At 46.3% G+C, this 72,089-nt stretch overlaps 1 protein-coding gene across 1 annotated transcript; it reads right to left on the bottom strand.

Annotated features, from left to right (window-relative positions):
• Nucleotides 1-50,617: 50,617 nt before the first annotated feature.
• LOC123041762 (cytochrome P450 87A3) lies at nucleotides 50,618-53,078 on the bottom strand. The gene is made up of 9 exons (XM_044464324.1): nucleotides 52,733-53,078; nucleotides 52,319-52,643; nucleotides 52,081-52,227; nucleotides 51,717-51,989; nucleotides 51,538-51,639; nucleotides 51,361-51,439; nucleotides 51,130-51,236; nucleotides 50,913-51,043; nucleotides 50,618-50,812 (listed from the first exon to the last, which is right to left on the bottom strand). Exons 1-9 carry the CDS (start codon nucleotides 52,933-52,935, stop codon nucleotides 50,722-50,724), a joined length of 1,458 nt encoding a protein of 485 aa, XP_044320259.1. The 5' UTR covers nucleotides 52,936-53,078; the 3' UTR covers nucleotides 50,618-50,721.
• Between the last annotated feature and the right edge of the window lie 19,011 nt (nucleotides 53,079-72,089).

The raw sequence follows: 72,089 nt of genomic DNA, 5'->3' as shown, positions 1-72,089 counted from the left end.
CCGAGTGACCGAGTTTGTGAAGGTTCGGAAGTCACCTGAAGACTTACCACGAGTGATTGGGCGAGGTCTGTGTGACCTTAGCTCCAGGAGAATACAGTGAGGACTGTGTGTCCGGGACTGGGTGTCCTCGAGTTTAAATACTCAGCCGCTCCAACCAGATGTATAACTAAGACAGCATTTGGAACTGGTCTAACAAATCATTGTCTTCACCGAGCTTACTGGTTCTATTTCCTCAACTCTTTCATTTCCTCATCTCTGTTGTTGTGTGCTTGTTCATATCTGTTTGAAGACTTTAACTGAAGACTTTCTCAATTTCCTCAGTTCAATTTCTTCAGTCTGTCTGTCTTCATCTTGTGTTATCCTGTGTTTATGCTTTCTGTACTTTGTGCTTGTCTTCATTTCATCATGATGACTATGCGTGTGTTCTGCTATGTTTACTTTTGAGTACTTATTTCGCTGCAAGTAGTTCTTCATTTAGGAATTTCCTCACCAGCAAATTCCTAAGTGAAGAATTCATAAAAATCGCCTATTCACCCCCCCTCTAGTCGATATAACGCACTTTCACGCACGCCAGCTCAGGCTATGACCATGGGTCATGCCGGCCAAACACGCGCTCTACAGAGTGTGTGTTTAAATCTATCGATAGTCGCGCCCATGGATATTGGCCCATTTGTAGTCGGTCACACCATGAGTCAACAGTAATAATGATAATGTGATTAATGACAACCCTGGTTCGACGAGGAAAGAAGTTGGTTGATATTTATGTGATCATGAGAGGATCACAGTGGTATCGTGGATACCGAGTTGGTGGATATTTCTGGTATTATGCGAGAGTCAAGGGTTAAGATCAAGCTCCTTGTGGTCATGTAATGATTACTGCGGTATTGTAATACCAAGCTTGATTGGATCCTGAGATTATCATGTGATGTCCGCGAGGGTAAGTTCATGCATGTATTGGTTACGAGGTAACCCGAGTAGAGTAAGTCGAAGCATGATAGCTTCATCATGTTGCATGTTAGTATCATCATGTTCATATATTCATGCCATGCTCGTATTGTTCTAGATGTATCATGTTGTACATGCTATGATTGATATGATAGTATTATGTTAACCCTCGCTTAACCTGTAATTGCCATGCTATTGTTTGTCTTGATTGCTTTGGTTGCTGTGAGATTGCAAGTACATTCAATGTACTGACCTGGCGTGTCATGCCAGTTTGCAGGTCATGCCGAAGTTGATTGCTTGTTTGTCGTGTATTCCTTGTTTGCGAGCTAGGATAAGCATTCCAGCCAGAGTCCCGACGGAGGGGAGTTCATCACCGTCATCGTTATTCCGCTGCCAGTAGTTATTTTGCTGCTTCGTGTTGTTCTGCTGCTTGCATAGAGAAACCATGGCAGGCATAGTGTCGCCGTGCCGATGTAATCTCTTGTATCCATCTAGATTGTAATAAAGAGCTGATTTGTTCTATGCTAAGCAGTGCTGTATTCCAGAAGACTTCTCCTCGATCTCTGGGCTAGAATACTGGGTGTTCCGGTTTCTCTGAGTCGGGGTGCCACAGGCCTGGTATCAGAGCAGGTCTGGCTGTAGGACGCTCTAGCCCGCGCGAGCGTTAGAAAGCGGCAGTATAGAGCCCAGTGGTTTGTTGCACTTGTTTGTTGCATAGCATGTATATAGACTCATTATCTTGTCGCTAACGGTTAATCTTGTGAGTGTAGGTGGCATCGGTTTTGATCCACTACCTACACCCTCCTTATCATGCCTCCTCTTCAGTGTTCGGTGTCATCTCTATCCGAGCAGGGTGATGCCCTAGTACCGAGTGTTCAGACACCATTTGCAGGAGTTATGCTTAGATATAGCGTCAATATCTTTCCACCACCCACCCGTATTTTTTCGGTAATAGACCTGTCTCTATCCCGAATCGTGCTATCCATCTTGTCCCGTTTCGCAACCCTTACTGATCTTGGTTATCCGAAGAGGGAAATGCTAGCAAGCCCATTTTCCACCGCTATCCTACCCTGTCATCTCATCCTTTGGACGTGCACGGTTGCCTTTCGTAGGCTTGATGATGATGTAGTCGTGACCTAGTGTCTCGCTACTTGATCACCAAGACCGTCCTCTCCTCCATATCCATTTAGATCCAATCGGTGCTCAGCCAACGCTTGGTGTAACCTTGGTTACATCAATTCCTTCCACACGCAGTCTCACTTTCGTGCACACTGCCACAGCATAATAGATCGTAAAACCGAAGTTCCCACAAAATTTGTGTGCTTAGGTGTGCATACCTATTATTGTGTGAGTAGCGGTAATATGTGATGTTGATTGATTATTCGCATTATTTATATTATTAGTATGCTTGTGTGCTTTTGTTTTCGTCGTTTCTTTTGCTTCTTTCTTTGGGCCTTCGGTGTTGCCAGATTTTCCCCTTGTTAAAGTTGCTCGTCAACCGACACCGGACCCGAAGAATCAACAAGGAATGCATATGTTTGGAAACTCAGCTGAATAGAATGGAATTCTTAGCCGACTGTAGTGAAATGGGGAATATCTGATTTTTAGGACTGATAATCAAGTTTGCATTAGTGTGCACTTCTCACAACAATATGGATAATCAAGTCTCCCTCAGTGTGCACTCTTCATGGCAGTGATGATCAAATCGGAAATGAGATGAATTGTGTGCCAGATCGACAGTATAATATCAGCAAGATTGTGCCATGGATTCAACACTCAAAAAGGAGGATAGTTCAGCAAACCCCGTTGCATACAAGTAATCAACAGCAAAAGTATTAAGATGGTATGCGTATGTGGCAATCAGTCTGTATATCACAAGGAGAAGCTTCTGGCGTAAGCAACCCAGTCTTCCCTCGCAAGCTACCAGAGAAGCTTCCACTGCAAGACTCCACTATCTTCCTTAGTGCGATATATGGATGACTTCTCGTGCAAGGTTCTGTCTTCTGCAGTAAGCAACCACAAAAGCTTCCGGCATAAGGTATCGAGTCCTCCCCCAGCAAGTCTTTAAGGGGGGAAGCTTCTGAAGCATGATACACAGCCTTCCTCGGCATGGTACTATCGATGGCTTCCAGTATAAGCCATCCAGCCATCCTCAGTATAGCATTGGGACAAGATATCGCACTATGAATTGGCAACATTTGGCAGTGTATCACAAGTAACAGATCCGCAACAGTTTGGTCAGAAGCAAGAATCAGTCGAAACACAAGTCTACCTCGGGGATCAGATTTTCATATATATGCGGTACAAGGATCCGACAGTCGCATGAGGATTGTGTAAATGAGAAAGCCAGTGATACACTGCAGTCTGACAAAGGATATGAACATTGATGACAAAAGTGAGCTCTATACAAGTACCTATGAACCTGGAATATGATCCTGATGAGCCCTTATCTTGTTTTCTCCAGTGATGGCACAATGCTAGTGATATGAGATGTTTTTAGCTATTCAGGGTGGCTGCCAATTTTATTTTCTCTATTTAACAATTGTCATGAGTTCTGAGCTGCTTTTCGGCCGTCTTGTATAGCTGTTGAGTTTCTTTTTGTGACAGTGGCCCTATGCTTTTAGCTAATTTTCGGCTATCTTAGGGAGCTGCCACTTTCTTCTTATCAACCAGGTCTCATGCACTGAGCTGTTTATCGGCCGTCTTGAGTCGTGGTTGAGTTATTTCAGTAATGTCCCAGATCTGAGTTGTAAAGACCGTTCTGGTGGCTACTGATTTATTTGTCGATTTCTTGCAAGGGTTCAGATGATCATTTCCCTATGGTCGGAACTTGAGAGGTGATGAACCTTCCATTTAAATGATATCACCATGTTAGAAGATGCGAATAAGAGTACGCCTGTCAGAATATTGCACCTGATAGAACCTATGGTCACACAGAAAAACAATATGACCTCGCTCCTTCAGCCAAGGATCCAGACAAGGAAAACAGTAATGAAGGAGCAAGACCGGTGATGCGGGTATGAGAATTGTTACAAGACCCACATGGTGCAGATACCCCGGACAGTATGAGTCAGTATTGATCACCATGGATATTCATCAAAGGGGTCTACTCAATTTGGTAAGGATCCCATAACCAGACAACCTGCTCAGCTAACAGTATATGCTCAGATTTGTCAGTATCAGATATCTGGGTCTGTGAAGCCACACCAAAGGACAATTCAACATTTCGACTCCAGCAACGATGGTAAAGCATCACACAACCTGTTACGGATATGCCGACAGAATGAATAATCAGTATGTGGAATAACAGTGTGGAAGCATGTGCCCTAAAGCATGAGAATCATCAAAGGATATCCTGTCATGAACGAAATTTTTGCTGCAAGATCCACAGTCAGACAAATCTGCGGATACAATCACATAAGGCAACCCTTCATGTTGACCATGACAGGAGACAATCAAATGTTTGGTACAGATTTGATACTCAAGACAGTGGAGCCAGTCAAAATGATTCAGAACCTCCCGCGAGAAAATCAGTATTAGTCAGAAGAATAGTTATGATCCACAACACTGTTTTGGACCTGGAGAACCCGTATTTTATTAAGTAAACCCAAAGCAGGGAGTAAAAATATTGGGTGCCTACCAGGAAAATTTGGCCACACTTCGTGAAAGGTTGTCAGTGCTGGATGACGCACCCATCGTAAATCACTCTCGGATTTGTGAGACAGGCACATATTTCAGTCATGGTAATCTCAGCTAAGTCAGCAGATATGAAAATAATTGGAGCCAGTATAAGCATGAGCAAGCAAGGTAAGATGTGTCAGGATGAGGATACTGTGAAGCAAACCACCCCAGAGACAGACAGCCAGTCAGATAAAATCTATTGGGGAACAATCAATAAGGATAAAGGATACTCAAGTTGGAAACGGTTTCCTTAAGTCAGATAAGGAAGAGATTTCTTTAAGGGGGGAAGGTTTGTGACAGCCTGATTTTTGGCCCTTTCTTTTTCTTTTCTTTTTCTGAGATTTTTGCCTGAGTTTTCTTTTTCCGTGGCTATGTGGTCTGGAAAATGAAGAAGATGACCTCTTCTTTCCTTCCAGAGTGGCTTGTCATCCTCATATCCATCCCTAGACCTTGCCATTTCCGTCTTCACCAACCCCAATAATCTTTTCCATGAGAATATTCCTTTTTTTGTTAAAGGAATAACTCAATTTGCCCTAGGTAGTGAAGCAACCTATATTTCCATCACTCCTAAAATTCCCAAATAATTCTCATAAATTTTTTCGGTCATATCTTCTTAAAATATGGCAAAATATTTCACTTTCCATGTTTTCCATCATGCTCAAATAATTCATTCCCTATTCTGTCCTAAATAGCACATTGTGAAGCAAGTGCTATTTATCTTTGCCCAATTGACTACAAACTTATTGGACATCTTTTCATGTCCATATAATTGCCACATGCCAAAATTCAACTTCATTTGCCTAGTGATTATTTATCAGTGATTTTCCAAAGTTTCTGTCCAGAAAGAAACTCTGTGAAGGAGTTACAAGCTAGGCATATCGAAATGAGTTCATATTTATGCATGACCTCAATATCATCATATCATAGCCCTCCACCAAATTTGAGCTCATGTCATGCCTCTCTGTGAGATCATCTTTAATTCTTTGATTCTGTCTTCAGTTTGTGAAGCAAGTATATGTTATATTGCCTCAATTAAGATGAAACTTTTCCTGGACCTTCTCCTACCCATATAACCTATCTCCACCAAATTTGGGCATAACTTGCCAAGCCATTTTCCCTCAGCACTTTTTCCAAGTTTCTGTCCAGGGGGGATATTTGTGAAGCAAGTACCATTTTGGTTTATCCAATTGGTATGAAACTTTTACAGCATCTTCATGTGACCAAATAACCCTTCCATGCATAATTTCGGCCCAAGTGGATGCACTATGTGAGCGCTACTTCTATGTCTACATTTCTGGACAGTGTGGCACTTTCTACAGCAACTACTAGCTAAACCCCTCCCCTTAAGCTGAAACCCTACCATCTTACTCACCTTAGTGAGTGATCAACCCCAGTCAAACCTCAATCTGACCCTCCCGACCAATCTTCTGCAGAAGGCATCAAACACCTTTCTGTTCAGCTGGTTTGGAGCCTTCTGTTTTTCTCTTCTTTGCCCCTGGACCGTGTTGTTGCTTCCTTTGAACTAAGGCTAGCAGGGTCCTTCCACCAGACATGATTTGGCCAATTGCTGTGCCCCGCGCTCGCCAGCTCAGGCGGTGACCACGGGTCATGCCGGCCAAACGCGCGCTCTGGCACCCCTGTCTTCTTCTCCCTCTCTGTGCACTCGTCCCTTCATCGCCTGACCCTGTCTAGCATGTTCCCCGCGTCGTCATCGTCGTCTGTCTAGAGCTCTTGCCCCCTCCGTCTTCTTCTCCGGTAGCCATCCCCGTCACCACATAGTTCTGGCCCGTGACCGCGTCGTCTTCCCCTCTGTTGGCTTCTTCATCCTCTTGTCCCCGAGCGCTGCCTCGTCTTCGTGACCTCTACGCCTCGTCCGTTCCCTCCCTCGTTGCCTTCCCACTCCCTCCCCGTGATTGCTGAGCCTCACTAGAGTTTGGCCGGACGCGAGCAGCGGCACCCGAGCTCGAACCGCCTTACCCCGGCTATATATAGGCCTTTCCCGAGCCCTTCGAGCTCACCAGCAGGCCTCCCACTCTCCCAGCTTCCTCCCCGTCCTCTCCCCCGAGCCCTAGGATGCCCCCTGCCCTCAAATGGCCGCCATGGCCACCGCTCCTCACCGACTAAATTAGCCTAATGTCGAGCCCCTCCCTCTGTTCCACCACCACCCGAAGCCTCCATCACCTCCCTGGACTCTTTTCGTAGCTCGTCGCCTCCTCTCCTTGCCCTGGTGCCTTGCCCATCTCCGGCCAGAACCGCCGTCTACCCCGGCCAAGACTGCGCTCTCTCCAGTGCCCGTCAGCATGCGTGAAGGGTCCAGGCAGGAGCGCCTCGTCTTCCCGAGCTCGTCGGTGTGCGAAGCATCGCTGGGGGTGGACCAGATCAACAGGACGGCCGCCCGCAGCGCGCTCCTCTGCTCTGCCTCGCGGGCGGTCACGAGGTTGAAGGCGACGACAGGCCGGGCAGGCCCCACTAGCGCGCGGGACCCCCTCATCAGCCACCCAGGTGTTGACTCCGCCCTGCCCATGTGGATAAGTGGCGGGCCCCTCCTATAAGTTTCTCGTGTTGACCCAGTGGCCCCGCTAACCGATTTTAGTGAAGGCGCATTTATGGACGCTTTCCTTTGAAGAAAATGCATTTTGTTTCTCCTTCGGCTTAGAATACGCTTTCACTTTATGAAGACGTAATCTATGAAATGCGCTTTCTTATTTTCCAGCCAGGGGCCTGTTTGTAGAGTTATTTTTACAGATTGGTCCCTAAACTTCGTCAGGCTATAACTTTTTGCTCGAGACTCCGAATGAGGTGAATTCAATGTCCATGTCTTTGTCTCGTTGAGCCTGTTCCATTCCCATCATTTTCATTATGGTTTGACATACTATAAATGACCTTTATACCCTTGCCCCTAATCAGCCCCCTCCAAGAGGGAAACTTTTCTGGTAAATCTTTCCGCGGCTTCACCGCACTTCTTCCTGGAGCATTCTTCATCCCCAAGCAAGCCACAACCACCATTTGCATGATAGACATGCAGTAGCACTAGTTTTCAACTTGAATCTATAATAATCTGTCTGTTTGTTTTGCTACTATTATCGTTATTTCGGTTATGCTTATGGATCGGTGTTCACCGATATGCTTTGCTTTCTTGCACCTGATTACCATGTTCTACTTGCTAGTATTACTTTCATATTGTTCATGCTTGCTAGTAGCACATGTTGGTGTTGGTCATGATCTTCGGTACGTGACTATTGCCGGTTACCAAGTACCGTTGTTACAGATGTTTCTTTGCTGGTTAGTTGGTTAAGTGATTACTTGGTAATATTATTGTTATATTCTTGCATGATATTCATGATGATGCTAGTGGCCATGCTATGCTTATGGTAGAGCTATGTTTGTGTTAATCATGCCATCATTATGCCATGCTCAGTTGAATATGGTTCATTGTTTTTATGCTCGATGATTATGTTGCACCTCCATGTTTATTGTTGATTTCACGCTCATGCATTGTAGTTGCATCATGTTATTTTAATATGGTTCATCTTATTACATTCAAGTTTAACCGGACTTAAATGAACTTGAACAATTGTTGGCTGAGTCATGGTGCCACCATATCAAGCTGACCAGTGCAGCCACATTTGCCTTTTATGGGAAAGTCCTAACTGGATCTATTATCATGCCTCTCGTCGGTGCCTCCAACGAGGGAAGTTTATGCGCGGGCGCTACCCTGATCAGGTAGGACGGCATAAGCCTTGTGTGCCTGTTGTTGTGATTGGTATACCATTGTCCCCGTTTGGGACCGTTTTTGTTTTGCCACGACGGTGGTCGTTGATGCCTTTGGTAGGCACGGGGCCACCCATGACTTAGCCCAAAGGGGAGTTGGTCGCAGTGGCTAGGAGAGAGTCATGGCAGTAGATCAGTTTTGTCAGAACGTCGTTGGTCCACCCGAATGGGAGTGCAAGGCCATGGGTTCCATGGTGTGGGTACAGTGTGCTAACCTCTACAGAGTGTGTATTTAAATCTATCGATAGCCGAGCCCGTGGATATGGGCCCAGTTCGTAGTCGGTCACACCGTGAGTCAACAGTACTAATGATAATGTGATTAATGACAACCCTGGTTCGATGAGGAAAGGAGTTGGTTGATATTTATGTCATCATGAGAGGATCACAGTGGTATCGTGGATACTGAGTTGGTGGATATTTGTGGTATTATGCGAGAGTCAAGGGTTAAGATCAAGCTCCTAGTGGTCATGTAATGATTACTGCGGTATTGTAATACCAAGCTTGACTGGATCCTGAGATTATCGTGTGATGTTTGCGAGGGTAAGTTCATGCATGTATTGGTTACGAGGTAACCCGAGTAGAGTAAGTCGAAGCATGATAGCTTCATCATGTTGCATGTTAGTATCATCATGTTCATATATTCATGACATGCTCGTATTGTTCTAGATGTATCATGTTGTGCATGCTATGATTGATATGATAGTATTATGTTAACCCTCGCTTAACCTGTAATTGCCATGCTGTTGTTTGTCTTGATTGCTTTGGTTGCTGTGAGCTTGCAAGTACATTCAATGTACTGACCTGGCGTGTCATGCCAGTTTACAGGTCATGCCGAAGTTGATTGCTTGTTTGTCGTGGATTCCTTGTTTGCGAGCTAGGATAAGCATTCCAGCCAGAGTCCCTGCGGAGTGGAGTTCATCGCCGTCATTGTTATTCCGCTGCCATTAGTTATTCCGCTTCTTTGTGGTGTTCTGCTGCTTGCATAGAGCAACCGTGGTAGGCATAGTGTCGCCATGCCGATGTAATCTCTTGTATCCATCTAGATTGTAATAAAGAGCTGATTTGTTCTATGCTAAGCAGTGTCATATTCCAGAAGACTTCTCCTCGATCTCTAGGCTAGAATACGGGGTGTTCCGGTTTCTCTGAGCTAGGGTGCCACACTCGCGGTGACATTGGAGTATCTAGGTGTTGGGGAATGTTGCAGAAAATTAAAATTTTTCCTACGGTTTCACCAAGATCCATCTATGAGTTCATCTAGCAACGAGTCATGGGAGAGTGATTGCATCTACATACCACTTGTAGATCACGTGCGGAAGCGTTCAATGGAACGGGGTTGATGGAGTCGTACTCGCCGTGATTCAGATCACCGATGACCTAGTGCCGAACGGACATCACCTCCGCGTTCAACACACGTACGGAGCGGATGATGTCTCCTCCTTCTTGATCCAGCAAGGGGGAAGGAGAGGTTGATGAAGATCCAGCAGCACGACGGCGTGGTGATGGATGCAGCAGAACTCCGGCAGGGCTTCGCTAAGCAACTACGGGAGGAGGAGGAGGTGTTGCAGGGAGGAGGGAGGCGCTAGGGCTTATTGGTGTGGCCACCCCTCCCTCCCCTCCCTTTATATAGGCGCAAGAGAGGGGGGAGGGCGCAGCCTTGCCCCTTCCTCCAAGGAAGGGGTGCGGCCAAGAGGGGGGAGGAGTCCATCCTCCCCAAGGCACCTCGGAGGTGCCTTCCCCTCTTTGGACTCTCCCCTCTCCAAGTCTCCTTGGCGCATGGGCCTCTTGGGGATAGTGCCCTTGGCCCATATAGGCCAAGGCGCACCCCCTACAGCCCATGTGGCCCCCCGGGGCAGGTGGACCCCCCCCCCCCCGGTGGACCCCCGGACCCCTTTTGGCACTCCCGGTACAATACCGATAAAGTGCGAAACTTTTCCGGTGACCAAAACAAGACTTCCTATATGTAAATGTTTACCTCCAGACCATTCCGGAACTCCTCGTGATGTCCGGGATCTCATCCGGGACTCCGAACAACATTAGGTTTGCTTCATACTCATATTCATACAACCCTAGCGTCACCGAACCTTAAGTGTGTAGACCCTATGGGTTCGGGAGACACGTAGACATGACCGAGACGGTTCTCGGGCAATAACCAACAGCGGGATCTGGATACCCATGTTGGCTCCCACATGCTCCTCGATGATGTCATCGGATGAACCACGATGTTGAGGATTCGATCAAACCCCGTATACAATTCCCTTTGTCAATCGGTACGTTACATGCCCGAGACTCGATCGTCGGTATCCCAATACCTCGTTCAGTCTCATTACCGGCAAGTCACTTTACTCGTATCGTAATGCATGATCCCATGACCAAACACTTGGTCACTTTGAGCTCATTGTGATGATGCATTACCGAGTGGGCCCAGAGATACCTCTCCGTCATACGGAGTGACAAATCCCAGTCTCGATCCGTGTCAACCCAACAGACACTTTCGGAGATACCTGTAGTGCACCTTTATAGTCACCCAGTTATGTTGTGACGTTTGGTACACCCAAAGCACTCCTACGGTATCCGGGAGTTACACGATCTCATGGTCTAAGGAAAAGATAATTGACATTGGAAAAGCTCTAGCAAAACGAACTACACGATCTTGTGCTATACTTAGGATTGGGTCTTGTCCATCACATCATTCTCCTAATAATGTGATCCCGTTGTCAATGACATCTAATGTCCATAGTCAGGAAACCATGACTATCTGTTGACCAACGAGCTAGTCAACTAGAGGCTCACTAGGGACATGTTATGGTCTATGTATTCACACGTGTATTATGATTTCCGGATAATACAGTTATAGCATGAATAAAAGACAATTATCATGAACAAGGAAATATAATAATAACCCTTTTATTATTGCCTCTAGGGCATATTTCCAATAGTCTCCCACTTGCACTAGAGTCAATAATCTAGTTACATTGTGATGAATCGAACACCCATAGAGTTCTGGTGTTGATCATGTTTTGCTCGCGAGAGAGGTTTAGTCAACGGATCTGCGACATTCAGATCCGTATGTACTTTGCAAATATCTATGTCTCCATCTTGAACATTTTCACGGATGGAGTTGAAACGACGCTTGATGTGCCTGGTCTTCTTGTGAAACCTGGGCTCCTTGGCAAGGGCAATAGCTCCAGTGTTGTCACAGAAGAGTTTAATCGGCCCCGACGCATTGGGTATGACTCCTAGGTCGGTGATGAACTCCTTCACCCAAATTGCTTGATGCGCTGCCTCCGAGGCTGCCATGTACTCCGCTTCACATGTAGATCCCGCCACGACGCTCTGCTTGCAGCTGCACCAGCTTACTGCTCCACCATTCAACATATACACGTATCCGTTTTGTGACTTAGAGTCATCCAGATCTGTGTCGAAGCTAGCGTCGACGTAACCCTTTACGACGAGCTCTTCGTCACCTCCATAAACGAGAAACATGTCCTTTGTCCTTTTCAGGTACTTCAGGATACTCTTGACCGCTGTCCAGTGTTCCTTGCCGGGATTACTTTGGTGCCTTCCTACCAAACTTACGGCAAGGTTTACATCATGTCTGGTACACAGCATGGCATACATAATAGATCCTATGGCTGAGGCATAGGGGATGACGCTCATCTCTTCTTTATCTTTTGCCGTGGTCGGGCATTGAGCCGAGCTCAATCTCACACCTTGCAGTACAGGCAAGAACCCTTTCTTGGACTGATCCATTTTGAACTTCTTCAAAATTTTATCAAGGTATGTGCTTTGTGAAAGACCTATGAGGCGTCTTGATCTATCCCTATAAATCTTGATGCCTAATATGTAAGCAGCTTCTCCAAGATCCTTCATTGAGAAACACTTATTCAAGTAGGACTTAATATTGTCCAAGAATTCTATATTATTTCCCATCAAAAGTATGTCATCTACATATAATATGAGAAATGCTATAGAGCTCCCACTCACTTTCTTGTAAATGCAGGCTTCTCCATAAGTCTGCATAAACCCAAACGCTTTGATCATCTCATCAAAGCGAATGTTCCAACTCCGAGATGCTTGCACCAGCCCATAAATGGATCGCTGGAGCTTGCATACTTTGTCAGCGTTCTTAGGATCGACAAAACCTTCCGGCTGCATCATATACAGTTCTTCCTTAAGATGCCCGTTAAGGAATGCCGTTTTGACGTCCATCTGCCATATCTCATAATCATAGTATGCGGCAATTGCTAACATGATTCGGACGGACTTAAGCTTCGCTACGGGAGAGAAAGTCTCATCGTAGTCAATCCCTTGAACTTGCCGATAACCCTTAGCGACAAGTCGAGCTTTATAGATGGTGACATTACCATCCGCGTCCGTCTTATTCTTAAAGATCCATTTGTTTTCTATCGCTCGCCGATCATCGGGCAAGTCAGTCAAAGTCCATAATTTGTTTTCATACATGGATTCTATCTCAGATTTCATGGCTTCAAGCCATTTGTTGGAATCTGGGCCCGCTATCGCTTCTTCATAGTTCGAAGGTTCACCGTTGTCTAACAACATGATTTCCAGGACAGGGTTGCCGTACCATTCTGGTGCGGAACGTGTCCTTGTGGACCTACGAATTGCAGTAGGAACTTGATCAGAAGTACCTTGATCATCATCATTATTTTCCTCTTCAATTGGTGTAGGCATCACAGGAACATTTTCCTGAGCTGCACTACCATCCTGTTCAAGAGGTAGTACTTCATCAAGTTCTACTTTCCTCCCACTTACTTCTTTCGAGAGAAACTCTTTTTCCAGAAAGGATCCGTTCTTGGCAACAAAGATCTTGCCCTCGGATCTTAAGTAGAAGGTATACCCAATGGTTTCCCTAGGGTATCCTATGAAGACGCATTTTTCCGACTTGGGTTCGAGCTTTTCAGGTTGAAGTTTCTTGACATAAGCATCGCATCCCCAAACTTTTAGAAACGACAGCTTAGGTTTCTTCCCAAACCATAATTCATACGCTGTCGTCTCAACGGATTTAGACGGTGCCCTATTTAAAGTGAATGTAGCTGTCTCTAGAGCGTATCCCCAAAATGATAGCGGTAAATCGGTAAGAGACATCATAGATCGCACCATATCTAATAGAGTGCGATTACGACGTTCGGACACACCGTTACGCTGAGGTGTTCCAGGAGGCGTGAGTTGTGAAATGATTCCACATTTTCTTAAGTGTGTACCAAATTCGTGACTTAAATATTCTCCTCCACGGTCCGATCGTAAGAATTTTATCTTTCGGTCACGTTGATTCTCTACTTCATTCTGAAATTCCTTGAACTTTTCAAAGGTCTCAGACTTGTGTTTCATCAAGTAGACATACCCATATCTACTCAAGTCATCAGTGAGAGTGAGAACATAACGACATCCTCTGCGAGCCTCAACACTCATTGGACCGCACACATCGGTATGTATGATTTCCAACAAGTTGGTTGCTCGCTCCATTGTTTCGGAGAAAGGAGTCTTGGTCATTTTGCCCATGAGGCATGGTTCGCATGTGTCAAATGATTCATAATCGAGAGACTCTAAAAGTCCATCAGCATGGAGCTTCTTCATGCGCTTGACACCAATGTGACCAAGGCGGAAGTGCCACAAGTATGTGGGACTATCGTTATCAACTTTACATCTTTTGGTATTCACGCTATGAATATGTGTAACACTATGTTCGAGATTCATTAAGAATAAACCATTGACCATCGGGGCATGACCATAAAACATATCTCTCATATAAATAGAACAACCATTAGTCTCAGATTTAAATGAGTAGCCATCTCGTATTAAACGAGATCCAGATACAATGTTCATGCTCAAACTTGGCACCAAATAACAATTATTAAGGTTCAAAACTAATCTCGTAGGTAAATGTAGAGGTAGCGTGCCGACGGCAATCACATCGACCCTGGAACCATTCCTGACGCGCATCGTCACCTCGTCCTTCGCCAGTCTCCGCTTATTCCGCAGCTCCTGCTGTGAGTTACAAATATGAGCAACGACACCGGTATCAAATACCCAGGAGTTACTACGAGTACTGGTAAGGTACACATCAATTACATGTATATCAAATATACCTTTAGTGTTGCCGGCCTTCTTATCCGCTAAGTATTTGGGGCAGTTCCGCTTCTAGTGACCCTTCCCCTTGCAATAAAAGCACTCAGTCTCAGGCTTGGGTCCATTCTTTGACTTCTTCCCGGTAACTGGCTTACCAGGCGCGGCAACCTCCTTGCCGTCCTTCTTGAAGTTCTTCTTACCCTTGCCCTTCTTGAACTTAGTGGTCTTATTGACCATCAACACTTGATGTTCTTTCTTGATTTCAACCTCTGCTGACTTCAGCATAGAAAATACTTCAGGAATGGTCTTTACCATCCCCTGCATATTGTAGTTCATCACAAAGCTCTTGTAGCTTGGTGGGAGCGACTAAAGGATTCTGTCAATGACCGCCTCATCAGGGAGGTTAATATTCAGCTGGGTCATATGGTTGTGCAACCCAGACATCTTGAGTATGTGCTCACTGACAGAACTATTTTCCTCCATCTTACAACTATAGAACTTGTCGGAGATGTCATATCTCTCGACCCGGGCGTGAGCTTGGAAAACTTGTTTCAGCTCCTCGAACATCTCATATGCTCCGTGATGCTCAAAACGCTTTTGGAGCCCCGGTTCTAAGCTGTAAAGCATGCCGCACTGAACGAGGGAGTAATCATCAGCACGTGTCTGCCAAACATTCAAATCGTCTTGCAGTGCTGGGAGAGCAGGTGGGTCACCTAACGGTGCTTCAAGGACATATGCTTTCTTGGCAGCTATGAGGATGATCCTAAGGTTCCGGACCCAGTCTGTATAGTTGCTGCCATCATCTTTCAGCTTGGTTTTCTCTAGGAACGCGTTGAAGTTCATGTTGACATGAGCGTTGGCCATTTGATATACAAGACATATTTTGCAAAGATTTTAGACTGAGTTCATGATAATTAAGTTCATCTAATCAAATTATTTAATGAACTCCCACTAAGATTTGACATCCCCTTAGTCATCTAAGTGTTACATGATCTGAGTCGACTAGGCCGTGTCCGATCATCACGTGAGACGGACTAGTCATCGTCGGTGAACATTCTCATGTTGATCGTATCTTCCATACGACTCGTGTTCGACCTTTCGGTCTTCGTGTTCCGAGGCCATGTCTGTACATGCTAGGCTCGTCAAGTTAACCCTAAGTGTTTTGCATGTGTAAAACTGTCTTACACCCGTTGTATGTGAACGTAAGGATCTATCACACCCGATCATCACGTGGTGCTTCGAAACGACGAACTTTAGCAATGGTGCACAATTAGGGGAGAACACTTCTTGAAATTGTTGTAAGGGATCATCTTATTTACTACCGTCGTTCTAAGTAAACAAGATGCATAAAACATAATAAACATCACATGCAATTATGTAAAGTAGTGACATGATATGGCCAATATCATATAGCTCCTTTGATCTTCATCTTCGGGGCTCCATGATCATCTTGTCACCGGCATGACACCATGATCTCCATCATCATGATCTCCATCATCGTGTCTTCATGAAGTTGTCACGCCAACGACTACTTCTACTTCTATGACTAACGCGTTTAGCAATAAAGTAAAGTAGTTTATATGGCGTTCTTCAATGACACGCATGTCATACAAAAAAATAAAGACAACTCATATGGCTCCTGCCGGTTGTCATACTCATCGACATGCAAGTCGTGATTCCTATTACAAGAACATGATCTCATACATCACAATATATCATTCATCATTCATCACAACTTCTGGCCATATCACATCACATGACAATTGCTGCAAAAACAAGTTAGACGTCCTCTAATTGTTGTTGCATCTTTTACGTGGCTGCAATTGGGTTCTAGCAAGAACGTTTTCTTACTTATGAATAACCACAACGTGATTTTGTCAACTTCTATTTACCCTTCATAAGGACCCTTTTCATCGAATCTGCTCCAACTAAAGTAGGAGAGACAGACACCCGCCAGCCACCTTATGCAACTAGTGCATGTCAGTCGGTGGAACCGGTCTCACGTAAGCGTACGTGTAAGGTTGGCCCGGGCCGCTTCATCCCACAATACCGCTGAAGCAAGATAAGACTAGTAGCGGCAAGCAAGTTGACAAGATCTATGCCCACAACAAAATTGTGTTCTACTCGTGCAATAGAGAACTACGCATAGACCTAGCTCTGATACCACTATTGGGGAACGTTGCAGAAAATTAAAAATTTTCCTACGGTTTCACCAAGATCCATCTATGAGTTCATCTAGCAACGAGTCATGGGAGAGTGATTGCATCTACATACCACTTGTAGATCACGTGCGGAAGCGTTCAATGGAACGGGGTTGATGGAGTCGTACTCGCCGTGATTCAGATCACCGATGACCTAGTGCCGAACGGACAGCACCTCCGCGTTCAACACACGTACGGAGCGGATGACGTCTCCTCCTTCTTGATCCAGCAAGGGGGAAGGAGAGGTTGATGAAGATCTAGCAGCATGACGGCGTGGTGATGGATGCAGCAGAACTCCGGCAGGGCTTCGCTAAGCAACTACGGGAGGAGGAGGAGGTGTTGCAGGGAGGAGGGAGGCGCCAGGGCTTATTGGTGCGGCCACCCCTCCCTCCCCTCCTTTATATAGGCGCAAGAGAGGGGGGAGGGCGCAGCCTTTCCCCTTCCTTCAAGGAAAGGGTGCGGCCAAGAGGGGGCAGGAGTCCATCCTCCCCAAGGCACCTCGGAGGTGCCTTCCCCTCTTTGGACTCTCCCCTCTCCAAGTCTCCTTGGCGCATGGGCCTCTTGGGGCTGGTGCCCTTGGCCCATATAGGCCAAGGCGCACCCCCTACAGCCCATGTGGCCCCCCGGGGCAGGTGGACCCCCCCGGTGGACCCCCGGACCCCTTTCGGCACTCCCGGTACAATACCGATAAAGTGCGAAACTTTTCCGGCGACCAAAACAAGACTTCCTATATATAAATCTTTACCTCCAGACCATTCTGGAACTCCTCGTGATGTCCGGGATCTCATCCGGAACTCCGAACAACATTCGGTTTGCTGCATACTCATATTCATACAACCCTAGCGTCACCGAACCTTAAGTGTGTAGACCCTATGGGTTCGGGAGACACGTAGACATGACCGAGATGGTTCTCGGGCAACAACCAACAGAGGGATCTGGATACCCATGTTGGCTCCCACATGCTCCTCGATGATGTCATCGGATGAACCACGATGTCGAGGATTCGATCAAACCCCGTATACAATTCCCTTTGTCAATCGGTACGTTACATGCCCGAGACTCGATCGTCGGTATCCCAATACCTCGTTCAGTCTCGTTACCGGCAAGTCACTTTACTCGTACCGTAATGCATGATCCCATGACCAAACACTTGGTCACTTTGAGCTCATTGTGATGATGCATTACCGAGTGGGCCCAGAGATACCTCTCCGTCATACGGAGTGACAAATCCCAGTCTTGATCCGTGTCAACCCAACAGACACTTTCGGAGATACCTGTAGTGCACCTTTATAGTCACCCAGTTACATTGTGACGTTTGGTACACCCAAAGCACTCCTACGGTATCCGGGAGTTACACGATCTCATGGTCTAAGGAAAAGATACTTGACATTGGAAAAGCTCTAGCAAAACGAACTACACGATCTTGTGCTATGCTTAGGATTGGGTCTTGTCCATCACATAATTCTCCTAATAATGTGATCCCGTTGTCAATGACATCTAATGTCCATAGTCAGGAAACCATGACTATCTGTTGACCAACGAGCTAGTCAACTAGAGGCTCACTAGGGACATGTTATGGTCTATGTATTCACACGTGTATTACGATTTCCGGATAATACAGTTATAGCATGAATAAAAGACAATTATCATGAACAAGGAAATATAATAATAACCCTTTTATTATTGCCTCTAGGGCATATTTCCAACACTAGGTAACATTAGATTTGGTTGATGTGTATCATATGGTGTTATTTTAGTACAAACTATTGGTTAGATCGACCGGAAAGAATAGCATGGTGTTATTTTAGTACGAACTCTAGGATAGATTAATCGGAAAGAATAGCTTTGAGGTGGTTTCGTACCCTACAAACAATTTCTTCTTATGTTCTCCGCTAGATAGGAACTTTGGAGTGATTCTTCATTGCACGTTGAGGGATGGTTATATGATCCAATTATATTAGCATTGTTGAGAGATTGCACTAGCAAATTTACAGACCCTAGGCCTCATTTTCAAGCATTGCAATACCGTTTGGGCTCACTTTTGTTACTTTCTACCTTGCTATTTTTTATTGTTACTATTACAAAAATCAATATCTACTATCATTACTACACTTGTATCACCATCTCTTCGCCGAACTAGTGCACCTATACAATTTACCATTGTATTTAGTGTGTTGGGGACACAAGAGACTCTTTGTTATTTGGTTGCAGGGTTGTTTGAGAGAGACCATCTTCATCCTACGCCTCCAACGGATTGATAAACCTTAGTTCATCCACTTTAGGGAAAATGGCTACTATCCTACAAAACTTTGCGCTTGGAGGCCCAACACGAGTCTACAAGAATAAAGTTGCATAGTAGACATCAGAGGACCTCCAAGAGTTTTAATAGGCAAATTGTGTTTAAGCAGAGGTTGTTTCTCAAAGAATATTTTATCTATTTCATTTCTTTCATGCAAGTGCATATCATTTTTATGGTCTAGCAAATATTGTTCTAAAGGATCAGTAGGAGGCATAGTAATGGAAGCAAGACCAATTATTTCATCCTTACTGGATAATTCTTTCTTATGAGGTTGTCTACTAAACTTGGAGAAATTAAACTCATGACACTCATCACCAAAGCTAACACTGACAATTTGTTTATGACAATCTATGGTGCCATTTACAATGTTCAAGAAAGGTCTACTAAAGATTATGGGACAAAAGTCATCTTGTGGGGAATCAAGAACTAGAAAATCAGTAGGGTATTTAAGTTTCCCACACAATACTTCAACATCTCTAACAATCCCAAGTGGCGTGATGGTGTCTCTATTAGCAAGTTTAATAGTAACATCCATGTCTTCAATTTCAGCGGGTGCTATATCATTCATAATTTCTTGGTATAAGGTAAAAGGAATAGCACTAACGCTAGCACCTAAATCACATAAACCATGATAGCAGTGATCTCCTATTTTAACTGAGACAATAGGCATGCCAACAACAGGTCTATGTTTATCTTTTTCATTGGGTTTGGCAATTCTAGCAGCTTCATCACAGAAATACATAACATGCCCATCAATATTTTCTACCAAGAGATCTTTAACCATAGGACCACTAGGTTCTACTTTAATTTGCTCAGAGGGTTTAGGTGCTTTAATATTACTTTTGTGAACGACAGTTGATACCTTAGCATGTTCCTTTATTCTAATAGGGAAAGGTGGTTTCTCGATATAAGCAGTAGGTACAACTAGATCAACATTGTAAATGATAGTTTTGTCTTTAGCTTTAACCGGTTCTTTTATTTCTTCTTTAATAGGTGGATGATATTTGAACCACTTCTCCTTAGGGAGATCAACATGAGTAGTAAAATATTCACAAAAAGAGGCTACTATCTCAGAGTCAAGTCCATGTTTAGTGCTAAACTTGTGAAAAATATCGGTATTCATAAAAGGTTTAACACAATGAAACTCAAGCTTAATACTTGACTCTTTACCTTCATCAAGTTCCCAATCTTCAGAGCTGTGTTTAATTCTTTCTAAAAGATCCAACCTGAATTCAATAATCTACTTCATAAAAGAACCAGTGCAAGAAGTATCGAGCATGGACTGATCATCACGAGAAAGCCAAGCATAAAAGTTCTGAATAATAATTTCTCTCAAGAGCTCATGATTGGGGCATGAATATAATATTGACTTAAGCCTCCCCCAAGCTAGAGTGATACTTTCTCCTTCGCAAGGCCAAAAATTATATATATAATTCCAATCACGATGAACTAGATGCATAGGATATATATTTTGGTGAAATTCCAATTTCAATCGATTCCAGTTCCAAGATCCAATATCATCGCATAGCCTATACCATGTCAATGCTTTTCCCTTCAAAGATAAAGGAAAAAAACCTTCTTCTTAGCTTCATCTCCGGATAAACCTGCAAGCTTAAATAATCCACAAATTTCATCCACATAGATCAAGTGCATATCAGGATGTTCGGTTCCATCTCCTTCATAAGGATAAGCTAGCAGTTGTTCTATCATACCCGAACAAATTTCAAAACTAATATTTTCAGTAGGTGCAGTAGATTGAGGGGAACTAATTGTGCTTCCTATCAAGGTGAAGATACCCTGAACAAACCCCTCAAACGATGGTATTCCATAGTAGCAAGTGAGAATAAATTTCAGCACTTAGTAATAATTTTTCCTTACCAATTTCCACTCCCCAGCAACGGCGCCAGAAAAGAGTCTAGATGATACACAAGTATAGGGGATCAATCATAGTCCTTTCAATAAGTAAGAGTGTTATACGTCTCCAATGTATCTATAATTATGAGGCATTCATGCTATTATATTATCTGTTTTGGATGTTTATGGGCTTTATTATACACTTTTATATTATTTTTGGGACTAATCTATTAACCAGAGGCCCAACCCAAATTGTTGTTTTCTTGCCAATTTAGTATTTCGAAGAAAAGGAATATCAAACGGAGTCCAAACGGAATGAAACCTTCGGGAGAGTTATTTTTGGAACGGAAGCAATCCAGGAGACTTGGAGTGCATGTAAGGGAAGCAACAAGGAAGCCATGAGGCAGGGAGGTGCGCCCTACCCCCCGGGCACGCCCCCACCCTCGTGGGCCCCTCGTGGCTCCCCTGTCCGACTTCTTTCGCCTATATATGTCCATATACCCTAAAAACATCGAGGAGCACAATAGACCGGGAGTTCCGACGCTGCAAGCCTCTATAGCCACCAAAAACCAATCGGGACCCTGTTCCGGCACCCTGCCAGAGGGGGGATCCCTCACCGGTGGCCATCTTCATCATCCCGGCGCTCTCCATGGCGAGGAGGGAGTAGTTCACCCTCGGGGCTGAGGGTATGTACCAGTAGCTATGAGTTTGATCTCTCTCTCTCTCTCTCTCTCTCTCTCTCTCTCTCGTGTTCTTGACTCGGCACGATCTTGATGTATCGCGAGCTTTGCCATTGTAGTTGGATCTTATGATGTTTCTCCCCCTCTACTCTCTTGTGATGAATTGAGTTTTCCCCTTAAAGTTGTCTTGTTGGATTGAGTCTTTAAGGATTTGAGAACACTTCATGTATGTCTTGTCGTGCTTATCTGTGGTGACAATGGGTTATTCACGTGATCTACTTGATGTATGTTTTGGTGATCAACTTGCGGGTTCAATGAACTTATGCATAGGGGTTGGCACACGTTTTTGTCTTGACTCTTCGGTAGAAACTTTGGGGAACTCTTTGAAGTACTTTGTGTTGGTTGAATAGATGAATCTGAGATTGTGTGATGCATATCATATAATCATGCCCACGAATACTTGAGATGACATTGGAGTATCTAGGTGACATTAGGGTTTTGGTTTATTTGTGTCTTAAGGTGTTATTCTAGTACGAACTCTATGATAGATCGAACGGAAAGAATAGCTTCGTGTTATTTTACTACGGACTCTTGAATAGATCGATCAGAAAGGATAACTTTGAGGTGGTTTCATACCCTACAATAATCTCTTCGTTTGTTCTCCGCTATTAGTGACTTTGGAGTGACTCTTTGTTGCATGTTGAGGGATAGTTATATGATCCAGTTATGTTATTATTGTTGAGAGAACTTGCACTAGTGAAAGTATGAACCCTAGGCCTTGTTTCCTAGCATTGCAGTACCGTTTGTGCTCACTTTTATCATTAGTTACCTTGCTGTTTTTATAATTTAAGATTACAAAAACCTATATCTACCATCCATATTGCACTTGTATCACCTTCTCTCTGCCGAACTAGTGCACCTATACAATTTACCATTGTATTGGGTGTGTTGGGGACACAAGAGACTCTTTGTTATTTGGTTGCAGGGTTGTTTGAGAGAGACCATCTTCATCCTACCCCTCCCACAGATTGATAGACCTTAGGTCATCCACTTGAGGGAAATTTGCTACTGTCCTACAAACCTCTGCACTTTGAGGCCCAACAACGTCTACAGGAAGAAGGTTGTTTAGTAGACATCAAGCTCTTTTCTGGCGTCGTTGCTGGGGAGGTGAGTGCTTGAAGGTATATCTTTAGATCTTGCAATCGAATCTTTTCGTTTCGTGTTTTATCACTAGTTTAGTTTATAAAAGAAAATTTCACAAAAAATGGAATTGAGTTTGTCTCATACGCTTCATCATTTTAATATCTTTCGTAAGTATGATGAAAATGAAAATTGTCCTCAAGTGCTAGAAGAAGAAGTCTATAGAATGTTTGGCACTAAATCTTTGAATGATGAGCATGATTGCAATGTTGTTAGTATGAACTCTTTGAATATCCATAGTACTAATGATGATTGCACTAGTTATGATGAAAATGTCTCCTATAAGCATGTCAATTTTTGTGGAGTGTATTGGGTTTGCAAGTACACACCAAATAGGGAAGATAGATATTGCAAGAGGCATAAGAATTTAGAAACTAAATGGTTGCAAGAAAGGCTAAATTTGAGTGCTGCAAATTTAAAATATCTTTACCGTACTTGTGAACTTTGCAATGAACATGGCCATTTAAATCTCCGATGCAAATTGTTTCATGATCGCATCGTGTCCAAAAATTGTGATGATTTGATTTCCGTTGCACATCATAATAAACATAGTTTGCTTTTGGGTTATGAAGAATTCAAACACGCAACTAAACATATTCCAGAATATAACCTTAAGCAATTCCTTGATATTAATCTAGAAGAAATTTATATGTATTATGCGGTGAATTGCATTGGAAATCCTTATATTGCCAATTACATAAAGAAAATAAAGCACATAGAAGATGAAGAGAATACTAATGAAAGGGAAGAAACTTCCCAATATCCTCCTACTGTTTCTTATGATGAATCAGGTAACAAGGGGGAGCTTTCTACTCAACCAATCTTATTAATAAGGAGCTCAAAGAAGAGGGTTAAACCCACACATGATGTGAAGAAGAAAAAGAAAAGACAGAGAAGCAAAGGTAAAAAGGTACCCCTCTCAAATAATGTTGCTCCTACTACTCATTGTGATGATGATAATTGCTATACTATTGGTGCTATCCATACTATTAATGATGAGAGTGATTATGCTTATGATATGAAAAGGCACAAGCTTGGGGAAGCTATGTTTGATGAGAATGACATATTTGAGAATATATTTGCTGCAATTAATGTTTTTACCAAGCTTGGGGATGCTATGTTTAATGAAGATGATATTTTTAGCCTCCCAAGTTTTGATGAGCAAATTTATTATGATGATAGCATGCCTCCTATTTATGATGGTTATATTGATGAAAGTTGGTCTGGAAGAGCGTCAACTTTAGGAAGTAATGATTCCACTATTTTGGAGGATGTTGAATCTTATAATATTTATGAAAGTGGATTTGGAGAGGTCATGACTTTATTTAGTGATGAATCCACTAATTTGGAAGAGGTTTCAATTGATTATGATGAGAACAAAGTTGCTAATTATGATGACTATTGTGATGAAACTTATGCTATAAAAAGTAGTGATGATTATATTTATAAAACTTGTCATGGTTATGATTACCCTTTTTCTGAACATTACTCTTTTAATGTGGACACAATTTATAGTATGCGAGTCTCTTATGATACTCCCACTATCCCGAATTAGAAGAATTTTGCTTATGTGGAGAGTAGTAAATTTTCTATGCAAGTAGATCATGGAAAGAATGCTTTAGGTGCTGGTTATATTGTTGAATTCATTCATGATGCTACTGAAAATTATTATTAGGGAGGAATATATGCTTGTAGGAATTGCAATAATATCAAGTTTCCTCTCTATGTGCTTAAAATCTTGAAGTTATGCTTGTTTTGGCTTCCTATGCTAGTTGATTATTGTTCCCATAAGTTGTTTGCTCACAAAATACCTATGCATATGAAGTGTGTTAGACTTAAATATGCTAGTCATATGCTTCATGAAGCTCCCATTATGTTTCAACTCTTATCTTTTATGTGAGCATCATTGAAATCATCATGCCTAGCTAAAAGGCATTAAAGAAAAGCGCTTGTTGGGAGACAACCCAATATTTACCCTTACTGTTTTTGTGTGTCCACATGATTATTCTACTGTAGTGATCATGTTTTATAGATTTTGTTTCAATAAAGTTCCAAGTAAGACCTTTAGGATAGCTTACGGTGATAGTTGTGTTGATCCTGCTGAAAATCAGAAACTTCTGTACCCAAAAATTAGTTTTGATAATTCACATAAACGTATTTTGATCTGATTATTTTTTATATGGATTGGTACATAAATTGCTCAGGTTTTCCTAATTTGGTAGGATTTTTGGAATTCCAGAAGTATACGTTTGATACAGATTCCTACAGACTATTCTGTTTTTGACACATTCTGTTTTCTATGTGTTGTTTGCTTATTTTGATGAATCTATGAGTAGTATCGGAGGGTACGAACCATAGAGAAGTTTGAATACAGTAGATATTACACCAATATGAATTTATAATGAGTTCACAACAGTACCTAAGTGGTGATTTATTTTCTTATACTAACGGAGCTTACGAGTTTTCTGTTGAGTTTTGTGTTGTGTAGTTTTCAAGTTTTGGGTAAAGATTCGATGGACTATGGAATAAGGAGTGGCAAGATCCTAAGCTTGGGGATGCCCAAGGCACCCCAAGGTAAAATTCAAGTACAACCAAAAGCCTAAGCTTGGGGATGCCCCGGAAGACATCCCCTCTTTCGTCTTCGTTCATCGGTAACTTTACTTGGAGCTATATTTTTATTCACCACATGTTATGTGTTTTGCTTGAGCGTCATTTTATTTTGTTTTGCTTTGCTTGCTGTTTGAATAAAATACCAAGACTTAAATTCTTAAATGAGAGAGAGTCTTCACATAGTTACATAATTATTTAGCTACTCATTGATCTTCACTTATATCTTTTTGGAGTAGTTTGTAATTTACTCATGTGCTTCACTTATATCCTATGAGTAAATGGTTGATTGATTTGAATGTCATAAATCTGAAATTATATATTTTTCATATGCTTATCCCATCGGGAGTAATGACTTCACATCTAAGAAGTAGAGGTGGTAAACTTATTGAAGGTTAGCAAACATTTTATTGGTCACTTGAATAATTCATGAAAGAATATTGAAGGAAGAGAGATTTCACATATAAATACGCTATCTTAGACATCTTCTATGATTGTGAGCCCCATTAATTATTTTAAAACTTGAGCAAATTAGTTGAAATTGGACAAGGAAGACAACATAATGAGTTATGCTTGGGGTATATTTGTATATAAGTTATATTGTTATAGATCCTCCAACATGTGGTGCTTGCTTTTTAGAATCCTTTGCTAGCCAAAATATCTGTATTAAGCGGGGATACTGCTTGTGCATCCAAATTCCTTGAACCAAGTTTCTTCCATGAGTGTCCACCATACCTACCTATATGCGGTATTTACCTGCCGTTCCAAGTAAATATTCATGTGCCAAACTCTAAACCTTCAAATAATATTATGTTTTGTACGCCCGAATCGCTCATGTAGCGACTAGGGGCTGTCAGTATCTTCCATGCTAGGTGGGTTATTCTCATGGTGAGTGGACTCCGCTCATCATTCACGAGAAAAATGGATGGTAACTGGGATACCCAGTCCCATGATTCAAAAGATCAAAATCAAATCAAAATAATTGCAAACAAAACTTCCCCAGGATTGTTGTTAGTTGGAGGTACCCGTTGTTTCGGGCAAACCATGGATTGATGATTGTTGGTGGAGGTGGAGTAAAAACTTTACCATTCTATTTGGGAATCGCCTATAATGTATCCAGTATGGAAGAAATTGGGAACCCTTGGTTGTTATGTTGACAATGAAAGCATACCTCTCAAAATTATTTTCATCTCTGTTTAAAAGCTTCGAGCTCTGGCACCTCTGCAAATCCCTGCTTCCCTCTGCAAAGGGCCTATCTTTTACTTTTATGCAAGAGTCAGTAGTATTCCTTCTCATTCCAACCTACTCATTAGTTGGCAAGCATCATGTGATGGGGAAAGATCTAAGCATATATGGCCATTCAAATATATTTGATCATGAATAATTATTGTTGACAATTATCTATATGATAAGTAAGTTGGGAGGTGAAACATTAAGCCCCTATCTTTCTCTGTGTTCGATCGATGCTATTTGTTCTAAAAATATGCTTTGAGTGGTAGCAATCATGGAAGACTATATGATAGTTGAGCATGTGGGATTTGCTAAATCAAAGCTCTTACATAGACCCTTCCTGAAAATAAGATGAATTGCAATTGTTTGATGACTGAGAACATAGTTTGCTAGTTTTCAAGACAGTTTATAGTTTATGCTTTAACATTTGAATAGCTTGTCACTTGATCATGAGAAGTTTTATGAGATGAGCTATTGTTATGACATATAATGATGCTAGAAAAGGTGATTGAAATTATCATTCATCAAACTTATGCACCTGCTAGCATTCACACTTCATAAATTATTTCTTTTATCGTTTACCTACTCGAGGACGAGCAGGAATTAAGCTTGGGAATGCTGATACATCTCCAACGTATCTATAATTTATAAAGCATTCATGCTATTATATTATTTGTTTTGGATGTTTATGGGCTTTATTATACACTTTTATATTATTTTTGGGACTAACCTATTAACCGGAGGCCCAACCCAAATTGTTGTTTTCTTGCCTATTTCAGTGTTTCTAAGAAAAGGAATATCAAATGGAGTCCAAACGGAATGAAACCTTCGGGTGAGTTATTTTTGGAACGGAAGCAATCCAGGAGACTTGGAGTGCACGTAAGGGAAGCAACGAGGAAGCCACGAGGCAGGGAGGCCCGCCCTACCCCCTGGGCACGCCCCCGCCCTCGTGGGCCCCTCGTGGCTCCCCTGACCGACTTCTTTCGCTTATATATGTCCATATACCCTAAAAACATCGTGGAGCACAATAGATCGGGAGATCCACCGCCGCAAGCCTCTGTAGCCACCAAAAACCAATCGGGACCCTGTTCCGGCACCCTGCCGAAGGGGGGATCCTCACCGGTGGCCATCTTCATCATCCCGGCGCTCTCCATGACGAGGAGGTAGTAGTTCACCCTCGGGGCTGAGGGTGTAGCTATGTGTTTGATCTCTCTCTCTCTCTCGTGGTCTTGACTCGGCACGATCTTGATGTATTGTGAGCTCTTCTATTGTAGTTGGATCTTATGATGTTTCTCCCCCCCTACTCTCTTGTGATGAATTGAGTTTTCCCCTTGAAGTTGTCTTGTCAGATTGAGTCTTTAAGGATTTGAGAACACTTCATGTATGTCTTGTCGTGCTTATCTATGGTGACAATGGGATATTCACGTGATATACTTGATGTATGTTTTGGTGATCAACTTGCGGGTTCAATGAACTTATGCATAGGGGTTGGCACACGTTTTTGTCTTGACTCTCCAGTAGAAACTTTGGGGCACTCTTTGAAGTACTTTGTGTTGGTTGAATAGATGAATCTGAGATTGTGTGATGCATATCATATAATCATGCTCATGGATACTTGAGGTGACATTGGAGTATCTAGGTGACATTTGGGTTTTGGTTGATTTGTGTATTAAGGTGTTATTCTAGTACGAACTCTATGATAGATCGAACGGAAAGAATAGCTTCGTGTTATTTTACTACGGACTCTTGAATAGATCAATCAGAAAGGATAACTTTGAGGTGGTTTCGTACCCTACAATAATCTCTTCGTTTGTTCTCCGCTATTAGTGACTTTGGAGTGACTCTTTGTTGCATGTTGAGGGATAGTTATATGATCCAGTTATGTTATTATTGTTGAGAGAACTTGCACTAGTGAAAGTATGAACCCTAGGCCTTGTTTCCTAGCATTGCAATACCATTTGTGCTCACTTTTATCATTAGTTACCTTGCTGTTTTTATAATTTCAGATTACAAAAACCTATATCTACCATCCATATTGCACTTGTATCACCTTCTCTTCGCCGAACTAGTGCACCTATACAATTTACCATTGTATTGGGTGTGTTGGGGAAACAAGAGACTCTTTGTTATTTGCTTGCAGGGTTGTTTGAGAGAGACCATCTTCATCCTACACCTCCCACGGATTGATAAACCTTAGGTCATCCACTTGAGGGAAATTTGCTACTGTCCTACAAACCTCTGCACTTGGATGCCCAACAACGTCTACAAGAAGAAGGTTGTGTAGTAGACATCAGAGTGTCGAATCCAATGATGAGCAGAAGGAAATGACAAGTGCTTTTCAGCAAGGTATTTTCTGCAAGCACTGAAATAGTCGGTAACGGGTAGTTTGATAGCAAGATAATTTGTAATGGACAAGTAACGGTAACAGTAAAGAAAGTGCAGCAAGGTAGCCCAATCCTATTGTGGCAAAGGACATGCAAAAATGGTCTCTTATAATAAGCAAAGCGTTCTTGAAGGTACACGGGTATTTCATCTAGTCACTTTCATCATGTTGGTTTGGTTCGTGTTCGCTACTTTGATAACTTGATACATGGGTGGACCGGTGCTTGGGTTTTGTTCTTACTTGAACAAACCTACCACTTATGATTAACCCCCTCGCAAGCATCCGCAACTATGAGAAAATTATTAAGATAAAATCTAACCATAACATTAAACATTTGGATGCAAAATCAGTCCCTTACGAAGTAGCGCATAAACTAGGGTTTAAGCTTTTGTCACTCTAGCAACCCATCATCTAATAACTACTCCACAATGCATTCCCTTAGGCCCAAATATGGTGATGTGCCATGTAGTCGACATTCACATGACACCACTAAGGGAATCACAACATACATATCATCAAAATATCAAACACACATCAAGTTCACATGATTACTTGCAACATGACTTCTCCTGTGACCTCAAGAACAAAAGTAACTACTCACAAATGATAATCATGCTCAAGATCAGAGGGGTATTAAATAGCATAATGTCTGAACATATAATCTTCCACCAAATAAACCATATATTAATCAACTACAAGATGTAATCAACACTACTAGTCACCCACAGGTACCAATCCAAGGTTCCGGTACAAAGATTGAACACAAGAGATAAACTAGGGTTTGAGAGGAGATGGTGTTGTTGAATATGTTGATGAAGATTGCCCTCCCAAAGATGAGAGGGTTGTTGGTGATGATGATGGCTTCGGTTTCCCCCTCCGGGAGGGAATTTCCCCCTACGGAATCGTTTCGCCGGAGGGCAAAAGTGGTCCTGCCCAAGTTCCGCCTCGAGATGGCAATGCTCCATCCTGAATGTCCTCTCCTTATTTTTCTTTCTAGGTCAAAATGACCTATATACCATAAGATGGGCACCAAAGGTGGGCCGGGCTGAGCACAACCCACCAGGGCGCGCCTGGGGGGCCTGGCGCGCCTTCATGTCTTGTGCTCACCAGGTGTCCCCCTTCGGTAGTTATTTGCTCCATTATTTTTCATATATTCCAAAATAATTCTCCTTAAATTTTCAGCTCATTTGGAGATGTGCAGAATAGGTGCCCTGACATAGCTTTTTCAGGCCTAGAATTCCATCTGCCGGTATTCTCCCTCTTTGTGTGAACCTTGCATATTATGAGACAAAAGACATTAGAATTACTCCATGAAGCATTATTATGCATCAAAACATTATAAATAACAGTAGAAAAACATGATGCAAAATGGACGTATAATTCATCCGAAAGTTTGACAGGGGACTAGATAGCTCGAGAGTGGAATTTGTTCCTCCGACAATGGAGAGATAGTCTTAGGGGCTAGGGCCCTCTCAGTGTGATGGCTTCCATCATTGTCTGCCCAAACATAGGTGCCTACGTCACGGGGAGGCCGGAACACAATAATGAGAAAGAAGAACATAACCGGTAATGAGGATTTTGGTATAGTGAGCATGGTGATGACTCGGGAGGATACCGATGCATCCCGGTTTTTGCGAAGTATCACGAAACAAAGGGAACATCACATGATAACTGTAGGTTCACTCTAATATCATTCTTGTGCTCAAAAGGATCGACATGGACGTCCATGGTCCCGCTGAGGAAGTCCTGGATTAGGGGGTCCACGGGCAGCCGGACTATATGCTTATGCCGGACTGTTGGACTATGAAGATATAAGATTCAAGACTTCGTCCCATCTCCGGGTGGGACTCTCCTTTGCGTGGAAGGCAAGCTTGGAAATTCAGATATATAGATTCCCTTCTCTGTAACCGACTCTGTGTAACCCTAGCCCCCTCCGGTGTCTATATAAACCGGAGGGTTTAGTCCGTAGGACAACAACTATCAGAATCATAGGCTAGCTTCTAGGGTTTAGCCTTTACGATCTCGTGGTAGATCAACTCTTGTAATACTCATATCATCAAGATCAATCAAGTAGGAAGTAGGGTATTACCTCCATAGAGAGGGCCCGAACCTGGGTAAACATTGTGTCCCCCGCCTCCTGTTACCATTAGCCTTAGACACACAGTTCGTTACCCCCTACCGAGATCCGCCGGTTTTGACACCGACATTGGTGCTTTCATTGAGAGTTCCACTGTGTCGTCACCATAAGGCTTGATGGCTCCTTCGATCATATACAATGATGCGGTCCAGGGTGAGGTTTTCCTCCTCGGACAGGTCTTCATATTCGGCGGCTTCGCACTACGGGCCAACTCGCTTGGCCATCTGGAGCAGATCGATAGCTACGCCCCTGGCCATCAGGTCAGGTTTGGAAGCCTGAACTACACTACTGACATCCACGGAGACTTGATCTTCGACGGATTCAAGCCCATGACAGGTGCGCCCCGCGGTCGTGCTAAGCATGACTTAGATTTGCCATCGAACGTTGTTCAGGAAATCACACCTGCAGCTGCCCCGGCTTAAAATCCAGAGCATATCGTGCCATCCGAGAGCGGGAGGATGGACCCCGCCACGGAGGCCGCATACTCTGCGGTGATAGAGCCGAACACAGATTTCGCTTCCAAGGAGGTCTGTGTCATCGGACCCTCGGACTCGTCTCCAGCCATAGGCTCCGAACCGCATGCATCCGTACCCGTCGGATCTAACTGGGCACCGATCATGGAGTTTAGCTCTGCGGATATCTTTCAGCACTTGCCTTTGGGCGACGTGCTAAACTCATTAAAATCTCTCTCCCTGTCAAGAGACTCTTGGCCGAACTATGTCCGGCTTGAGTGGGAAGGGGACGACGAAGGAATTCGTTACCCACCCACCACCCACTTAATAGCCATTGTCGACGACTTAACTCACATGCTTGATTTCAACTCCGAAGACATCGACGGTATGGACGACGATGTCGGAGAAGAACAGGAACCACCGCCCACAAGGCGTTGGACAGCCACCTCATCATATGATATATATATGGTGGACACACCCACAGAAAACGATGGCGAGGATCAAAAGGATGCAATGGAGGGTGGCCCTCTCGAGAAGCAATCTAAGCGCCGACATCAGCGGCGCCGCTCTAAACCCCGCCATAGAAAAAATAGCGATACCGGCACAAGAGACAATAGCACTCCGGATGATGCCGAAGACGAAAACAATCCCGCCCAGCCAAGCTTCGAGCAAGCCGGACAGGAGGATGGGCAAGCTAGCCCTGATGAACAGGCAATGGATGGGGACTCGAAGGATGACAATTACATGCCCCTCTTTGAAGACGAGGTGAGCCTCGGCGACGAAGAATTTATCGTGCCTGAGGATCCCATCGAGCAGGAGCGCTTCAAGCGCCGGCTTATAGCCACTGCAAAGAGCCTAAAGAAAAAATAGCAGCAGCTTCAAGCTGATCAAGATCTGCTTACTGACAGATGGACCGAGGTCCTGGCAGCCAGGGAATACAAACTCGAGCGCCCAACCAAAAGCTACCCGAGGCGCAGGTTGTTACCTCAATTCAAGGACGATGCATTAGAGCATACACTACTAGCGCAGGATGTGGCTGACCGACCACCTCGTGGCCAAGAGAAAACGGCATATCAGCCCGAACACCATCCCACACCCCATCACCAAACAAATAAAAACACGAAGGCCCGGGGCTACACGCATGACCTGCGAGACGAATTGAAAAACAAAGTAGGACAGTCAAGATCGATCTATTGATCACGGGGGCGCGCCCCAACGCGTGACGATGACCGCCATGCTGGACATACTAAATACAAATCTGTCCGGGGTGAATACAGCAGACCAGTCTCATCTGAACTGTGTCGTGATGTAGCCCAGCATAGAGGCACCGCACACCCCCTATGCTTCATCGACGAAGTAATGGAGCATGAATTCCCAGAAGGGTTTAAGCCTGTGAACATCGAACCATATGATGGGACAACAGACCCCGCGGTATGGATCAAAGATTTCCTTCTCCACATTCACATGGCCCGCGGTGATGATCTACATGCCATCAAGTACCTCCCACTAAAACTCAAGGGATCAGCTCGGCATTGGATGAATAGTCTGCTGGCAAACTCCATTGGAAGTTGGGAGAACCTTGAAGACGCATTCCTTGACAACTTCCAGGGCACTTATGTGCGACCACCGGATGCTGATGACCTAAGTCACGTAACCCAACAGCCCGAAGAGTCAGCCAGGAAATTCAGGACTCGGTTCCTAACTAAAAAGAACCAAATTGTCTATTGTACGGATGCCGAAGCCCTAGCGGCTGAGGGAGTCCTGGATTAGGGGGTCCTCGGACAACTGGACTATATACTTTGGCCGGACTGTTGGACTATGAAGATACAAGATTCAAGACTTCGTCCCGTGTCCGGGTGGGACTCTCCTTTGCATGGAAGGCAAGCTTGGAAATTCAGATATGTAGATCTCCTTATCTGTAACCAATTCTGTGTAACCCTAGCCCCCTCCAGTGTCTATATAAACCGGAGGGTTTAGTCCATAGGACAACAACAATCATAATCATAGGCTAGCTTCTAGGGTTTAGCCTCTACGATCTCGTGGTAGATCAACTCTTGTAATACTCATATCATCAAGATAAATCAAGCAGGAAGTAGGGTATTACCTCCATCAAGAGGGACTAAACCTGGGTAAAACATCGTGTCCCCTGCCTCCTGTTACCATTAGCCTTAGACGAAAAGTTCGGGACCCCCTACCCGAGATCCGCCGGTTTTGACACCAACAGCGGCCTTTAAGCATAACATCCGGGACGAGTGGCTTGCCCGACACCTTGGCCAAGAAAAGCTGAAATCCATGGAAGCCCTTACGACACTCACGACCCGCTTTTGCGCGGGCGAGGACAGCTCGTTGGCTCGTAGCAACAGCACATCAAGAAATCCTAGCACTATAGACGCGGGAGATAGCAATAGCAAGCCCCGACGCAGCAAACACAAGCGTCGAAACAATGGTGACAACACCGAGGACACGACCATTAATGCAGGATTCAGCGGCTCTAATACCGGCCAAAGGAAGAAACAATTCAAAAGAAACAGCCTGGGCACGTCCAGTCTGAACCATATACTCGACCATCCATGCCAAATTCACGGCACCCCACGAACACCAGCCAATCACACCAATAGAGAATGCTGGGTCTTCAAACAAACCAGCAGGTCAAGTGCCGAAAACAAGGAGAAGGGGTCGCAAAGCAATGACGACGAGAGGAGCCCCAGCCACCGAGCACAGGAGGGCAAAATAAGTTTCCCCCGCAAATCAAAATGGTGAACATGATAAACACCACCCATATTCCCAAGCAGGAGCAGAGGCGCGTGCTAGGGGACGTCTATGTGGTGGAGCCAGTCACCCCAGAGTTCAACCCATGGTCGTCCGGACCGATCACCTTTGACAGCAAGGATTGTCCGGCCAATATCCGTCAGGGCGGCCCAGCTGCACTAATCCTTTACACAATAATTGACGGATTCCACCTCACGAGAGTCCTTATGGACGGAGGCAGCAGTTTGAACCTGCTGTATTAGGATACAGTGCGCAAGATGGGTATCTATCCTTCAGTGATCAAACCCACTGAAACCACCTTTAAATATGTTATACCAGGTGTGGAGGCCCGCTGTATAGGCGCCATCACTCTGGGGGTAGTATTCGGACCTTGGGTTACCGCAACGAAGAGTTAATCTTTGACATTGCCCCTTTTCGCAGCAGCTATCATGCATTGCTCGGACAAACCACGTTTTCTCGATTCAACACAGTGCCACATTATGCCTATCTTAAGCTCAAGATGCCTGGTCCGCACAGAGTCATAACAGTTAATGGCCAAGCCGAACGCTCCCTCCGTGCCGAAGAGCACACCGCCGCCTCAGCAGTAGAAGCACAGAGTGGCATCTTTCAATCGAACCTTCAGTCAGCAGCCAAGCTTCTGGAAATTGTTAAAGGAGTCCGAACTACTCCGCAGCAGGATAGCCCAGCTCGTCAAGAGCTCAATCAACCACTCCGGTGGTAGGCGGAGGCAAAGCTAGGTTAAGGCCCCACAGTGCGGCTCAACCGCTCTGAGTCACACAAACATTTTTTCGCATTTTCTTTGCAGGTCCACTTTTGTGTAGGGCATCACCAGCGACACTGTGATCAGACCCATGAGGGGACAAACATACCAAGGAGGGAAACAGCTCGAACGCGTAAGGGGATCCTTAGATATTCCCCTTGATGACCATCTGATTATTACCCGGATCCGCACACAGCCTCCCTCCCCTGGTCTCAGCCGGTTCTGAAGTCATATTTCTTTTTTATCACATTACTTATACTCGTACGCTTCGACGTATTATTCAATTACAATGTGTGGCTTTATATGATGCTTACTTGTTGGTCCTTTTTATTGATACTCTTTGTTAAATGGCATCCGTACACCACGATACGCCTTAACACGCCAGGGGCTTCGTTGTACCCATAATATGGCAATAAAGTCTGAATACCTTCACGGTCGTTCGGCACCCCAAACTTATAGCATTATATGCATCGGCTCCGAATCATGTCTTTGGTCAATAGTTGGGTTGCCCGGCTCCTGTGCTTGCTACCCTACGTTCCGCTATATCGGCTAGGGTAGTAAAGGGAGAACTACTGCGATTGCGTCCCGGTTCTTTTGGACAAGTGCCTCAGTAGAGAAAGTCGAAAAATGACTGTCATGATACGGCGAGAGCTGGTCAGCTGTTTAAGAGGCTACAAAATCTTTAAGGATTTCTTACGCATTATGCGATAACTAATGCAGCGTGTGATGGATCGACTTTTCTTTCGATCAGGTGCTTATAGATCCCCTAGTGCGGTCTTCCGAACACCAGGGGCTGCGCCTACCTTTATTTTGTCAAACTCCTATGGCTAAGTGAGGGTGATAAAGCCTTATAGTCTAATTGTCTAGTTCGTTGCGCTGAACACCTCCCTCAAGGACCCAAAACTGGGGTAAAGAGTGCTCAGGTTTATCCCGAACACCCCCGTACTTCCTACGTGGGGGCAGAAGCTGATGACTAGCCAACTCTCAGGATTAATATACAAAACAGCCGCACAAGAGGTAAAACTTGCAAATAACATGCACTATATAATAGGAATAACCTTGTTTAAACATTACATAGGACAACATGAATGTATTCATGGGAATATAATGTCCTTGGCGCATTGCTCCGCTACAAGGCGGGATCCTTTCAGGACACTATCATAATATACCTCGGGCTTGCGGTGCTCCTTCCCCGCATGCGGTCCCTTGGTCATCAGCTTTTCGGCATCCATCTTCGCCCAATGCACCTTCGCATGGGTGAAGGCCATTCGCGCACCTTCCATGCAGACCGACCGCTTGATGACTTCTAGTCGAGGGCAGACACTTACAAGCCGCTTCAGGAGCTCGAAGTAGCTGCTGGGAATCGACTCGGCGGCCCATAGACGGATAATTAAATCCTTCATGGCTAGTTCGGCCGCCCTATGGAGTTCGATCAGCTGCTTCAGTTGATCGAAAAAGGGCACTAGATACTCTAGCACCAGATACTGCGACCAGAAGAGCTTCTCCGCGGTGCCCCTTTCATCGGCTCGGTAGAATTGTGCGGCATCAGATACACTCCATTGCAGTTCCGCAAACGCCCCTGGAGAAATCCGAATTCAAATTAGTAACGCGATTTTCTCCCTTCAACTATCTACTTTGCATATAAAAAGCCTTACCCTCCGCGATATTGCTGGCCTCCTGGATTTCCTGCAGGGCACCCTGGGCTTCTTGTGTGGCTTGACGAGCCTTGGTGAGTTCGGATTCTTTCTCCGTTAAACTCTGTGCCAAGGTCTCGCATTTCTTCACGGCTTCTTGGAGCTCTTGCTGAACTTGAATAACCCCGGCCTCGTGCTTTTCATGAAGAGCCTGCTCAGTGGCTGCCTTCTTCTCGGCCTCGGCCACCGCCTTCTTAAGAGCTTCGACTTCGGCCATCGCTCCTATAGCACATCATGCAAAATTTTCGTCATACTCAATTATTCATTCGCGCTGAATGCGAACAAGGTTTTTTCGCATACCTTGGTTATCCTCCAACTGCTTCTTCACTTGGCCGAGTTCTTCTCGGCCCTCTCCAGACTCTGCTTTAGTCCGGAGACTTCCGCACTATGAGAGGCGGCAGACACTACAGATGCCTTCTTATAAAAAACAAAAGAGGGAGAGGTGTCACAAAGTAAGTCTCATGCGACCATATATTCGATCCTCTGTTTGGTTTTTTCTTTGGAACACCGAACAGCGTATCAGGGGCTACTATCTATACTATAACACTCTTTGAAACCTCACAACATACCTCAAAGCCCGTTATAAGGCTGATGCAGACTTCATTCAGCCTGCTTTCAGCGGACTGAATCTTCTCAATCAACGCACCCATAAGGGCATGGTGTTCTTCAATGATGGAGGCGCTTTTCAGCGCTACTGATATGGTATCCGGCACCTCTGGTTGGGCTGAGGTTGCCGGTGGAACAGGCGCACCCCCCTGTGTCAAAGGAGGTTGCCTGCCTGATTCCGGAGATGTGTTGGTCTCCAGAACTGTGTCCGGCTGGGGGCCGATTTCAAGATAATCCCTGTCGTCGTTGTCCATGAGAGGCTTTTCCCTCGTATGTCCGATCGCCGAGGTTCGACCCTCCGGTGCCATCTTGATGGTATTTCCACCCCCTCCTTGGCCTGGGTCCCTTTGGGACGATATCCCGGTGTCATTCACGTGTCTGGGGGAGGGGGGCGTCGGGGGTATACCAATGTCCATAACATCCGAGCCCAGTGAATCCTCTGATGAGGATTGTTCGGTGCGGGACCTAGCCGGACTGCAAAAAAGACATGGTGCAATGCGTTAAACACTGTACGATAGTGAGTCTGGATACACAAACATGTCTGGGCTTCATATACTCACGATTTCACCAGGGGCTGGACCCTGGGATCCCACTCCAGGCTGCTGTCGGCGGCAGTGGCGGATTCCTCCAAAAGGGGAGTCTTACCCATCTTGGGCGACTCAGCCTCCAAGTGTGTGGAGGTCGTCCGTTTCTTCCTCCCCCTTGCTGGGGGGGGGGGGGTTGGCTTTCCTCCTCTTCCTCGTCCTCTCTGGAGGAAGAGCAGGCATCGGAGTCTTCGGATATTGTGTCCGAAGGGCCTTGGTGATGAAGGCCGCCCCTGGTCTCTTTGGCCTCTTTCTTGGCTTTCTTCTTTGGTGCCTTATAAGGCGCCGGGACCAACATCTTCGTCAGAAGTGGGCCGGCCGGTTCTTCTGGCAGTGGGGCCGAGAAGTAGATCCGCCCCGCCTTCTTCGTCCAGCCCTGGGAGAGTTGTGGAAAAACACATTAAGCATTTCCCTTGGATTATGCAGATAAAGCGTATGACCTTCCAACATACGAAGACTTACCGAACTCGTGGGTCAGGACAGTTGGTACCCGCGGTCCTCGACTGAATCCGGTCACGATTTGCCGGACTTAAAGAGCACCTTCCAAATGTCTTTGTGCGATGAGTCGAAAAGCCCTGATAGGGTCTGGTGCTTGGCCGGGTCGAATTCCCATAAATTGCAAGCCCTGTGTTGACAAGGGAGAATCCGGCGAACTAACATCACCTAGACTATGTTGACAAGTTTGATATTATTGTCCTCCATACCCTTGACGCGTGTTCGGAGCACCGACAACTCATCTGGCGAAGACCAGTTCAGGCCCTTCTTGGGCCAGGACGTAAGCTGCAATGGAGCTCCGGATCGGAATTCGGGAGCTGCGACCCATTTTGTACCACGTGGCTCAGTGACATAAAACCACTGTTGTTTCCATCCTTTGACGGAATCATTGAAGGTACCTGATGGCCATGTAACGTTGGGCATCTTGCTCACCATGGCTCCTTCGCACTCTGCGTGCTTGCCGCTCACCACCTTGGGCTTCACATTGAAAATCTTCAGCCATAATCCGAAGTGTGGAGAGATGCGGAGGAAGGCCTCGCACACGAGATGAATGTCAAGATGTTGAGGAAGCAATTGGGGGATAGATCGTGAAAGTCGATCCCATAGTAATACATAATGCCGCGAACATATGGGTGGAGGGGAAACCCTAGCCCACGGACAAACGGAGGGAGGAATACAACCCTATCATGGGGTTCTGGAGTAGGGACAATCTATCCCGCCGTTGGAAGGCGGTGGACGATCTTCTTGGTCAGATACCCGGCCCCTCGAAGTTTCTTGATATCCTTCTCCTGGACGGTAGAGGCCATCCACTTGCCTCCTGCTCCAGATTCAGACATTTTCGGAGGGCCTTTGTGGGCGGAGAAGGCGAATGCTTGGGCGCTGGAGCTCGAGCGAGAGAGAATGGATGAGCAGAGGAAGAAGGTGTGGGTGAAAAAGGGGAAGCCTTATCTCTTTATAAAGGCAGCAAGAATCGTGCGCCTCCCCACTTACCTTGTAAACTCGCTTATTCCCCCAAGCGTTGTGTTAATGGCGCTGTTGGGTTACCCACACCTGTATTGATGAGAATCCCGTGATAAGGGGACATGATCTCTGCTTCGACAAGATGTGCCAGTAAAACCGCCTCGCAAAATGTGTGATAACGGGTTGAGAAAATAGTTCGAATAATGACCGAGCCACGGCATGATGTCACGCTATGGAAAGTTGTCAGCAGATTAGACTTATGGAAAATTGTGCTCTCTATGGTGGTATGTGGAATTTGTTTTGCAGAGCCAGACACGATTCATGTGTTTAAGATCTTCTTTGGAGTATTCAGAGAAGGAACCCGCCTTGCAATGCCGAAGACAATCTGCGCGCCGGACTCATCGTCACTGAAGCCTGGTTCAGGGGCTACTGAGGGAGTCCTGGATTAGGGGGTCCTCGGACAGCCGGACAATATGCTTATGCCGGACTGTTGGACTATGAAGATACAAGATTGAAGGCTTCGACCCGTGTCCGGGTGGGACTCTCCTTTGCGTGGAAGGCAAGCTTGGCAATTCGGATATATAGATTCCCTTCTATGTAACCGACTCTGTGTAACCCTAGCCCCCTCTGGTGTCTATATAAACCAGAGGGTTTACTCCGTGGGACAACAACAATCAGAATCATAGGCTACTTCTAAGGTTTAGCCTTTACGATCTCGTGGTAGATCAACTCTTGTAATACTCATATCATCAAGATCAATCAAGCAGGAATTAGGGTATTACCTCCATAGAGAGGGCCCAAACCTGGGTAAACATTGTGTCCCCCGCCTCCTATTATCATTAGCCTTAGACGCACAGTTCGGGACCCCCTACCCAATATCCGCCGGTTTTGACACTAACACCCGCTATAAGTCATTGAACGAATGGTCTATGAGTTACCGAACCTACGGGGTCACAAGTTTAAGGCAATCACGATCTACTGAGTGTTAGTAGGATGGGTGTCATGAGAATATATTTGTGGAATTTTTTCATGAATATTCAGAATAGTTTCGAGGGGATCTGGAAGCATTTCAGGGTCACCAGAAGGGTTTCGATGAATATCGGGCTATAGGATCGAGAAGAGGGTCCAGAGGGGGGTGATTAGACCCTTAATAAGTAAAAGTAGTAGTTTTTAAGATTCTTCAAGTTAAGGTTGAGTTTAGCACATGTTAAAGGGCACGCAATACATTTTACACAAGCATAGCAAGAGTATCAGCGGAAAGGGTAAAGCATGCAAGTGCAAGATGTAAAAGAGATGGGAATTGATTTGAGCAAACACAATGGAGACACATAGATTTTTGGCATGGTTCTGATAGGTGGTGCTATCATACATCCACGTTTATGGAGACTTCAACCCACGAAGGGTAACGGCTACGCGAGTCCATGGAGGGCTCCACCCACGAAGGGTCCACGAAGAAGCAACCTTGTCTATTCCACCATGGCTTACGTCCACGAAGGACTAGCCTCACTCGGGTAGATCTTCACGAAGTAGGCGATCTCCTTGCCCTTACAAACTCATTGGTTCAAATTCGCATGATCTTGGACGCTCCCAAGTAACACCTAACCAATCAAGGAGACACCACTCTCCAAAAGGTAATAGATGTTGTGTTGGTGATGAACTCCTTGCTCTTGTGCTTCAACTGATAGTCTCCTCAACACTCAATCTCTCTCACAGATTTGGCTTGGGGTAGGAGAAGGGTTGGAGTGGAAAGAAACTTGAAGAGGCTAGAAATCAAGGTTCAAATGGTAGGAATGGAATCTCTTCATCTCAACACATGAGCAGGTGGTTCTCTCTCAGAAAGTGAATGGTGGAAGTTGTGGTTCGTTCTAATGACTCTTTCTGAGTAAGAGGGGTGGATGGGGTATAAATAGCCTCCACGTGAAATCCAACCATTACACACTTTTGACCAAACTCGGTGGCACCGACTGAAATTCTCAGTGAGATTGACCCGTGCAAAAGATATGAACGTTGGGGGTTTTGGTGGGACCGACTAGATCATCACAGTGAGACCGAAGTGCACTAGCAAAGGTTGAACCACGTTTCGGTAATTCCGATCATTTTCCCTCGGTGATTCCGAGAGGAAGTGATTTCATCACAGAAACTTGGTCAGGCCATCTGGTGGGAGCAAGAGCCATTTCGGTCAGACCAAAAAGATAGGGTTTTGGTTGTGGTAGTAGTAGGATCATCTCGGTCGGTTCGGAATGGAATATATCGGTGGGACCGAAATGATGAATTAGGGTTTTGGACAGATGTGGTTTGGGAAAGTGATTGAGGGTTTTTTGAGCAATATCACTGAGTACTTGAGCAACAACATCATCAACAATACCTCATACCCTTTTAATAGTACTGGCTTTCCCAAGGGACTCAATGTGATCTTGGATCACTAACCAAAAATATAGAGTCTTGGGGTAGCCAAATTTGTTCTTCACATTTTGAGTGGGTTCCAAATCCTATTGTCCTTGCCACGCCACCATTGGACTTATCTGAAATATTCTAGGTAGAACGGTTAGTCTAGTAATATGTATGTTGACATTGATTGCCAAAACACCCAAGGGAGAAAATGTGCCTTATAGGGGGCCGAATTGTACTTGGGGAGGAGTCTTGCTCCTCCCCAATGGTTGGCACCCCAAGCTGGGTCTTTCCCTCCTTGGTGGCTGCCCCCTCCTCCTCCTTCACCCCAAGTCAATATACATTTGGTTAGCTACAAGTTTGTTGCTGATCCAAAGGGCCGAAATACTTGATTTGATATTACGTTTGTTTATTTCGGCTATATGTGCTTAGAACGAAGTTTACATGGTAATGGCCGATAATTTACCTATCGTCCTAAGAGTATGTCAATGCATGGCCGGTGTAGTATTCTAACATCGTCCTTAGTTCGAATGGACACTACAAGAAATATGTCAACTTATGACCTTCTGTCAGTGACCCTGGAAGAAATGGTCATAAATTTATGACCATTTTAGACCAATTGGTCGAAAGCTGTCCGAGGGGCTCCAAACCCTAAACCATTGCGACCATTTTGGTCAGAAAGGTCATAATTTCCTTACATGAAATGGTCATAAAGCAAACAGCGCTAGTCTGCTGCCTTATTTCTAGTTGTTAACGACCTATATAGATGGTCATAGACTTGTAAATTGTGGTGGGTTGCGATGACTAGGCGCCATCTCATCAGTTTTGCCTATGTGTCATGTCCATGTGGCAGTTTTTGCCCTAGGTTGTGAAGCAACCTATATTTCTGTCATTCCCAAAATTCCCAAACAAATCTCATAAATTCTTTGGGTCATATCTTTGTCAAATATGTAAAAACCTTCCTTTACTAGTTCAAAAATAATTCAAAAATATTCATTTTCCTATTCTGTTCAGAACAACAGTTTGTGAAGGAAGTACCACTTTGGCATGTCCAAATAGTATCCATTTTCTACAGTGCTTTCCTATGCCCAAATAACCATCCTCCACCAAATGCCAGCTCAATCCATTCAATATTTTGACCCGAGCTTCAACATTCGTATTTATGTCCAGTTTGGTGGTTTGCAAAGCAAGTACCACCTAGGCTCCTCCTTTTGAGCTGAAAATTTGTGAAGACGGTCTTCTTAGTAACTGATCATCCTCAGCCAAAACTCACGGCCATTAGCCATGTACATTTCCCGTACCGCTAATCAAACACTTGGCTGCTTATTCATGTTTAAGCATCGATCGGTCTCCTCGTGAGAATCTTATGTTGTGATTTTCTTCCTAGCACCTACCTGGGGAGTTCCCAAACCACTAGACATGCCTAGGCCGCCCATAACACATGGCAACGCCACGGTCACGCGGTGACCACGCGGCAGGCATGCGAGCTTACGCGCTCTAGAGTTGGGGCCCTCGGCCACCGTCGAAACCTCGATGTCTCTCCATCAAACCATGTATTTCTGATTAAATAGGTACTTATGTAACTAGAAATGATTTTTGGAAATAATAAATAGAAAACTATGAGGCAGCTGCAGTTCAAATTTGACCCACTTCCAGCTGAATCAGCGGAAATTTGTCTTTTTCACGAGAGGTGGATCAAAACTTTTTACACCCAACCATTTGGTCAATTGTGCATTAAATATGTCCTAGTATTTTAGAAAAATGATTTGGTCCAATTTTGCAACAATTATTTGGTAGTTCCTTCACAAAAAAACCTCCTTTCGGGCACTCGGAAAATGAAAAATGGTTTTTTCGTCCAAAGAAAATGAAAACTTCCTTACGCAACATTGTTTGCCATTCCAATATGCACCCTTGTGCACAATATGAGATCATTTGAACAAACTATGCCACGAATGTGGCCATAAGTTTGATCATTTGCCTTGAAAGCCATGAATCTTGAGAGATGATAGCTCATTTCCGAGAACACTTTTTTAAAATAATTGCCGTATTACAAGTTTGTTATTTTTCCTGGGAACTTGGCCACATATAATGAAACAATGCGAAGGTTTCCCAATTTTTTGAATTTTTTTGAATTTTTTATGCCCGTTTCAAAACGCGGTCAAAACGATGGGAATGACCGTTCCTAGCTAGTGGTTGAATCTTGGAATTTTTTTGGTGTTTCTCTGATTAAATAGATACTTATGTACCTAGAAATGATTTTTTTTAAAATAAAGAGGAAACTACGAGGTAGCTGCAGTTCAAATTTGACCCGCTTCCTGCTGAATCGACGAAATTTGTCTTTTTCACGAGAGGTGGATAAAAGCTTTTGACACCCAACCATTTGGTCAATTGTGCATTAAATATGGCCTAATATTTTAGAAAATTGATTTGGTCCAATTTTGCAACAATTATTTGGTAGTTCCTTCACAAAAAAACCATTTTGAGCACTCAAAAAATGATTAAAAATAGCTAGAAATATGAAAAATGCATACAAATTGGTCCTAATCCATAAAATGTGGTCTAACTCTAGTGAAAATTTGTGTGGTGCCCTTTTGCAAAATATTTTTGATAGCTACTTCATAAAATCTCTTTATTTTTAGTACTTAAAAACTATTCTAAATCACTGATTTTCTGAACCAATCATAACTCTGTCCACGGATCGATGACATGGCGTCCATCCATCCATCCATCCATCTCTCCATCCCACATCCATCCATCCATCTATCTACAGAAAAGAAAAAAAAAGATAACAAAAAGAGATACCCACCACCCGCAGCCCAAACCCTAGCTCAGATCGACCCCTCCCCCCGTCGCCCCCTTCCTCCCTCGTCCCCATCTCCTCGCCACCGCCCCCTTCCCGATCTAGCTTCTCTCTCTCGCTCTCTCTTGCAGCAAACCCCTCTCAACCCTAGCGCTTGCAACCGCCTCCCACCGCTGCTCCCCGATCCAGATCCACCGCTGCTCCCCGATCCAGATCCGCCGCCATCTCCCTGTCCCCTCGCCGCCGGTCTGCACCCTCCCATCCCCCACCTTTGCCGCCCATCCACCACCGCCGCCCCACCCACGTCGCCTCGCTGCTCCAGCCATCTTCTCCATCGGCGGCTGCCTGCCTCACCATCAACGAACACGCCAACTACTCCGTTCGCCTCGCTGCTCCAACGAAGACGCCTGCCCGTGGAGCAGATCGGGCGAGATTCATAGACAAGCGAGAAGAGGAGCCCCCCGACTACTCTACGCGTGCCGCCAGATCTTCAACGCCCAGCGCCGACGTCTTCCTCCTTGTTCGCCCAGGCTACCCCTCGGTCCGCGTCCCTGAGATGGTAAGCTGGTGCTGCGGGCTGGTTCGATGATTCGATTCGTGTTGGTACGAGCGTCCCGTTGATGATGTGTTGTTTGTTTGTTTTTTTTACTCAGGCAGGGCGCAAGGAGACGGCGCTCGACCTGGCAAGTTCGTCGACAAGGGCGTCCAGGTCAAGCTCACCGACGGCCTTCAAGGTTGATCCGATTCGCACAGCCCAAATCCCCTCATTTTTCTTCTGTCCCTTCCCAGTGTTATGATAGATACATCATCAGACCCACTAGAGGGCTCCCTATTTGTTTTACAAAATATGGTTATTTCTAGGTACATGTGCACTAGATAGGTTATGTTTCTTAGTACTCTGGACCTTGAAGATATGTCATGTTATAGAATGCAAGTCTGTATATCATGGTCGTCTCCTTAGTCTGCAAACAAATAAATCATTTCAAGTTTTTTGTCCATGTGTAGTCCATAAATATTAACAAAATTCAAATGATCAATTAATGAAAAGGATTAATCCCTAGATTCACTATATAGTCCATCAAGATTATATGTTTTTCCTATAACAGAAGTATTTCATATCATAGGATAATTGTAGCTCGGAGACCACGATCATGGTAGCTCATTTCATATCATTTGAATTTTTCCTGTAAATATTACAATGACGCTGGATTGGAATGGATGCAGGTGGGTGGCCGAGGAGGACCACTAGCTGTCTGTCAATCGGACCACCGTCCTTGATCAACTTCCCACGGCAGTCAAGCCAGCCATGCATATACATGATGCTGCTGCTACAAGTATGGCATCTTCCATAGCAAGGTTGAAAGGATCCTTAAAACAAGCTAGCTAGGCAACATCTGATCTGAGAGTACATAGTTATGGGCATGCATGTATAAGTGCTGTAGGGAAGGGTTAATTAGCCATGGAGTAGTTGCCAGTAACCTCTTTCTGTTTATGGAGTGTAAACAAAATAAGAGCCCACATACACTTGCATCTTTTCTGAACATTCAGCCCGTCCTGTTTAGTCGAACGAAGAAAAAATGCAAGGACACCAAAAGGTGTGTAGATACACAGATAACAAATATGTGGTTCCACACTAGTTGGAACACTTTTCGCTTAAATGATGTGCATGACAGATTTATCCAGCCGCTGCACTTTACTGAACAGTTGTTTCCTGGACATGTTGGGTTTTTCAAACCTTTTCTTGGGAGTAATTATACTTGTTAACTGCTGTCCTTTTGCAAGAAAAAGAAAAGTTGCTATCCTGAATGAATGTAAAAATACTTTAACAAGCCCTTCTTTGTTGCATTTAGGGGCATTGCAAGGCACTGCAATTACCTCGGAGGTCTACTCTTGGCGCTGATTAGCTACAGAAGCAGAAGGCCATGCTGTATTGTTATTGTAGACCGTGATGATCATGCAGAACTAAATGGCAAGTTCTTCTCTACATTGTCCTTTGATATCCATTTTTGAATTGAAGTTACATCGATCTCTAGCTTTGACGCCGTGTTGTGATCTAATCTGGTGCGTGCAGGCGCTGCGGGCCAAGGACCTGAACGAGATGTTCCCGGTGGTGGACGCAGAGGCGGCGCCCATGGAGGACGCCCCTCCACCACTGCTCCGACGCCATCCAGGTCTTCTTACCTTCAGTTTCTTCTTCTTCCCTTACCCTCCATTCCTTTGACTGAGATGTGATGTGGTTTCCTGCCATGAATGAGCAGTTGTCGCCGGATGGATGTAGGACGACCGACCATGGATGAGCAGCAGCAGCACCCTCATGGTGAGCCCCTCCACCCCTTTGTTCCCCTCTGTTTTCTGTGATGCTATAGTTTGGCCTCGGTTCCATGGCTTATTACTTGTTGTACGCCACGTCGAGGACCGAGTTTTTGAGCTGATTTGTGTTGTTGGTGGTCATGTAGCTACTAATTTTCTGCTACAAGTTAGAATGCCTACTGTTCTGTGTTGTAGATGACTACTAAATTATCTAGTTTGCATCCCTTTGATGTCATGTATGCTACTGATTAGTTGCAGGTAATTAGAATGCTGTAGGTTCAGTACTAACATGGCCTAATCCATTGGAAGAAATTAGATGGGAATATATCTAGTTTGTTAATATAAATCTGATTAGTATGTTTGCTGCCATTTTGTATAAATTAGATGGGAATAAATTAGATGGGCATAATCTATAACAAGCCCTAATTGAACGAATCAATCTGATTAGTATGTTTGCTGCCATTTTGTTAGCAGAAGCATATCTAGTTTGTTAGTCAGCCACTTTTTTGCTAGAACCATAAATCATGATGCATGCTGATTATGGTCTGGTCTGTTAGATCTGTTCTCCTGTTGCTTAAAATTTGACTGGATTCTGAATGTGTATCTGCTGGTGTGTATCTGCTGTTGCCTGCATTCTGAATGAACATGTCAGTATACTATATACCCAAAAAAACATGCTTACAGTTCTTTTCATTTCTATTATCAATTTAGTTAGAGTTGCACATGCCAGTATACTATATACCAAAAAAATCCTAGCTAGTGAGAACATTTGTCACTCCATGAACACGTACTGGTTAGTGTTAGTCATACTATTTATCTACATGGCATTTGATGTCAATTCTTGCTTATAAGTTATTGGATCACTCCATGAACACATTCTTATTCTTATATTTTCATTCTTATTCTTTGCACAGGTGAAGTGTGAATCCAAGGCCGAAGCTGTGAATCATATCAACAAAGAGGAGCATATTATGTGTTGTAATTGTACGCATATCTGGGTTGTAGTATAATGAATTGTAATAGACTAATGTAGTCTTGTTTTGGACGAATTTCATTTGCTCTCTAGTATGTTCAAAACAATGATTGTGTATGTGATTTGAATACCCGTGAAATGGAAACATGACAAGAGGGTCCAAGTTATAATGGTTGTTTGACAAATTTCGAAATTTCTGACATGTGGGACATATTTTGAGATAAGCATGACATGTGGGGCTGGCTTACTAGTGGTACCCCAATGTATAATGGCTGAAACTATAAAAATCAATGGACTAAAAAGGCTACGACCCAAAAATAAAATGGCTTAAATGTTGGGCCTGGCCCATGTAGTTGACCAAAATTAATCAAGAAAAAATATATAAAAAGGCTGAATTGTTGGGCTAGGCCCATGTAGAAAACCGAATTGGACCGGGCTGAATCTTGTGCCACATCAGCTTGCCACGCTGGATGCCTACGTGGCCTGGGGAGGTTGCTAGTGACCAAAACGAAACAATAGACGTATTTTGGTCGTAAACGTCTTCGACCATTCCAGAAGAAAGGTCGCTATAGTCAGTTTATGACGGCCAGCTTTTGACCTTCTATTTTTGGTCACAAAAAGGTCGCAAATGGAAATTTGTGACCTTTCAGTGACCAATAGTGGTGGTCATAAGTTGACATATTTCTTGTAGTGGGAGAGCGAGACAATTACTATGGAGATTAGGTTTTGATAGTTGAATTCATAACAATGGCCATGGTGTTAGTGTTGTTTATATATCTCCATATAGTGTTGTTCTGTGAAGCCGCATGCCTCTTAAAATATTTATTGCACAATAAACAAAGCCGGATATGCAATGTTATTCGGTTTGGAACTTTTGCCATATGTGCTAAACATATTGAGGATTTTGGTGATTCTTATGAGTACTGCAACAAATATCCAAGGGTTATCAATGTTTTGACGAATCACTTATAGTTTATCTTGAGGTATGTCTAGATGCAAGATTAATCTTGGGTTGCTTTAAAATTGTTCATATATCTAGACATGACAATTCGAAAGAGTTGGCACAACAAGCATCCGGCTACTATGTTAACCATGGTGTATTGCATTTCTATCAATAGCCGATGCTAGATCTTGTCAACATAGGTAAGGCCGAATCGAAGCCCACCGCTTCGGCCACTAATGAAACTTTTATGCAGGCGAAGTAAGGATTGGAGGAATTTTATTCTTGATTATCTGCGATATCTTAGCGAAAGGGTGAACATTATGGTTCGGAGGATGGTTTTGATCTATGGAACCTTACCATCGGATTGTTATAAAAGCTGAGAAGTTTTCACCCAAGTTTGCATCAAGAGGTTCAAACAAGCAATGGCCGATATATAATTATCGTCCTAAGAACATGCAAAATAGCTGATGGAGTGTTGACATCGTCCTAATAACGAGTTATGCGGAAGTTATTTTTCGGCACACAAGCTTTGCCGAAAAACAGGGGGGCATGTGTTGACAACAGATTTTGGCATGGTCAAAAACATAACTGAGAAGGCCTCAAATGGAGAAGTGCTCAAAATGATAAAGTTCTGTATCTTCAAAAGGAGAAACTTTGATATTTGAACCGTAGCCATCCGATCTCATCTTTAAGGCCGAAGTTGTGTTTTGAGTATTCAGATTTTGTATTCAGAACACTATTCGGCTGATTACGCTCCCAAGATGGCCTCATATGAGAAAAGTTTCTACACGGATTGTCTTCGTCTCGTCGAGACGATGGATTTTGATATAAGAAATGCCTAAATCGAAGTTCGTATGCAAAAGTTAGAGCCAAAACAATGTACTGCATAAGTCTGCCCCGGAAGTTCCGGGCAAAACTTTCGGGGAGGTTCCGGGCTAAACCGAAAATTTGCACGTGGAGCACCCCGAAAACTGGAATTTTAACACTATTTGCAGATTTGCGGGGCCAGTTTCGACATCAAGGTGACCTCGGATGAAAAAGTGTTCAACTAACGAATTTTTCTACATTGCAAGGTCTACAACTTTGCTTTTGGGACCATCGCGATCCGAAGCCATATGCGACCTGCAGGAGCTGTGCAAGAGGGCAACTTGATGTAATTTTAGCCCGGAAGTTCCGGGCTGACCGGAAGTTCCAGCCCTCGTAGTCCGAGTTAGGTTATCTTTTGATGTTTTGGACGGGATTTGAGTCCTTTTCTTGTACGGAAAGTCCAGCCACCTCATATATATGTAAGAGGTGACGGCCGATTGAATAACAACACACAATCGAACAATCAATCTATCATCTTTTACCTTTACCTTTATCTCTCTCCCTTGTTCTTCTTCTTCCTCGTTCTTCGTTCGTTCTTCTAGTTGCAGGGCGGCGATCCACGAGGCCCTAGGGGCGATCAGGTCGACCTAGGGCAACCCATAGCCGCCGCGCGCCCTGACGGGGTCCCTCCCGGGCGTGTGAGGTTTCGGGTCTACAAAAGCACCCGCCGGATTGCCTGCGTACCGCGCTTCCGGGCGGGTCTCCTTCGACGTGAGCTGCGGTGCATCACCCCCGGCGTCGAGGGTACACGGTGACGTGTTCGTGTGCGAACAGGTTGTAGTACTAATCTATCCATGCAACTACACCACCTCAGCATAGCATGCATGTAGGTCATAAGTTAAGCTGACTTGTCGTCTTTGTTACTTATTATATAGATTAGGTTAAGCTTGAAAATCTAAGATGTATTTTTACTTAACTGCAGAAAATTGACAGAATAGAAATACTTCTGCACAAGTGTTATTTCATCAAACAACATGCTAGAACAATTGTACACGTGAGATATAAGCTTTTCCTACTGCTAGCATGACTTGAAAGCAGGTGCTGATTAATCTCTCTGTCTGATCTGAATGAGGTAACCATCAGGAAATTCCAGCCCTGGACACCGGACTATCTTGCCTCCACCTAGTTGTATCCACCTGAAATACGTTGGAGCAAATGATGACAAAGAAATGGAGGATATGAACAATTACAAAATTTTGGACTCCAACTGGGTTCATTATAAAACAATGGAGGCACCTATATTTGGTGACAAGAAAGTGAAGGAAAATGGCCATTTGTAGCTTGCTGAAGTCTGCCCCAACACAGGACCGGAGACCTCCTCCGAAAGCCATGAAGTGTCTTAACCCACGGTTTGCCTCTAGTTTATCCTGTGTGCATGTAGCCCCCTGGTTAAGTAATACGTGGAGGTGGAGCTGAGTGATCTTGCATGAGTTGAGCATTAAGGTCCACAAACCTTGAACCTTGAAGGATTGAAGGTGAGGGGGTCAGGGTAAATATCTGGATTAAGGTGCACCGCGAGAGGGCAGACCATCACTCCCCATCCAGCTGGAATTGTGTATCCTGTCGCCAATAATTGTCATTTGAGAGGTACTACTAGGTGCCGTCTCTTTTGTTTTCGCAGGATGCATGATTTAGATCGTAAAACATCGGGACACAATGTTTTGGTTTTTGTATGCATGGTTACCTCTGAACTGTACATCTTTCAGTGTCTTTCTGAAGATGCCAGGCGCAATGTTGGCCAGTCGGACCGTCTCGTTTATCACCTGTAAAACGTGATGCATGCGCGTCTGATTATCGATCGCAGCATAAACCTACTATTATTATTAGTACGGCTAAAGGTATGCGTGTCATGGATTATGACCTGGGATGTGAATGTCATGGATTTGTACTCTTTCCATGTAACTCTGTCGCCATCAGACTCGCCGCCTGCCTCACGCTCGTTCAGAATCGTTTCATGCTCCACCTATACACCCAAGCCAAATCACAAAGATTTAGAAGCTGCTCCGCTCTGCATGCACGTAAAGATCATGCAGGACTCACCGTGAGCTCCTCCAGGACGCGAGGGTGCTCGGTGAGGAGCTTGACGGCCAGGGTGATGGCCAGCGACGTCGTGTGGAAGCTGGCGAAGAGGAGCACAAACAGGAGGTCCAGCGCCATTCCCTCCGTCAGGACAGGCTTCTCCTTGGTGATCTCCTGCACGACGTAGTCCAGGAAGTCGCCGTGGCACCGTGCTTCCCGTCCTCCGGCCGCCTCAGCCGATCTCGTCCTCTCCTCCAGCACCTGCTGCAGCACCTCCATTACACTCATCCGTCCCTGAAAGTTGCTCAGAGTCAGTCAATGACCCTAGTGCATGCATGGCTGAACAGCCTTCACTACAGACCGACTTAGTGTTCGTGTTGATCACCTGCATGCATGCGTAGTAGGCTGTTCCTGGCAAGTAGAGCGGGAAGGAGATGAGCCCTCTGACGAAGTCGAAGAAGCTCTTCCGTAGAACCTTGGACCTCGACGGCTCCAGGCCCAGCAGCTTGCTCGCGGAAAGTTCAAACACCATCTGCGATCAAACACCGTACGCAAGGTAGCAACATAACCTCAACAGTGAATACCATGTGCAATAATCTAGAGCGTTGGAGGACCAGGCTTACGGTGGAGACGGCTTCTTTGAGCTCGACGGCCGGCAGGGTGGACCAGGTGCAGAGCGAGCTGCAGACGGCGCGCTCGACGTCGCCAAGGATGGACTCCTTAAGGCTCTCCGGGCCGAAGTACCTGAGAACTATGTTCTTGAGGTACTTGAACATGGTGCCCTTCTGCTCCCCGACGTTATCGCGGCCGAGGATCTCCACGAACGAGTCCGGGTACCAGCTCTGGAACAGCTCCCCCTCCTGCTGGAACACCATGTGGTTCAGCTCCTGGTCCGCCGACACCACCATCGGGTGCCCCACCACGCTCGTCTTGAAGATCGGGCCGTACCTATATATCTCGCACACAAAAGATCAACGAGTCGCTATGAGAGAAGCTTGCCCATTGGCTTGGGCCTCGTCAGGCAGCTTCAGGTGTACCTCGTGAGCCTGTGTCGGATGAAGCGAGGGATGTCCAAGGAGGCGTCCGGGGAGAAGAACTGGAACGTCTCGCCGACGAGCGGGAGGCCCATAGACCCCGGCGGGAGCCGGCCGTTGCACCGAGGGCTCCTCCACCGGTGCACGCTGTACAGCAGCAGCAGCGCCACCGCGGCAAGGGCCGAGAGCCCCGCCAAGGCGTCCATCTTCTATCTGCTACGCGCGCGCTAACGACGAACTGAATACATGGCCGCCCGTGGTTTCCACATGTCTCGTGTGATCGATCGAAAGCCAGCCAACGGCATCGGCTAACGGATAACACTAGCTAGCTAGCTAGGTTAGCGAGCACGGTCAATCGGTATGTAAAGAGCAGCTGGCGCGATTCTGGGCGTGGTTTGGGTGAGCCATCGTCAAACGTAAAGGTTGTGAGGAGAACAGTGGTTGCTTGACTCGTTGGGGTTGGTGTGGCAATGCTCGATTGTTCCTCATCGAAAAAATGCTCGATTGTTCGGTCGGTGCTCTCTCTGAATTATTACACTACTGTACTCTTTTTTATTGGGCCGATCATTCATGCGTCGCTCGCTTTGGGCAGCCATGGGCTGGCAAATATTGCAGCTATTGTTCGCCTACATTTTCCTTTCCATTATAAATCTTAAAAGAAACATTAGAGTGTTATAAAATCATTTTAATGATAAGAAAAATGCTCATGAGCTGCGAAAATAATGTTTTGCCTATTTTGCACATACTTCCAAAAAAATGTATACTTAAAATAAATGTTCATGTATATTGTAAACAATGGTCTTGTATGTGAGATGAAATGTCCATATATCTTAAAGAGAAGTTCATGTTTAAAAAATAATCCACATCTTATAAAGAAGTGTTCAAGTATCCCATAAAAATTATTCATGTACTTACCTAAAAGGTAAAAATGATTGAACATCAGCAAAAACAAACACAAATATAAGGTGAAACAACAAAAAATTATTTAGAATAGAAAAATAGTTAATGATTTAATAGTAAAAAAATAAAGACAACAAATGTAAAACGGGAAAGTGAAAGACCAAGAATAAAAGAAAAGGAAAGAAATTTGGAAAAGAAAATAGGAAGACAATACATCTTTACTGTTAGAGGGGAGTTGGCAGGTTCGTCTCACCTCCGCCCCTGGTTTTTTCCTCCCCGCGCCCATCCCCCTTTGGTTCTTTGCTGATATTTTTGGTAATCTTAACCGATGCCGCACAAAATATAAATCTACATAAATAAAGTAAATAGGAATAATCTAAACTAAATCAATAATTTCCCAAAACCGCGTCCTGCAATAACTCAATCTAATAAAATTAAATTTTACAAAAAATAAAACTTGTCTTGCAGCCTTCCACTACCCATGCCCAAATCAAATCAAATCTTACCAAAACCTCAACTAAATCAAAACTTTATTTGCATTCGCATACTCATACTCGAATAAAATTAAATCTATAATATAGTGAATCTAAGGAATATGTCAGATAAGATGGATGTTGAGCCGTTAGAATATGCATGCCCTGTTGCAACACACAGACAATTAACTAGTCTCTACTATTAAATAAGAGTTGGTAGGTTCGCCTCACCTCCCACCATTCCTTTATGTCTGGTCTTTCTCCTTTCCACTAAAGACGAAACCGATTTGCTCTAGCCTTCCCATTGGTTTTTCCCTGTCAACTACTTTGGTTCATCCCTCCATGCCTTTTGGTTTGGAATAATGTAAACCAAATCGGGCTTTCTTTTTCTTCTCCTACTAAATATCATGTTCTACATTAACTCGATCAAATCTTGCTAAACTCATGTTCTGTATTAACTCAATAAAATATTAATAATTAATCAGAATATTGTTGCCTTCCCCTATCCTTACCCAAATCAAATCAAATCTTACCATAAATTCAACTATATCCCAGCTTTTATTAAATTCAAATCAAATCTATTAAATAAATATTTTCTTAGTTATTTACAATATACTTTCCGAGATAAAAATGTATTATGAAGTAATGGGTTGTGGCACTGGTAGTGGTAGGCCCACGTAGCAATGCTTGGTCTTACTAGGGTTGGGGGGCGGTGATGACCTGAGGCCGAGAATTCGACTGTTTGCTTGTATGCCTGTTAGTTATTATCGAGCAATGCCACTCACCGTGTTTTAGGTATGTTGATTGAAACCTTGAGGAGAACAGTGGTTGCTTGACTCGTTGGGGTTGGTGTAGCAATGCTCAAGTGTTCGGTCGGTGCTCTCTCTGAATTATTACACTACTGTACTCTTTTTTATTGGGCCGTTCATTCATGCGTCGCTCGCTTTGGGCAGCCATGGGCCGGCAAATATTGCAGCTATTGTTCGCCTACATTTTCCTTTCCATTATAAATCTTAAATGAAAAATTGGAGTTTTATAAAATCATTTTAATGATAAGAAAAATGCCCATGAGCTGCAAAATAATGTTTTGCCTATTTTGCACATACTTCAAAAACATTTTATGTATACTTAAAATAAATGTTCATGTATATTGTAAACAATGGTCCTGTATGTGTGTCGGGTGGTAGGTGCGACATATGCCAACGGGTGGTTAATCATTGTGGGAGCCAGTAAGACATCGTCAGTGCCTGGAAACGGGATAAGGTGAAGACATGCACGTCGGCGAATCTTACCCAGGTTCGGGGCTCTCCTAGAAGATAACACCCCTAGTCCTGCTCTGCGGGGTCTTCGCATGATCACTAAATCAGAAAGTGGCTACAAGAGGCTCCTTGAGCTGTTCGGCTAGAGGAAGAAGAAGGGCAAGGCTAGCTCTCCTCTTCTCTCTATGTGGTGTGTGTAGTTCTAATGGATCAACCCTTTGCGTGGGTGCGCTGGGGGGTTTATATAGGCCTACCCCCCAGGGGTACAATGGTAATCCGGCTGGATGTGAGTCCAGACCGTCAGTGTCTATGGTCGCCGGCTTCTCCGTCGGCCGCTGGGGCCAGCTGACTGGTGGGTCCTGCCGGCTGCCGGCCTCTTGGTCGACAGGCTGGGCCCACCGCCTGCGGACCCTGCCGGCTGCTCATTACTGTAGCCTCGCCCTTGGTGACAATGGCTTTGTCGGGGCAAGCATGGCTATGGTGCCGCCGCCTGGCGGGCATTCACTGTAGCCTTACCCCATCTTATCTGCTTAATGGCGCACAAACTTCTAGGGCGGAGGTAGGCCTGCTGTTGGGAGCCGGCCTCTACCTGTGCCGACTGGTCAGGCCTAGCTGCCCTCTGGTAGCTCTTTGGCAAGAGGGGCCCGCCGCCTGCGGGCCGTACTGACAACCCGTCGTGGGTGACGTCACGGTCAACGTGGCAACAATGTTGCGCCGGACGGGGGATGGTCGCCCGGTACAGCGCACTGTGGCCACGCTCGCTCCGGGATTCGGGGGTGGCAGGCTTCACTGTAGCCACGCCCCGTCTTATCGCCGTTATGTGGGTGCAAACTTTGAGGGTGCAAGTCTGTCCGCCTGCTAGGAGCTGGCCGCTCTGGTGGCCGCCTGCTAGGAGTCGGCCTACTTTGGGAGGGCCTGTTGAGCCTTGCCGCCTTCCAACAGCCGGCCGATGGGACAGCCGGCCTGGAGAAGGCGGCCCTTCATCTTGGATGTTTGAGGGCCCAGTCGGCCCGATGTTTTTGAAGAGCCAGGGGGAGCCGGCTAGGCTACCCATGTTCATTTACTCCGACAGTAGTCCCCGAAGCTGGTGGGGCTTTGTGGCTGAATGGGGAACGAGAAGCCCAAGCAAATTCCTATTCTGAAGAGCCGACAGTTGGGAGTCGGCCACAACCAGACGCGTCATCTGGAAGATTTTGAAGCCCGAAGGTGGGAACCAGATGGCACACAAGCCGGGCGTCGAGCCGGCCACCCGCTGCCCACGTGCCACGCGGCACCTATCGGTTGGATCAGCCTGCCAGCCCACGCGCGCGACGGGACTTCGTCGCAGGCTAGGGCCCGCCACTACCACGCCTCGGCCCACGTGCGGATCCTCTGTGGCCGAGGCGGGCGGTTGGAATTCCAATTGTAGTTACTACATGCCGTTAAGGCATGATAATCGTGGGGTCGTGGGGGAGTGGGCGCAGTTAATCCCACGACCCCTACTCCCCGCCCCCTCGGCTTCGTCGCTCCGCGGCTATAAATAGGGGAAGGAAGGGAGCGGCAGACGCACGCGCGCTCATCTCCTCCTCCGCCATCCTCTTCTTCTTTTTCTTCACGTCACTGCTGCGCTCCGTTGCCGCACCGCGCCTCCGGCCCTCTTGCTGCGCCGTGGTTTGCCGTCGCGGGATCGCGCATACGTCGCTGCTGTGCTCCACTCGTCAAGCTTCCTGCCCTCATGGCGCGCGCCGGAGCATGGGACGGCTCCAACGTCCATGAGGACCATGTTGACTTCCTCCGCCGGACGCGGCGGCTGCCCGGCGAGGACTGTGCGAAGGTCCGCCTCGCGCCGGAGCGGGAGATCTCGTCGGCGCCGGAGTTGGGTGAGCGCGTCATCTTCAGGTCACACTGCGTGCGTGGCCTCGGCTTGCCGGGGAGCGGCTTTTTCCGGGCCTTCCTCGACTTCTACGGCCTTCAGCTGCACCACCTCACACCGAATACGGTGGTGCTGCTGTCCGCCTTCATCACCCTTTGCGAGGGCTTTCTTGGCGTTCTCCCCACCCTCGAGCTTTCAGGGGAGTTCTTTTACTCGAAGCTCGGCACTATCGTCAAGAGCGTGGCGGTGTAGTGCGGCGCCTTTGTCGCAGTGCGGAGGTCGGCTGCCAACAACCCATTCCCTCCCATCATGATGACCCAGTCGATGAAGATGTGGCAGCAGTCGTACTTCTACATGAAGAGTGTCTACCCGGAGGGTGACTGGGCCAATCTGCCGGCTTACGTAGCCGGCCCATCAACTGGAAAGCGGCCTAATTGGTCGTACCGGCCTAGGTCGTTGTTGGCCTCCGGCGCCACGGCCGTTGCGTGACTCAAGGTGATGGTAAGGTTGGAGGGCCTTACGGGCCCGACTTGCTGACCGCCTTTGTAACACCCCGAGGATCATGCTACACTAAACCACCATGATGATGCTAAGCTACTGTGAATTTCAATGATAATCATGTTGGGATAATATCTCATTTCAAATTCCTCTCTGAAAACAATTCAAAGTCACAATGCAAAATGAGTTTGCTCGAAACTTGCTAGAAAAATGTCCGTCATTTGACAAATATTCCATAACATTTATTTGTTAAGGAACACAACATCCCTCTTGTGCAAAGATGAGCTTTGGCAATTATAACCACATCATTTAAGCATTTTCTTAAATGCTATCCTCTTTATGAAAAATTCAAATGAACTCCAAAATTGCACAAACTTTTGTGACACTGCAGAATATTTCATAGTATTTTTGTGGCCAAGCTCCACTTTTATGCAAGGTCATTTGGTGGCTTGAATTATTGCAAAACTGTTGCTGTAAAATAAAACAGAAACAGAAAATACAAAGGCTTTTAAAAGGAAAATAAAAGAGACCCCCCCCCTCGCGCTAGGCCTCAGCCCAGCTGGCCATCCAGCCAGGCCGGCCCAACCCTGCACTCCCTCGGTCGCCTTTCTTCGCCACTGCTCACGCGACCGGGCGCCTGCGACCGAGCAGTCCCTGCAGGACCAGCTCGTCGGCGTCACCGCAGAGGCGATAAGGATGCCGCCCCCCTGCGGCGCCTCGGTCCCCTCCCCCACTTGCCCCCTCGCTCCCCACTCCGTCCTCCACTCTCCCTCTCCCCAGATCCCTTTCTCCCCTGCGCCCACCCGACGCGGCCGCTGCTACCGCCTCGCCGTGACCATGGCCGACGACCTCCCCGAGCCAAGCGAAGACGTCGAGGAGCATCGTCGGCATCTCCTGCGTCTACTACGGCCAGCAGCGTGAGCTGGGAGGCGTTGCTGCCCCGGATCCTCGTCTTCTTCTTCCTTCGACAGCCGCCGCTTCTCCGTCAATTCCGGCTACCTCGCGCCCTCCTCGAGCCCGCTGCCCTCCCCTACAGGCGCCCAGTGAGCTCCGCCTTCCTCTCCCTCTCTCCCCGTGCTCTTCCCCGCGCCGTAGCTAGCTCGCCCGCAAGCCGAGCTTCGCCGTCCGCCATTGCCGTCGTAGGGCTCGCCACCGAGCTCCTCCGCTCGAGCTAGTAGCTCTAACGAGCTCCTGGAGCGCCATAGACCTCGCCTAGCCCTTTACTTCGCTGGCACGCGCTCTGTAGCGCCGATCCCGAACTCCGTCTGAACGCGCTGCCCGCCGCCGTCGATGTAGCGCTCCACTCCGGCCGAGTTAGCCCACGGGACCGCCGTAGATTGATGCGGCGGCGGACGCCTGATCGAACGCACTAGGCCACACCCCCTCTCGCGCCCTGCGCGCGAATTCCGGCTAACTCCGGCGCGGATCCACCGCAGATGGCCTCGCCGGCGTTGCTCCGGTGCTGGCGCTGACCTGGCACCGGCAGGGCCCGCCTCTGGGTCGCTCCCTGTGGGCCCCCTGGACCCAGTTGACCACGTTGACCGTGGTCAACTATGCTGACTGGGCACTCAGTGCCACTGACGTGCGGGTCCCACTTCTTAATCCTCTAATTAAAACATTTTAATAATTAAAACTAATTAGTTTAGTTAATTAGACACTGACAGGTGGGCCCAGTAGTTTTACTAACTAAATTTAGATTAGTTTAAACCCTGTTTAACCCACTGTCTATGACAGATGGGTCCCCCATGTTAGTTTTGACCGGTCAGCCATCCTGTTGACTGTTGACGTCACTATGACGTCATGCTGATGCAATATTCGTTTTTTCTGTTTTTTTAATAGTTTCTGAAAATGCTTTAATCTTTGAAAATTCATAGAAAATAAACTGTAACTCGGATGAAAATGTTTTCTATATGAAAGTTGCTCAGAAAAATCCAACGAATCCGAATACGTGGTCTGTTCATCTGTCACATGCCCCTAGCATGCTGAACATGGAACTTTCCCCCTCCGGGCATCTGTCTAACACAGGTCCGGAACCGGGAAAACATTCCCGGTTGACTTCCGCCCTCGTCGGTATCGTGTTGCACCACGTTAGAACACGTCTAGCTCTGCCTGTTGTCCTAGTATGCACTTGCTTGCTATGTATTTATTGTTTCTCCCCCCTCTTCTTTTCGGTAGACCCCGTTGACGATGCTGATGCCCCTGTGATCGACTACGTCGACGACGACCCCTCCTTGCCAGAGCAACCAGGCAAGCCCCCCCTTTGATCATCCCGATATCGCCCATTCTATACTCTCATGCTTGCATTAGATTTTGCTACTGTTATTGTTTGCTCCTATTCTGATGCATAGCCTGCTTTTGTACCAGCTTGTTGATACCTACCTGCTTATTCTAAATTGCTTAGTATAGGTTGGTTAGGTATCCATCAGTGACCCCCCCACACACACACCTTGACCTTGTTGCCCCTGCTTCATCATCGAAGACCCGATCAACGAGACCGAAGACCAGGCCCCGGCACCGCACATCACTTTCCCCTTAGTTGCTCGACACTACCGGGATACTATCGAGTGCCGAGGGTGAGACCTCTACAACACTTCTGATGTTAACCCTGTAGTGTAGCTATTCGGTCGTGGTCATCGAGTGTGATTCCGCCTTAACCACTTCCGATACGACTCTGTCGTGCAACCCCTCAAGTGTGAACCTCGGGGGTGATTCCTCTTACGTTCACCTTGATGATTACATTGAGTGGAGTTCACCGGGGGTGATTCCTCGGGTTTTCCCCTTGATGTTTAGACACACAGTTACTATGATTACTATGACTTTACACTGAACCATGTTACTAAAGACGGGTCGACCCTGAGGGGTACCTGCGCGAGCATAATTGCGAGTGATGTGGAGTCGGGTTGACCTGGAAGGTGCCCGAGAGATAATTACGAGGCGTGGCCGGGCATTCTTAGCTCTTGCCGCAAGTCCTCGAGACGGGGCAACGGGGTCACATCTTTCGTGAGTCTCTGCTTGTTACCGCGCGTTCCTAATCCACTACGATTTGGATATTTGATCCGAGGGGCCTCTGGCCTGATAGCACTAACCATCACGTGGGCATAGTATGGGCGTTCTGCGTCGTGTACATCAGCCGAAGCTTAATAGACGTCAGCAACGGAGCGGCGCGCGCCGGGTTGGACTGGTAAGCTCCTGCCTTTTTAGGGAGGTAGCTAGGTCTGCTCACCGGCCGCCCACGCAACATGCAGGAGTTCCCGGGGCGATGGCCCATGACCCCTGGGGGCATAGGTTTAGTCCGGCTTGCTTGACCTCTCTATTAAGCCTAGGTCGGGTTGCAGCGTATTGTTTGGCCGAGGCCGGGCATGACCCAGGAAAGTGTGTCCGGCCGGAGTCAATCGAGCGTGGTGGGTAAGTTGGTGCACCCCTGCAGGGAAGAACTAATCTATGCATAGCCTATCCTACGGTAACGGACACTTGGAGTTGTATCCCGATCGATACAACTAGAACTGGATACTTGTGATGAGAACTGGATGGTGATGAGAATTGGATTGTGTTGATAATTGGATAGTACGGCTCTGGGATTTCTTTCTCGCAGGGAGTCGAGAAAGGATCTCTGGCCGAGGTTGATAACACTACTACTACTTTACTTTATGCTACTCTAATCCCTCTGTTTGCTGCAAGATGGTGGTTTCCAGAAGATGCTAGTCTTCGATAGGACTAGGCCTTCTCTCTATTCTGGCATTTCTGCAGCCCAGTCCACATATACAACCCCTCTTTGATAATGTTGCATCTGTAGTGTAGATCCTTGCTTGCGAGTACTTTGGATGAGTACTCACGGTTGCTTTGCTCCCTCTTTTTCCCCTTTTCCATTCTTCTCGGATGACGCAACCAGATGACGGAGTCCAGGAGCCAGATGACACCTTTGACGACTGCTACTACACCGAGGGCGTCTACTACCACGTGACGAAGACCGCCGATGACCAGGAGTAGTTAGGAGGCTCCGAGGCAGGAGGCCTTGCTCTTTCGATCGTAGATGCTTTTGTGCTAGCCTTCTTAAGGCAAACTTTTTTAACTTATGTCTGTACTCAGATATTGTTGCTTCCGCTGACTCGTTTGTATTCAAGCTGATGTATTCGAGCCCTCGAGGCCCCTAGCTTGTAATATAAAGCTTGTATTATTTTAATTTGTGTCTAGAGTTGTGTTGTCATATCTTCCCGTGAGTCCTTGATCTTGATCATACACATTTGCGTGTATGATTAGTGTACGATTGAATCGGGGGTGTCACAAGTTGGTATCAGAGCTGACTGCTTGTAGGTAGCCCCCTTGCCAACTCCTTGACCAAAGTTGAGTCTAGTCACTGAAAAACTTTTACTAACATTGGCTGTGTGGCTTATCGGCCCACATTGCCAATTGGGTGGTATTAGGATCTTTTATTCCTCGTCTATATTCTGGGATTCTGATCTCTCTTCCATTCGGGTTAAACAATTTTGCTAACTCTGACATTAGGTTCTCGTACCCACTTCCTCCCGGAGAGCCCCGACATTACCGATGATCGCCTGCTTCACCATAAGACTTCAAAGTTACTCTCTGATGTTCTCTCGAGACTTGTACCATCGCTTTTTGAAATTCCGTTCCATCGATAAATCCCTAGGGATAGCTACATACACCCGTCGTTAATACATCATTTTTCTAGTTGCTCTTGTTATTACAAGATGCATCAAAATACACTCTGATGTTTCGAGAATCCATTGTGCCTGCTGCCTTGTAGCTCCTTTTCCATATGAATACATCTAAGGATAATTCCTCACACTTATCGAGGATTTGTTCATTCCTAGTTGATCAAGTGATTCACAAGATGCTTTGAAATACTTATCCGATCTTCCAAGAATCCTCTTCAAACTATTGCTCTGCAAATACTTGCCTGCTTGCATTATGGATGCTTTCCATATGTGTAGCAATATTCATTAGTATCCTTTGACACCATCATTTTGACCCTATCGATTCAACATGTGTGTGAAAGCACGCAATCATCACTTGATCCTTCTAAATTATCTTTCTGGCTCAGACGTCATTTCGAACATGAGCTGGTTCTTGACCAATCTATTTGTCGTCAATTGTGCCCCTGGGTCTATTCTACTTATCCATCCTTGATCAGAGCGTCTGCTTCTGATCCTTCATTTTGGAAATCATAATTCCTTTGTTATCTAAGCATCGAATTATTCAGATGTTCTATAACCCGATGCCTTTGCATTCTTTCTTCCTTTGATTGAGTACCGATACTCACATCAGCTCCATTTTGGACCGGCAGGCCCATTGTCGGGTTATTATCCGATAGTATCCTTCACATTCAAAATTCTTGTGAGTTATTCCCATGATACATAATGTCTTTGACAATTTGTACCCTCTGCTTTTGTCAACCATGCTCTGCTTCGAACATGTGTTAATTGATCCTAAAGTTCATGGTATATGTCCTAAGATGCCCCGATGGGTTGGACCTATGCCTTCCTTAATGTGTGAACCCGAAAGGTTTCATGGGTCATACTCCTCTGGTAATTCACCATGTAGGTTTTTGACACTGAAATCATTTTTAGAGCAGTGAATGAAAGGTTATGCATTGAAGAAGTGGGAGTCGACCTTGAACTTTGTGTTCATGCCCAGGGACCCGATGTATACCTTATCATGGAAGCTTCTCTTAAAATAATTATCCCCTTGTTATAAGTTCATCTTGTATCCATGGACGTGGTTCCGACCATGTTCCTCCTTGATTCCGTTTCTCGTGCAAGTTTGAGCCCTTATCTTCTGCAGAGCAACACCCTAGTCCAACCTCTACCTTGATTTGTCGTCGAGTATTACCCCTTGGTACCTTGAGGATATCATGCCATTGCACTACATCTTATGAACTTTTGATGAAGTACTACCTTACCCTGTCTTGTCACTTCATGGGTTCAAGGGTTGTTTGTCAACCGAGAACACCGATAAGTGAATAGATTCCGCACTCCGATTCAATAACTCTAAGTCATTTTTGTTGCTTACGAGTTTAATAATCCTTCAAGTCAGTCCTAGCCTGATCGGCTATATCATTATCGTACTAAAATTTTTACCTGTGCTATCTGGTCCTTCTTCCCGGAGCACAATTTCTGACGATGAGCTAAGATTACATTGATATTCCTCGCCTTATCATTTTTTGCCTTGAACAGCAAGCTTGTTTTCGAGTTTGTGTTGTACATGTGGTTCCAATAACTTTTCGCTTCATCATTCCTATGACTTGTTGTCATCGTCGATCGATTACATCTTCATGAAATCTCTCGACAAATGTGTCGTGACCATCATCAACATTCCGAGCTCTTCTAGGATATCAATTGAATTCATGATGAGAAACACCATCCTTGCCCCTCGATGATTTGAATTATCATCGACAACATTCTTGCCTCCCCCAACACAAACTTGTTCATATAATTTTGGAAATACATCCTTTTTGACATGCCGATGGATTGTTGCTGAGCCCGTCGGCCACACCCTCATCTTTTCCTTGCTGAAATGGTATGACTTATTTTCTAAGTTGTTTCCGATGGATCCTTTGTGTATCCGAAGTCTAACATTTCCCTGATGACCATGTCAACACTATCCCGAAGCATGTGTGTGGTACTCCGTTAATCCACAAGAACATTTGGAGGCGCAATGCTAAATGTTTCTTGATCAATTATCCAAACACCGCTGTATGGGTAATATCATGATTGTTCCCTCGCCCCTTTATGTAAATGCTTTTGAACTTGCTGTCATATCATGTATATCCTGCTCCGCTTCCCCTTGGGAAGGATATACTCCCAATTCTTGTGTATAAGCACCTTTTTCTTTCCATTGGTCTGGTTAAACTAACAACCACATTTTTCCTTTCCATTGTTTTGTTTAACCTTTCTTGTGATCTTTATGATCTAAGCAGTAATAGTTTCCTGCTTATGTAAACACCTCGGTGTAAAATTTGTCAGTAAGACCTTGTTATCATTGCTGTTGACATTTCGGTAACCACCGATGGACGAGAACTTCGCCTACTGGTCCGATTCTCTCCGTCCCTCGCCCTTGGTACCAATGTGTTGACAACATAACTGACAATCTATCATCTGACATGCCTTGCTATCGGCCCCCTTTCTACTTTTAACCCACATGGTGGGCTCATAACCCACAGTTCCACAGGATCGGAACCTGACTCTCCTGTATATCCTTTTATTCCGAAGTATCATTTGCTCTTGGCTTTGTGTTTTGTCACGAGCCACCTTCCGAGATATGATCTATTCCCGATGCTCTGAACCCCCTTCTCACACTCTGTTCAGGTATCGATCGTTTGTCCATTCGCTTGAAACTTCCTATTGTACCTTCATATTTTGCTCTCGATGTTTTCTTAAGTTTCAACTCGAGAGATACTTCTGCCACATTCCCTGAATTGTTTACCAGATAATTAACCCTATAAGGGTCAGTTCTCCCGAAGTTATTCTTTACTTCACCACTTAAATCTCGGGACGAGATTTCTTGTAGTGGAGGAGATTTGTAACACCCCGAGGATCATGCTACACTAAACCACCATGATGATGCTAAGCTACTGTGAATTTCAATGATAATCATGTTGGGATAATATCTCATTTCAAATTCCTCTCTGAAAACAATTCAAAGTCACAATGCAAAATGAGTTTGCTCGAAACTTGCTAGAAAAATGTCCGTCATTTGACAAATATTCCATAACATTTATTTGTTAAGGAACACAACATCCCTCTTGTGCAAAGATGAGCTTTGGCAATTATAACCACATCATTTAAGCATTTTTTTAAATGCTATCCTCTTTATGAAAAATTCAAATGAACTCCAAAATTGCACAAACTTTTTGTGACACTGCAGAATATTTCATAGTATTTTTGTGGCCAAGCTCCACTTTTATGCAAGGTCATTTGGTGGCTTGAATTATTGCAAAACTGTTGCTGTAAAATAAAACAGAAACAGAAAATACAAAGGCTTTTAAAAGGAAAATAAAAGAGACCCCCCCCCTCGCGCTAGGCCTCAGCCCAGCTGGCCATCCAGCCAGGCCGGCCCAACCCTGCACTCCCTCGGTCGCCTTTCTTCGCCACTGCTCACGCGACCGGGCGCCTGCGACCGAGCAGTCCCTGCAGGACCAGCTCGTCGGCGTCACCGCGGAGGCGATAAGGATGCCGCCCCCCTGCGGCGCCTCGGTCCCCTCCCCCACTTGCCCCCTCGCTCCCCACTCCGTCCTCCACTCTCCCTCTCCCCAGATCCCTTTCTCCCCTGCGCCCACCCGACGCGGCCGCTGCTACCGCCTCGCCGTGACCATGGCCGACGACCTCCCCGAGCCAAGCGAAGACGTCGAGGAGCATCGTCGGCATCTCCTGCGTCTACTACGGCCAGCAGCGCGAGCTGGGAGGCGTCGCTGCCCCGGATCCTCGTCTTCTTCTTCCTTCGACAGCCACCACTTCTCCGTCAATTCCGGCTACCTCGCGCCCTCCTCGAGCCCGCTGCCCTCCCCTACAGGCGCCCAGTGAGCTCCGCCTTCCTCTCCCTCTCTCCCCGTGCTCTTCCCCGCGCCGTAGCTAGCTCGCCCGCAAGCCGAGCTCCGCCGTCCGCCATTGCCGTCGTAGGGCTCGCCACCGAGCTCCTCCGCTCGAGCTAGTAGCTCTGACGAGCTCCTGGAGCGCCATAGACCTCGCCTAGCCCTTTACTTCGCTCGCACGCGCTCTGTAGCGCCGATCCCGAACTCCGTCTGAACGCGCCGCCCGCCGCCGTCGATGTAGCGCTCCACTCCGGCCGAGTTAGCCCACGGGACCGCCGTAGATCGATGCGGCGTCGGACGCCCGATCGAACGCACTAGGCCACACCCCCTCTCGCGCCCTGCGCGCGAATTCCGGCTAACTCCGGCGCGGATCCGCCGCAAATGGCCTCGCCGGTGTTGCTCCGGCGCTGGCGCTGACCTGGCACCGGCAGGGCCCGCCTCTGGGTCGCTGCCTGTGGGCCCCCTGGACCCAGTTGACCATGTTGACCGTGGTCAACTATGCTGACTGGGCACTCAGTGCCACTGACGTGCGGGTCCCACTTCTTAATCCTCTAATTAAAACATTTTAATAATTAAAACTAATTAGTTTAGTTAATTAGACTCTGACAGGTGGGCCCAGTAGTTTTACTAACTAAATTTAGATTAGTTTAAACCCTGTTTAACCCACTGTCTATGACAGATGGGTCCCCCATGTCAGTTTTGACGGGTCAGCCGTCCTGTTGACTGTTGACGTCACTATGACATCATGCTGATGCAATATTCCTTTTCTGCTTTTTTAATAGTTTCTGAAAATGCTTTAATCTTTGAAAATTCGTAGAAAATAAACCGTAACTCGGATGAAAATGTTTTCTATATGAAAGTTGCTCAGAAAAATCCAACGAATCCGAATACGCGGTCTGTTCATCTGTCACATGCCCCTAGCATGCTGAACATGGAACTTTCCCCCTCCGGTCATCTGTCTGACACAGGTCCGGAACCGGGAAAACATTCCCGGTTGACTTCCGCCCTCGTCGGTATCGTGTTGCACCACGTTAGAACACGTCTAGCTCTGCCTGTTGTCCTAGTATGCACTTGCTTGCTATGTATTTACTGTTTCTCCCCCCTCTTCTTTTCGGTAGACCCCGTTGACGATGCTGATGCCCCTGTGATCGACTACGTCGACGACGACCCCTCCTTGCCAGAGCAACCAGGCAAGCCCCCCTTTGATCATCCCGATATCGCCCATTCTATACTCTCATGCTTGCATTAGATTTTGCTACTATTATTGTTTGCTCCTATTCTGATGCATAGCCTGCTTTTGTACCTGATTGTTGATACCTACCTGCTTATTCTAAACTACTTAGTATAGGTTGGTTAGGTATCCATCAGTGACCCCCCCCCCACACACCTTGACCTTGTTGCCCCTGCTTCATCATCGAAGACCCGATCAACGGGACCGAAGACCAGGCCCCGGCACCGCACATCACTTTCCCCTTAGTTGCTCGACACTATCGGGATACTATCGAGTGCCGAGGGTGAGACCTCTACAACACTTCTGATGTTAACCCTGTAGTGTAGCTATTCGGTCGTGGTCATCGAGGGTGATTCCGCCTTAACCACTTCCGATACGACTCTGTCGTGCAACCCCTCAAGTGTGAACCTCGGGGGTGATTCCTCTTACGTTCACCTTGATGATTACATTGAGTGGAGTTCACCGGGGGTGATTCCTCGGGTTTTCCCCTTGATGTTTAGACACACAGTTACTATGATTACTATGACTTTACACTGAACCATGTTACTAAAGACGGGTCGAGCCTGAGGGGTACCCGCGCGAGCATAATTGCGAGTGATGTGGAGTCGGGTTGACCTGGAAGGTGCCCGAGAGATAATTACGAGGCGTGGGCGGGCATTCTTAGCCCTTGCCGCAAGTCCTCGAGATGGGGCAACGGGGTCACATCTTTCGTGAGTCTCTGCTTGTTATCGCGCGTTCCTAATCCACTATGATTTGGATATTTGATCCGAGGGGCCTCTGGCCTGATAGCACTAACCATCACGTGGGCATAGTATGGGCGTTCTGCATCGTGTACATCAGCCAAAGCTTAATAGACATCAGCAACGGAGCGGCGCGCGCTGGGTTGGACTGGTAAGCTCCTGCCTTTTTAGGGAGGTAGCTAGGTCTGCTCACCGGCCGCCCACGCAATGTGCAGGAGTTCCCGGGGCGATGGCCCATGACCCCTGGGGGCATAGGTTTAGTCCGGCGTGCTTGACCTCTCTATTAAGCCTAGGTCGGGTTGCGGCGTATTGTTTGGCCGAGGCCGGGCATGACCCAGGAAAGTGTGTCCGGCTGGAGTCAATCGAGCGTGGTGGGTAAGTTGGTGCACCCCTGCAGGGAAGAACTAATCTATGCATAGCCTGTCCTACGGTAATGGACACTTGGAGTTGTATCCCGATCAATACAACTAGAACTGGATACTTGTGATGAGAACTGGATGGTGATGAGAATTGGATTGTGTTGATAATTGGATAGTACGACTCTGGGATTTCTTTCTCGCAGGGAGTCGAGAAAGGATCTCTGGCCGAGGTTGATAACACTACTACCACTTTACTTTATGCTACTCTACTCCCTCTTGTTTGCTGCAAGATGGTGGTTTCCAGAAGATGCTAGTCTTCGATAGGACTAGGCCTTCTCTCTATTCTGGCATTTCTGCAGCCCAGTCCACATATACAACCCCTCTTTGATAATGTTGCATCTGTAGTGTAGATCCTTGCTTGCGAGTACTTTGGATGAGTAATCACGGTTGCTTTGCTCCCTCTTTTTCCCCTTTTCCATTCTTCTCAGATGACGCAACCAGATGACGGAGTCCAGGAGCCAGATGACACCTTTGACGACTGCTACTACACCGAGGGCGTCTACTACCACGTGACGAAGACCGCCGATGACCAGGAGTAGTTAGGAGGCTCCCAGGCAGGAGGCCTTGCCTTTTCGATCGTAGATGCTTTTGTGCTAGCCTTCTTAAGGAAAACTTGTTTAACTTATGTCTGTACTCAGATATTGTTGCTTCCGCTGACTCGTTTGTATTCAAGCTGATGTATTCGAGCCCTCGAGGCCCCTGGCTTGTAATATAAAGCTTGTATTATTTTAATTTGTGTCTAGAGTTGTGTTGTGATATCTTCCCGTGAGTCCTTGATCTTGATCGTACACATTTGCGTGTATGATTAGTGTACGATTGAATCGGGGGCGTCATAGCCTTCATGGCGCCCTGGGTGCTCCCCCTCCAAGGCCGGCCTCACATGATATGCCAGATGAGCGAGAACTGAGACCCAAGCCGGATGTGCACCAAGGAGATGCCTCACTCGGAGGTTGCTCACTTGGTGAACTATATCTTGAACTGCAAGCTCTCAGAGGCGAAGTGGCGGTTCGGCAAGGAGCCATACTCACGCGCGAGTCCGCTGCCAATGGTAAGTCTTCTTTTTGTCTTTTCTCTTTAGTTGCCGAGTTCTCCTTGGCCGTCCTGACCAATCGGTTATGAAACATAGCGCCCTCCTCGAGCCATCAGCCAGCGCCGCTGGGCCAGAGCGTCAGTTCCTCCCTGACCGGGAGGAAAGCGACCTGGACGACCCCGACTTGGGGGCGGCCACCTTGGACGATGACGCTACGGGAGGAGGCGGCGACGCAGGCGGCTCGGGAGTCGGGGGCGGCCTCGAGGACTGGCCTGATGACGACGAGGAAGAGGTCGCCCCGCGCCGCCAGCCAGCGCCCGACCAGCAGGGCACGAGCTCATCCGCTGTGCCGGCTGCCCGAGGCAGTGCGCAGAAGCGTCGGGCCGCGTTGTCCATGTTCGGCAGTCGACCGAAGAAGCCCAAGAGCTCGGCCATGGCGACCAAGCGGGAGGAGGCGGCTACAAACGCGACCCGCTTCCGCAAGGTTGTGAAGGAGCCTCAGATGGTTTCCGCGTAAGTGTCGATTCCCTAATGCATTCTTTCTTCTTTCTTGCAAGTGCTCTTCTGATTTTTCTTCTTCTTGTTCAAAACAGAGCTCCGCTCTCTCTTGAGTGGTCGGTCGCCGCCTCCGTGGTTGGGATGGAGGGAGGCTCCACCAGCGCCCACCGCGTGGACCCTCGTGCCGAGCTTCAAGCGGTGACAAAGAGGAACGCGCGGGAGGCACGTGACGAGCAGCAGGCAGAGCAGCAGAGGGCGGCTGCCACCAAGGCAGCGCAGGAGGCGGCACACGAGGCCGCGAGGGCACAAGCCGACGCCGCGGCCAAGGCCCAGGTGGATGTCGTGGTTGTAGCGCAGGCGGGGAAGGCTTTACGCAGCCAACCCCCACAGCTCATCATTCCCCTCCGCGCCGTGGCGCCTGCGCTTGAAGTTTTGACAGTGCCGCCGGAAGGAGCCGGCGACGACCAACCTGTTATGGAGAGGGAAGGGAGCGACGTCGTCGCCCCGAAGAGGGAGGTGATTCCGCTAGCGCCGACTGCAGCGGACCAAGGCGGAAAGCCCAGCGTGCCACCCGTGTCGCCGGCCGGAGGCGAGCCGGCTGTGGGGGCAGACCTCGTGGTCCGGTCTCCGACACGCTAGCGCGTGGGGAAGGCGGCCTCGGCGCCGTACCGCAGAGGGCCAGGGGCTCCATCTCGTCAACCCAGGAGTTGGAGGCGGCGAGCGTCAGCTCGCCGGACTAGACGCCAAGAGGCAGGGCGGCCGTGCTGAATGAGGCAGTGCAGGACATCCGGACCCGGCTTCAGGCGCAGGCCAACGGCCTGAAGGTTTACAACCAGGAGTTCCTGGCGACGCAGGCAGCCATCCGGGTGAGTCTCTTACTTTTTGCTTTTTACTCTTGTATTCTTCCGTGGGGGCGCGTCAGCGCACCCACTGGGTGTAGTCCCCGAGTTCCGGGTCGGCTGCTAAATAGGCGGCCTGGAACTTCTAAATAGACTATGGTGCTGACTTGCCTCTCTCTCTCTTTTTGTCTGTCCTTTTCGTAGGACTATCATAACTTCCGCGCAGCCGCCTTCAACTCCCACGTCCGAGAGATGACTCAACGGACCGCTGACCTGTCTGAAAGCCAGAGTGAGTATTCCATCTTCTTTCTCTCGTGGGGGTGCGTCAGCGCACCCACTAGGTGTAGTCCCCGAGATTCAGGCCGACTGCTGAGCAGTCGGGCCGGATCTCTTCTGGCGACTTCTTCCTTACTGATTATTCTTCTTTGTTGTCTTTGCAGAGGCCAATGCCGCCCTGCAATAGGAGCTGGGTGAAGCTTAGACCATACTGCATGCCAAGGAGGCAGAGTGCAGTTCGGCGGCTCATGAGCGCGACCGCCTGGCCAAGAAGCGAGCTGACCAGGAGGAGAGTCACAAGGCCGCTCTCCATGTGGTGAAGGACAGCGAGGCCGCCCTCCAAGCCGAGTATGAGACCGAGGCGGTGAACTGGGCTGAGTCGAAGCGGGCACTGAGCGACGGTTACGACCAAATCGAAGACATGGTTGACGGTAAGCTGCCTTCCTCTTTTTCCCTTTGTTTGTTGCTTGTTGTTTGGTCCGGCTTCTGATTTCGCGTTCTCTTTTCTTCTTCGAGCATACTACTTCCCCGGCTACTCTGTTGCCGCTAGTCAGGTCATCGAGGCCCACCACAACGCGCGGAGGCAGGCTGGTGCTGAAATCGCGCCAAATGCTCACCAAACGCTTGAGGAGCAGCTCTTGGCCATCCAAGCCCGTCTCTGGCTGGCCCACCAGATGCTCCGCCGCCTTCAGCGCGTTGGAGCTCAGGTGCTATCCGCCCTCTGGCCTGACGCCACGATTCCTCGCACTCCTAGTCGGACCGCCGACTGGCTTGAGGTGGCAGTCGGCTGCTTTGAG

The sequence above is a fragment of the Triticum aestivum genome, chromosome 2B (assembly GCF_018294505.1).
Source record: "Triticum aestivum cultivar Chinese Spring chromosome 2B, IWGSC CS RefSeq v2.1, whole genome shotgun sequence".
NCBI classification, from domain to species: domain Eukaryota; kingdom Viridiplantae; phylum Streptophyta; class Magnoliopsida; order Poales; family Poaceae; genus Triticum; species Triticum aestivum.
Note: the sequence above shows the minus strand (reverse complement) of the source record. Positions and strands in the feature narration are given on the sequence as shown.

Coding starts and splice junctions, on each gene's coding strand:
- LOC123041762 (XM_044464324.1), bottom strand. CDS start 52,935: ATGGACGCCTTGGCGGGGCTCTCGGCCCTTGCCGCGGTGGCGCTGCTG. Junction 52,228..52,318: donor TCAAAGAAGCCGTCTCCACC/GTAAGCCTGGTC, acceptor GTTTGATCGCAG/ATGGTGTTTGAACTTTCCGC. Junction 50,813..50,912: donor TTTCTTGTCACCAAATATAG/GTGCCTCCATTG, acceptor AACGTATTTCAG/GTGGATACAACTAGGTGGAG.